Source organism: Megalobrama amblycephala, linkage group LG16 (genome assembly GCF_018812025.1).
Source record: "Megalobrama amblycephala isolate DHTTF-2021 linkage group LG16, ASM1881202v1, whole genome shotgun sequence".
Taxonomy (NCBI): Eukaryota; Metazoa; Chordata; class Actinopteri; order Cypriniformes; family Xenocyprididae; genus Megalobrama; species Megalobrama amblycephala.
In genome coordinates, this window is record NC_063059.1 from 174,166 (window position 1) to 246,254 (window position 72,089).

The 72,089-nt window shown below is 40.3% G+C and overlaps 1 long non-coding RNA gene and 1 pseudogene across 1 annotated transcript; one reads left to right on the plus strand and one right to left on the minus strand.

Moving 5' to 3' along the window:
• Nucleotides 1–15,986: 15,986 nt before the first annotated feature.
• Nucleotides 15,987–31,753, plus strand: LOC125249470 (annotated as a pseudogene).
• Nucleotides 31,754–60,405: 28,652 nt separating this feature from the next.
• On the minus strand, nt 60,406–64,868 carry LOC125248099. The gene is made up of 4 exons (XR_007180240.1): nt 64,055–64,868; nt 63,144–63,284; nt 62,659–62,759; nt 60,406–61,541 (listed from the first exon to the last, which is right to left on the minus strand). It is a non-coding gene; the product is annotated as an uncharacterized LOC125248099 (long non-coding RNA).
• Between the last annotated feature and the right edge of the window lie 7,221 nt (nt 64,869–72,089).

Below are 72,089 nucleotides of genomic sequence, written 5' to 3' on the forward strand. Positions count from 1 at the left end.
TGCGCCGAGTGACAATGCTCCATGGCCCAAAGACGTCCAGGCCGACGTGAGTAAAGGGGGGTTCTGCAGTGAGTCTGTCAGCTGGTAGTGGTGCCATTTTCTGTTCCATTAACTTCCCTCTCAGTTTTTTGCAGGTCACACAGTTATAGAGGACACTAGACACCAGACGTTTACCTCCCACTATCCACACTCCTGCTGACCGGACGGCTCCTTCGGTAAGGTGACGACCTTGATGGAAAACTTCCTCATGGTAATGTCTCACTATGAGAGTTGAAATGTGATGAGTTTTTGGCAATAAAACAGGATGTCTTTCATCTCTGGGTAAGTCAGCATTAGTAAGGCGTCCTCCAATCCGAAGGAGTCCATCCTCGTCGATGAAAGGATTTAACTTTCTCAGTGGACTCTTTTTTGAGAGCTGAATCCCATCTCCCAAACATTTGAACTCTTCTCCATAGAACTCCTTCTGGACACATCGAATGACTACAGTTTTAGCTTGCCAACGTGCATCAACGGCGTCCACTTTTTGAGTTTTGGCGTATGTTCTTGTTACTTGAATAAGTCTTACGATGGCTTGCAGCAGTCTCTTCCAGCTAGAAAATCGTTCAAAACGTGCTGAGCTGAACTGACCTTCTGTAGCTTTGGTGTAGTTGACAGCAGCTTGAGCCCGAACTTCAACATCAAGTTCTGGGTCAACAAGATCAAAGCTGTTGCTTTGTGGAGGTTCAATGCCGCTTTTCAAGAATTCAGGGCCTGAGAACCAGTTAGAGGCCCTGAGGATGTCAACAGACGTTGGTCTGGTGGCATGATACGCCGGATTCTGTTCGGTGGCAACATACTGCCATTGTTGTGGATGACTTGATTTCCTGATGCGATTGACTCGATTGGCAACATAAACATGAAATCTTCTGGAGGTGTTATGGATATACCCGAGAACAATCCTGCTATCAGTGAAAAATCTCACAGCATGCATCTCAATGTCCATCTCACAGCAGATTGTGTCCGCCATCTCGGTTGCCAGGACAGCGGCACACAACTCTAAACGTGGAACGGTATGGGCTGGATGCGGTGCTAACTTCGCTTTGCCCATAATGAATCCTACGTGGCACTGGTTTTCAACATTGGTGACACGCAGATAGGCTACTGCAGCGATAGCCTGAGTAGAAGCATCAGAGAATAAACAGAGTTCTCGACTTTGAGATGAGACAAGAGGGATAGGCACATACCTTCTTTTGATGTGTAGCTTCTCTAGTTCCAGGAGAGACTCTTTCCACAATTTCCAGGACTCTTGCTTGTCTGATGGGAGAGGATCATCCCAATCATATTCTTTGGACGACAGTTCTCTGATGAGAGCTTTTCCTTGGACTATGATGGGAGCTACGAAGCCCAGTGGATCATAGAGGCTCTGAACTGTTGATAAGACGCCTCTTTTTGTGAACAGTTTCTCTTCATGGTACACTTGGAAACCGAAACTGTCACTCTCCAGATTCCATATCATTCCAAGGCTCCGCTGAAGTGGGAGAGGATCTGCACCAAAGTCGAGGTCTTTTAAGTCTTTTGCAAGGTCCTCGGGAGCAAATGCTGACATGACCTTGCTGCTATTGGAAGCGATTTTGTGAAGTTTTAAGTTCGATGCTGCTAACATTTTTTGAGTCCTCTTCAGGAGGCTGATAGCTTCTTCTTCTGTTGGAACTGACATCAATCCATCGTCCACATAGAAATTCCTCATGACGAACTCCTTACTGTCTGTGCCGTATTCATCCTGATGCTCTTGTGCAGTTCTCCTTAGACCATAAATGGCAACTGATGGTGAGGGGCTATTGCCAAATATGTGTACTTTCATTCTGTATTCGGCGATGTCATTGTTCAAATCGTTATCCTTGTACCAAAGGAACCGCAAGTAATCACGATGATCTTCTCGAACAACAAACGCGTAGAACATCTGTTGAATATCAGCAGTGACTGCGATGTTCTCTTTCCTGAAACGGATTAAGACACCAAGCAGATTATTGTTTAAGTCTGGTCCGCTGAGCAGCACGTCATTCAGAGACACACCGTCATGTTTGGCACTTGAATCGAAAACCACTCTTATTTGATTTGGTTTTTGGGGATGGTAGACCCCGAACAGAGGTAAGTACCACCTTTCTTGGTGTTCCTCAAGTTCTGATGCCAGTTCTGCGTGGTCATTCTCAAATACCTTTTCCATGAACTCCAGAAAGTGTTTCTTCATGTCTGTGCGTCTGTCTAGAGTTCGTCGGAGAGATAAAAGTCGTCGCAGAGCCACCTCTCTGTTGTTCGGAAGACGGCGGCGTGGTTTGCAGAACGGCAGCGGTGCTACCCAGTTGTTTGCCTGATCCATATAAACCTCTTTGTTCATGATGTCCAGGAATGTTTGATCATCCACTGACAGAGCTACCTTTTCATCATCCGGGTGGCTGTCGAAGACCGTGGCTCCAAGTTTTTCTGTCTCCTCACATTTTAATTCGCGTTCCAGAATTCTTGGTTGGTGAGGGTTGTTTCTCTTAAGTGTCTCTTTCACTTGAATTTTGTTAGGACAGGGACTTAACATGGATGTCCGTCCATTTGGCAGTGTGTGTGTCTTATACACTCTGACACTGGGTGGTTTGTGAGCCCGGTCTATACAAACGTCTCCTACTATAACCCACCCGAGATCGAGACGTTGGGCATAGGGGTCTTCATGATCTCCGTTATACTGCTGCCTCACTTTATGCACTTGCAAAATGTCTCTCCCTAGCAGGATAAGGATCTGCGCATTTTCATCGAGTGGTGGTATCTTATCTGCTACATGTCTCAGATGGGGAAAATGGCGAGCTATTTCGGGTGTGGGGATTTCGGTTCGGTCATCTGGAATCATTTCGCACTCAATAAGGGTTGGAAGCTTGATTTTGATCTTTCCATCATAGGATTCCACCACAAAGTTTGTTGCTCTCCTCCCTGAGGTTTCCATAACACCAGAGCAAGTCTTTAATGTATAGGGAGACGCTTTTTCATAGAGGTCAAAGTGGTTGAAGAACTCAGGGCGAGCAAGTGAACGATTGCTCTGGTCATCTAACACTGCATATGTCCTAATTACTTTTCCTGGATGATCTTCAGGGTAGACTTTCACTAAACATATTTTACAGCAGGATTTGGCGTTGGTGTTTCCCCCACAAACCTCTGTGCATTTTGATGTTACTGCAGGGAGAGTTTCAGGAGGAGTCTCATGAGTCTCCTCCTCCTCGCCTTGATCTGCTGGAACTTCTGCCAACCAGGGTGCTGGACCAGAATGTAAAGCTGATGTGTGAGTCTTGCTGCCACATTCTCTACATACTATTTCTTTATCACAGTCTTTCGCCCTATGTTTGGTCGAACTACAGCACCTGAAGCAGATGTTCTTCTCCCTGAGGTAGGTCTTACGTTACTCTATCGGCTTGCTACGGAAGGTATGCCATTTTCTGAGTGCGTGGGGTTTGTTATGCAAAGGGCATATGCGGTCTGGATCTATAGCACCTTTTTCGACACAGCCTGTAGGAGCTGCTTTAGCCTCAGAAAACACGCCAGTCTTCCTTACAGACACTGATGATTTGTTGTTGTATTTTGTGGGTCTCTCGGACTTGGTTGGACCTGAGTGTTGAGCTTGAGATATCATAAAACTAGGGTCGTTTCTGATTTTGGCTTCAGAACGAATAAATTGTGAAAAGAAGGTGAAAGGTGGATAGGAAACATGGTTGTGTTCCTTGTACTTAGACCCTTGTGAAATCCACTTTTCTTGGAGACTAAATGGGAGCTTTTCTAATATAGGGTTCACTCCACGTGACGTATCAAGATATGCTAGACCAGGGAGGTATCCTCCTTCTTTTGCATATTCGAGTTCGAGCAAAAGGTCTCCAAGCTCTCTTAATCTCACATTGTCTCTGTTTGAGATTCTGGGGAATTCCTCTATCCTTTTCAGAAGTGAATGCTCAACTGCTTCTGGGGTTCCATAGGTCTCTTCTAATCTTTGCCAAACCATGTTTAGCCCTGCAGCTGAGTTGTGGCTGTGTATGGCTCGTATTCTTTTTGCTTGTTCCTTAGACGCTGGCCCGAGCCATTTAATCAAGAGGTCTAACTCTTCTCTTGGAGTTAAGGCGAGTTCCTCAATGACGCTTTGAAAGGAACTTTTCCATGCCCAAAAGCTTTCCGGGTGGTCATCGAACTCCGTTAAACCAGATGTAACCACTTCTCTTCGCATTAGGTATTTTGCAACATCTGGCGTAGCTGCTGTATGCTTCACAGAGCTGACAGGGTCCCACCTCTGCTGTGCGGGCTGTCTCAGGTCCGTTGCATCTACATGTGGATCTAAATATCTCTTTTTCTGTGTCTGCACAGAAGGAGCGTTTCCAGAAATATGTTGAGTTGTGCCCACTGCTAGTTGAGATTTCATATTTTTAGGCGCTATTTGTTGATGAGAATCTTCGTTGTCGATTCTGAGGTTACTCATTTCTTGTTTGACTGATTCCACGGCAGGTTGTGAAGATGTGTGCATAGATATGGGTTCTGATGCACTACAGCTGTGTTGCCAAACATACTCACTTGTCCGTTGTGCAGCGTTGGATGGCGAGAGTGGTAAGTCAATGTCATGGCGAGAGTCTAGCTCTGCTTTTTCCGCAGCAGCCACAAACACAGCTTCTTCTGCGGTGGCTGTAGCTGCCTCCTTTTCTTTCTTTAGAATGTGCATTTTTGCCTTTAATGTTGCTTCTTCGACCATCATCTCTGCTTCTTTCTGAGCGAATGAAACCTGCTTTGGCTCTGGCTCGAGCTCTGAGTGTAGCAGAGCTTGTTGTTGATGATTTACTACTTGCTTGGGCGATGGATCTAGTCACCAAGGACTGATGCATCTCTTCTGTGTTACTCCGTTCATCCATCCTGGTTGCCTGGATGACAATGGGTCTGCAACGCTGAATCAGTGTAGAGAGTTGAACTGCTTTGTGATGAACTTAGTGCCTTCGTGTCTTCTTACTATTCTGCCCTCGCATGTACGACGTCTGCTTTGTACAGCTAGACAGATAGTTAACAGCAATGAAGAAGAGAAACTCCAGATGTCTTGTTGAGGATTGATGTTTTATCTTTTGTTCTCTTTTCTTCCTCAGTTTTATTTCTTAATCTTTTCTCCATTTAAGTCTGTAAGACTGGAAAAATAAACATAAAAGACAAATAAACATTACAAAAGTGTAACGTCTGTTGTGTCTATTTCACAATCAAATGTAAAGTTACCCAGTAACTCTGAAAATTAAACAATATTCTCTATATCACACTTTTACATAATGAACTACATATGTTCTTAATGTATAGAAATCAAACAAACATCCTCAGTTTCACCAAACTAACTGCTACACTGTTACGTGCATAATCTATGCAAATCAGCAGATGAAAATAAACCAAGTTAAATAATCTGAGGCGAAGTGTCGATGCTCGTTGCTGAACAGATAAATCAGAGCGTCAAAAAAAACAAAGGCTTAGATCTAGAGCATACGCGAGAAAACGAAAACAGCCACGAGCGTAGTAAAATACATTACAGAATGTAAACATATATATCATACAAGAACTACAATACTGACGTATAATTACTTACAGACACATACTTGACCAAGCTGTGTAATGAAGCAGACTCGTGAATGATTTCTGCGTTGTTGGTTGTTGCTCTAACAGGTCCGTAACTGAAACGCGTCCGACTAGGTACGTCACTGAAACGAGTCCGACTAGGTCCTATAACTAAACGCTAGAGGGCAGCACATATTTTAATTATAATAACACATTTAATTGCTTTTATTTTTGTTCACATTTGAACAAAAACAAAAGCAATCAAATATATTATTAGGCCTATAATTAAAATATGATATTTTGTCATTAGTTATATGTCTCTATGATTTTCTGATTCATTTATAGCCATCTCATCTATTTTTCAATGGAAGTCTATGGGGTGGTTGCTAGGGTTATGTAACTGGTTGCTAGGGTGTGGCTATGAGGTTTCCCTTTCGAAGGGAACTCAACTCTGCGTTGCCACGCTTTGGGGAACGTCACACGTGACTCGGTGTCTGAAAAACCAACTATCCAACAACGGCAATGCTCATTGGCCGGCGACAGCCTATGACGTCATAGGGGCGCGACCCGGATGTATAAAAGCGCGCCCGCGGGAGCAGTCATTATCTTTTCGTCTTTCAGGGACTGCCTGTGTCTTGCCACTGTCCGATTTCTCTAATTCGAAACTGTGAGTATCTAGAACTATGTCTGAGGGCAAAGGTTTTAGGAAGTGTGCGGATCCTTGTCTGAGGTTTCTGACCCCGGAGGATCCTCACACCCTATGTGTGTTATGTCTGGGAGAAGAGCACGCACGGTCGGCGTTTGAGAACACTGGCTGTGAGCTGTGTGAGCATTTTCCCATGAGAACGCTCCGTTCCCGCCTGACGCTCTTCTCGAGGGGAGAGACGTCTACACCTGTGCCCGGTGGATCTGGTCCTGCTCATGCTGAGGCCGAGCGGCGGCTGCATTCATGGGGGTCACAGGTGGAGCTCGCCGCTAAGTTTGAGAGAGGTGTCACGGTCTCTCAACCTCAAGCGACGGCTGGCGGGGATGAGCTTCTGGATGACGATGATGCCATCTCCTTGACATCATCGGATCCAGGAGCGAGTGCTCTTCTGGCTGAGAGCCCCCGAGAGCAGGAGATGGCGTTGGAAGAGGGAGAAGTGACTGAGGTTGCTTCTTTCCCTTCCAAGCCTCCCTGTCCAGCATATGTGGAATTATTGGAGGTTGTGGAACACGCTGCAGGCAGGCTGCAGCTGCCGTGGCAGCGCGTCAGGAAAGAGCCCGTTCATGGCAGATTGGACGAACGGTTTCTATCCGACCACAACCCTATAATTCCTGCGAGCCTTCCATTCCTTCCCGACCTACATGTTGAGGTGGGGAAGGCATGGAAGAACCCATACTCGGCCAGGATTCATTTGCATCAGTGGGGGAATTTCGCTGATGTGGAGGAATTGGGCCAGCATGGGTATGTGTCGATACCCCCCATTGACGAGACGTTTGCTAACTATCTCGTCACGGGTAGCATGCCGACACTGAAGGCTCCGGTTCTGCCGTCTAAACCCCTTAAGATGACATCTCGTTTAAACGGCAGAGCATATGCTGCTGCGGGCCAGGCTGGTGCTGCTTTGCACACAATGGCGGTGTTGCAAGCGTACCAGGCTGACCTGCTGAAGGACCTGGATCAGGGGCAGGGTTTGTCCCCTGATGCGGTGGCTGAGCTGCGCCAAACCACGGATTTGGCTCTCCGTGCCACTAAGCAAACGGCCGCCTCGATTGGAAGATCGATGGCGGCTATGGTGGCTACGGAGAGGCACCTTTGGTTGACCATGGCGGACATCGGGGAGAAAGAGAAGGGCTCTCTCCTCGATGCCCCGGTCTCGCCATCTGAACTTTTCGGCGGTTCCGTTGAGACGGTCGTTGGAAAGTTTAGGGAGGCGAGGGCGCGCTCAGCAGCGTTTAAGAGTTTCATACCGCTCAGGTCCGATTCTGGGCCCAGACAACCGGGAGGCTCTGGTCCGCCTCGAGCCGAGGCTCAGAGGCAGGGTCAGAGATCCAGCGTCGCCGCTCGAGCACCTCCTCCACCTCGGAGTAAGTCTCAGAAGCGGCGGGATGCGAAGAAAAGGAGAGGTGATCTGAGGGAGGTGATCGATCGGCGGCGTGATCAACGCCGCTGATTGCTCTCCTCTCTGGGCGAGGGAGGGTTTGGTACTTTCCTTCGCCCCTTTTCTTCGTCCTCCCGGGATATGTTTTTAATTCTAATCTGTGCACGTTCAGGATAACACCTTTGAACAGTCAGGCCGGTGGCCAGCCCATGATGAAGTTTTTCTGAAGGCCCGCCTTCTGGCTTGATAGTGAAAAGGTTCGTAGGCTTATGGAACCGGGGATATCATTCTTCTACTATGAAAGAACGTGGAAGGAATCTCTGGTCTTTGAGCCGCGGGAAGGTTAGACAAGGTCTGATTTAATCGCTTAAATGTTCGACCTTGTTTTTATTCCTGTATTGTTTCCTGAATGTGTAACAGTAAACATGTATTAGGGGTTTTTTTGGGCAAAAACTGGAGTGTTGAGACTGACTGAGCGAGCCACAGAATGGCTGCTGTTCAGTTTTCTCTCTGTATGTTCTGCCGTTCGACTGTTGTCAGTATAGTTTGAGCTGGCGCTCATCACTTCAGTTTATGCGTTTGTGGCGATCCTAACTGGCCGCCCAGCGCGATGGCTGTGATCTTTGCTGTATTTCTTATCTGAAATTTCGAGGTAGAGATCAGGCTTATTATAGCGCCTGTTATTTTGAATAGGCCTGTATGTTTTTGGCCAGGCTAGAACTAAGTGTATGTATGGTGTATGTATAAATAATTCCCATATGTATTTTAGTTTTGGCCTTCTCCTGAGGGAGTGGCTGAATTTTTTGCCCAGATTATCCCATTGCTTATGTAGGTGCAACGATGAGTGTAACAGCTAGGTTTTTAGACTGCTTTGTTAGAGACCTGATGCTGTTTCTCAGGTGGTAAGCCCTTATCTTTGCGTAGATAAGTTTATGCTATTAATGTTGCTAGGCCCCACTCTCTAGAACATTCATGCTGAGAGGAAAAAATATTTTCTTCCGAGCCACTTGATATTTTCAAGTTTGAGTTGACTATGCCAGCATTTTAGCTCTGTCCTCTAAGGCTTGGAACAGATTTGAGAATCTGTAGCAATGATTTTATTTTTTCTCTCTGTCAAATGGCATGTATTTCAAAGTTTCCTTTGAGTTCTAGACGTTTGCCCTACATTTGGTATGTGAGCTTGATATGCTGCCACAGGTTGGCACCCGCTTATGATAGTAGGCCTTCTTAGAAGCAGCCTCTATGTAAGTGTTTGGTGAATCCTTTCCCCAGTGTTACTGAGTGCATCACCTGTTGGATTGCATACTCAGGGTAGCTAGATCACTTTTTGAGAAAAGTTAGTATCTGTCAGCTCCCTTTCAGTTATCTGTTTATCAGCTATATTGCATATAACGGTGATTGTAGGCTAGACTGTTCAGCCTCCTTCTAGTTAGCAATAGTTTTATACTGCTGTGTAATAGATTTCAGTCTGCTCACATACTGTTTTTTTGGTTTTTACACTGCTTCAGGCCCTGCAGCATGTTGTTTGAGGTAGCAGGCTCAACTAGCCTCCCTTAAGCCATGTTGGTTGTGTATGGTTCCCTTTAGCCACAAACTTAGGGTACTTTGCCTGTTTGGAAAGTGTAGCCTAGCACAGGTAGCAGTTAGCTTCCCATAGTTTATTGGGTTAGAGCTGGTTCCCTGTAGCTTGGTTCCCTGGAAATTCACGAACTGAAGCCACGTGTCATTGAATCGGCAGGCCCCTTCAGGCTTCCTTTTTAGTTACATGTTGGCACAGATTGTGTTTTTCTGTGCGGCTCTGGATGAGATGTCAGTAGTGAAACCTTACTGAGGTTTGGTTTAACCTATTGTTGCCTCTGAGTCGATGATTCTAGTTGAGCTAAGAGCCACCTAGCGCTTAGGTTGGATCTTTGTGCTCCTGGAAACGGCCACGAGACTTACGCCGTGTGTCCTGAAGGATGCTAAGCCTGCGGGCCGCCTTTATTGGACATACTGGTGTTTGTTTTGGGTGTATTTCTCCCTGAGAACTAGTCATATACACTTTCGCTGGCCAGGGGCCCAAGTGGTAGATTCAACCCCCTCTTTTGCGGGTTGTTTACCTGGCTTGGGACCTAAACACTACCACGAGCTGATGCCACGTGTTTGTTGAGGTTATAGGTCTTCCAGGCCTTCCTTAATACGTGTTGGCGTACGCTGTACTCCTCTTGTTTAAAGAGTAAAAAGTGTTTTTTACTGAGTACACTGCTTGTCGGATTGTGTTGGGTGGATTATTAAGGTGCACTGTGCAGCTTTCCCACGGCTGCCATGGAAGTTATCTGTCTCTGTACGTTAGACAGGTGTTCAGAAAGGCGTTTTACTAAAACGGGTCGTTTCTGGAGTGTACTTCTGTTGTCATGTTGTAAGTCCCTCCCGGGCCTCCATGATTATGTGCTCTTGGCATAGTCTACCTGTTAGGTGAGCTCTGCGCTTCCCCCTTGGGGTTGGGTTTGGTAATAGTGCTTAGCTCCCTAAGCTGGTTATGATGGTTAGGCATTCATCAGGCCCCATCTTAAGAATCAGCCCTAGGCTGGTTTGTGCTCCCCTTTTCAGGGTTTTCAGCGCACAGCCTCCTCAGTGCGTTAATTAAGCACTGGGTAGATCCTAGGTGAGCGGATTATCTCCCCTCGATATGAGGGTTCATAGCATTCAGCTGAGTTCTGCTCTCCAGGATGCCCATCTCTACGCGTGGGTCTGAGCTGGTTTCTGCCTTTCTGCAGTCACTCTTACCTATTTTCTTCTTCAAGAATGCATTCTAGAGGCTCTGTATTCAGACAGGGTTGGCCTGGACTAAGTCTGTTCCCATAGAAGACCAGGTCGGCCTCCCTGGTGGCAATGAGGGTGACCCCGTTCCCCTCAAGAGTGGCTGGCCGAGGTTCCCTTTGGTTCCTTGGCCACATTCCCTTAAAGGGACCACTTTTTCCTTCGGGAAAGTGGATCCCGGACGCCTTAGCGATTTCTTTAGGCTCTATTTGTTGAAAGAGAAAGGTAGTAGCCTTTTGGAAGTTCAGCTTGGGCTGTTGGCCAAAGGGAATGCTGTCACTGACAGCCTGGTGTGACCCGAGGGGGAGTTGCTGGGCAGTTTGAGAACTGCCTTGAGGTCTTTGCCTCAGCCATATTTTTTTGGCAGGCACTCTCCTTAATTATGGCGGCGTTGGTATATCGTTCCCCAAAGCGTGGCAACGCAGAGTTGAGTTCCCTTCGAAAGGGAATGTCTCAGGTTACTCATGTAACCATGGTTCCCTGAGAACAGGGAACGAGACTCTGCGTTCCTTTGCCATGCTTCAGGCGGCCTGCTGGGCAGTCCCTTCAAGACGATGGATAATGACTGCTCCCGCGGGCGCGCTTTTATACATCCGGGTCGCGCCCCTATGACGTCATAGGCTGTCGCCGGCCAATGAGCATTGGCGTTGTTGGATAGTTGGTTTTTCAGACACCGAGTCACGTGTGACGTTCCCCAAAGCGTGGCAACGCAGAGTCTCGTTCCCTGTTCTCAGGGAACCATGGTTACATGAGTAACCTGAGACGTTTTGTCATTAGTTATAGGTTGTTTGCACATGACGTCATTGCTGCAGGTGAAATGCGGCTGGAGGGCAAGCAGTGATTTTTCTGTACAGGAATCCTATCAAACTCGAAGTTCCTGTGTTTTGCGTCGTTTATGGTTGCTCAAATCAATCAAATCGAGAAATGAGCTTTTATCGTTTATGTCAGTGAATCTCATCCTCTTTTGAGTAATGAACCCTGTCATGTTTAGACCCGTCCTCAAGGACCCCAGAATAATATTGGCTCATTGGTTTCATTAACGACCAAATGCAATCAAATGTAATTTACTAAGTTAGTTGACTCATCCAATTATCGTCAGTTGTATTATACATATATTATCTTATTTTATAGGAACATGTCAAATGTCAAAATATACAAATATTCATATTCAGATATTTTATAAGGACCCCTGGCTGAGAAACTCTGGTTTAACTTATCTAGTTTTTTAACTTTCAAAGTTGTCTCCTTTTATAGTGTTTGTGTCTGCTGATGCTGAAATGAATATGGACACTGCTTACCCTTATTGTTTCTGATGTGTTTAAATGTTCTCATTCTTCATGGTCTCGTTTGCAGGGAAGAGAAGCTATTTTATCATGATCATTTGGTGTTTTCACTTCAGTTTTGCAGAATTCCGTTCACAATGTTGATCTGTTACCATGGAAACAGTGTCACGCGCTGCTGCTTCAGCATCATATGGCAGAAAATGTCCAAATAAATGAATGTTCAACAAGCTGACAGAGTCGATCCATGTCTCTGCTGGAAGTGTAGTTTTATATTCACTTTCCTATTTGACCACGGAGGAGAATCGGAGGGCATTCAGTGGACAGACACCCTTTACAGTCTATGACAGACACGACACACTGTGTTTTTATTTATTTCAACAAATGACAACCAAAATCAAACCCGTAGAAGCTCGTGAACAGTTTTGAAGTGGCTGCGTTTGAGTTAAGGGTCATGATCACTACAAAGTGCCTTTGAGAGTCACAATTTCCAAAATAAAAAGCTGAGATTTCCATTTAACTTCATATTTGTGGTGTTAAGGAGACCTTGGGCTGTTGGAAATGCATGTTGGTCAAGCTCCAGCACTTTTTATAAATTAACTGCGATCAGACGACATACGAGCAAACCATAAAATATGTCCACCCTGTCATGGACAAAATCAAAGTAGTTTAAAGATATTTTCATTGCATAGGGATTTTCAGTAAGATTCTTGGTCCTTTTCTCAACAATACATTTTAATTAAAGTCTTCTGATAATAATGAAACTACTGAAAATATTTGTTTCCCTATAAAATATGCAATAGTTGCAGTTTCTTTTCTAAATAACGTCTACCAACAAAGAGATCTGGTCAAACTTTCCAGCAATATTAACTGTCCCTCTTCACTTTATAAAGAAATCACACAAAAGGTTTGCCAAATGTTGACATGTCAAAACCGCACACATCCAATCAAAGAAAATGGTTTAAAATGAGAAAAACACATTTCAAGAGACTTATCAATGTGTGTAAATGTTTGGCCATTTCTAATTAAACCTCAGAACTGAATTATTTTGCATCACATTCATGATGACCGAGTGATTCTGATGAGGACTAAAAGGCACTTTATAGTGATATTGACCCTTCTGCTCATTCTCAAGCCGACTGAGAGTCATACTAGCAAATATAATGCTAATTATTGAACCAAACCAAACGCAACACTTTCAGAAACACTCAGCTGTGGGATTATTTTATAGCCAGTGGGTTCAATCAGTGACATTATTAGATTTGCTGTACGGCGTCTCCCCGTCACCTCCTCAGCCGGCTTCCCTTAGTGTTTTTACACAGAGAAAAGATGAAAATTGTATTACACCGTCCAGTTTTTCCCTGAACGATGATGTGAGCTTCTGCTGCAATTCTCCATTCAGCATAAATGACCTGCAGTGGCGACATTTTTCACAATCACAACAGAAAATCAAAAATACTGCCCTTAACTTAACTAGAAAGGCAGCTCAATATAAGCAAACCCAGTCCTGAACGCGGCAGCTTCACATTCTCAATATCTTCCTCCTCAATGGCAGTCAAGTCTTTCAATTCAGTAGAAAAATCGCTCCTCTTCGTAACATAAAGAACACATCCAACATATGTTGTGATTTTCTGTCTATACCTTTCTAAACCAGCACATCTTCCATTCTAATTTTCACTGCTTGCCCTCCACAATAATTTCACGCGTCACCAGAACCACACGATTGCAAACAACCTATTGTGTAGGTCACAAAATAGCTTTACACCAAAACTTAATTTCAAATATTTTATTTGTAGCAAACACAACATATCACGATCACCACACCACTATGCATTTACATTGCCGTCATTTCTTTTACTGAGACACTTCCACCTTCCTTTCAACCTCCCAAATGCATGTTCAACCACACAACAGGCTTGACTTGTTCTCATGTTGTATAGTTATTGAGCCTGCCAGTGTCATGATATGGATTTAACTACCATTTCTGCAATGGTTAACAGAATCACCAAGAATGAAGTAGCCAACATCAGTTGTGTTCCCTCCCTGGCTGTCCAACATTAAGGTCCCAGAACATCCCTTTACAATCCACAACTGCTTATAAAATGATGGAGAGCCAGCCTTTTCTGTTCTGGAAATCCGATTGGTATTGTGGAGGTTTCAATATAGGGATGTGAGAACCATCAATAGCACTGTGGAATTACAAATCTCTCTTCCAATTAATCTGCCATCTCAGACAGTTTGTCCTGGTCAGGTGTTCTGGTGAACTTGGGCCAAAGTATTGCAATCACAGCCTTACAAAAGTCATGCTCACAGCGGCAAACAGAAGTCCGACTGACAGCAAACAGGTTAGCTACTGTCCTGTACTGCGTTGTTGAAGCTAGCTTATACAATACGAGTCTTGATGCTGCAGTGCAGGATAACAGATGCATCTGAATGTTTTTCTGGAAACTCTGAAGTCATCCAATGTTTTCTGTAATGGTAGGGACTTCATTACCCATGAGGCGCAAGGGAGGATGACGTAGGGGGAGGGAGAATAAAGTGGCGTTCGCCATGTGAGTTATACACAAATGTATGCTGCGTGTTTATTAACAGTTAATATAGAGAATATTATACATGGCGCCAGAAGTGAACCTGAAGAATAGGTTACAGAGAACCAGTACAGCAAACAGACCGAAAGATGGCTGTTGCAGCAGTGCAGATATTCCCTCCAGAGCCGTTCGACTTCTCTAACTCAGCGGATGGATCAGACGGTTCGAGCGCTTTCGTCTAGCATCTGGATTGAGTTCAAAGCCCGAAGAATACCACATCAACTCCTTGTTATATACCATGGGAAATTAAGCAGAGGATATCTTCGCGCTGTTATCACTGGGTGAGTCAGAGCTGGTTTCAGAGCTAACATTAGGCAAAGCTATCCAAACAGTGCGCCAGAACGATACAATCGGTGTTACATGGATCAGAATTAAAAGAAACTCACAGCTTGAACATCAATGCGATAAAGGATAAAGCCTCAAGTAACAAAACAGCCCATTATAGACAGACAGACACCAGGACAACAAAAAAACACAAAAATCAACGGAAAAAGACTGTCCCACTGTCCCACAGAAAACCCACACTTACCCACAGGCATAACCTGATATTGCTGAGTTCAACATGTTCAACAAAGCTTTTCTTGATCCTGGAACATTCAAATCAATCAGATTTGAGGGACAAGTTTACAGATGATGTCAAGTTTAGGCTTAAAATCATGAATTGGTGCTTCTACATCAGTGTTATTCATCTATCATTTCCCTCTGATTTGTGGGATTAATTATGGGTAGGGTTATGTTTAAGGGTAGGAATAGGGTTAAGACTAAATTTTCAGACTGGAATGTTCTAGTGTTCTATATGTTGACCCAGGAACACATCTAACTCAGTAGTATCAGGACGTGCTGCCCACAGCGGGCCCACACTGGCATGTTTGCTGGGACTGAAGACAGAAGTGACATTATTCAGCTCAGTTCAGTGTTTGTTCTCATTCAGTGGTGTCAGTGAAGTCAGATCGATAAACACAGTTTTACTCATTATTAAGTGTCTTTAAACCTCAACTGAACAATTGATGCAATAACTGTTTTGTCAGAAATGAGAAGAAGGAAAATACGAACCATGCAGTCTTTGATATCACTAATACATTCTGCTAACTTGGCAAACTGAGCGGTTTCGTCACATCTGGGGGAAATATAAAGCTAAACTGGGTTAGGCTATAGATGCGAATCAAAAATGTGAAAAAGAGTCGAGTCAACTTATTCTATTCTGGGGATTTTCTTAAGAAATTGTTTGATGATCTAACAGGAAGACATATGAAAAAGCCTGAACTTTCACTTCTCCTTTAACTTAAACAAATATTGGGTAGTCTTGGCCTCATGTGAGCATTTTCAACAAGACAACAAGATTGAACATGAGTATCCAGGTAAGTCAAATTAGATTCCATATTTGATCAGATTTTCATATTGTCTCTACTTTATACAGAACATTTTTTTTCTGATTTACTAGTAATAATTGTCCATTCTGTGTCAACTGAACCAGAGGTCCTTGGCTAAAAATATAATTAATTATTATTATATTATTATTTTTAATTGTTCTGCTGAAAGAAATGCATAAAGAAGAAAACCAAAATATTAAATGCCATGGATAAATATTTAGTCAGCTGTCTCAATTATTATTTTTTTGCTGTCTATAGATTGTATTTTGCACACACAGCATATGAAACATGATGGATGATGATGCAGAATTAGCTGTTGTTGGCATTGGATGCCATTTTCCTGGAGGTAATTGTTAACAATTTATGGTGTTTCATTATTTGTTCATGTTATGATTTTGACCTAAATTGTATTTACGTTGTATTTTCTCATCCATTTTAGGTGAGGGACTTGAAAACTTCTGGCGAGTCCTCCTTCATGGAGAGAACTGTACAGTTCAGATACCAAATGACAGGATGGATCTCTCTCAATGGTACGATCCGGATGAGAGAAAGGCAGGAAAGACATATACAGCAAAGGCAGCACTCATCAATGGGTAAGACTTTAATTCATTTGGCCTCATTAAAAGAACTTGTGATGTTTGTTAAGTTCAAAAATGGTCAAAATAATAATGCATGAGCATTTATCAATCTGTCTCTGACCCTCTGAAATGTGACATTAAAAAGCATATAAATAATTTAATAGGCTAAATAAGATGTTATAGACAGATATGACAGTGCTACTGCAACATGCATCACCCCAAACGCTCAAAACACATCATCTTCATTTAAAGTAAAGACACTAAATGATCTTACCAGTGCTGTTGCTGCTCTCTCGCCTATTGTGGTCTTTGATTTTTAAATTAGCTGATGATCAATAAAATGCAGCTCATATTTGTTGCTTTCTGTGACGTGAACTCCATGACATCTGCATAAACTGTAGCGTGGGAATTGAAGATCAGATTTATGTTTTTTGCGGAGACACATTTATGTGGCCAAGTGTAAATGAAATTGTTTTGATAAATCAGATAAAACGCATGAAGTGACCAGGTGTAAACAGGCACTTTGATTAGCTTTAAGTATTTTATTATCTCCCTCAGGAGAAATTTGTCTTAATCAATCAAGAGAGCAGATCAAACTATCAAATAAATAAATAAATCCACATCAACACACATCTCCCATTACACAGCAGTAAATATGACGTTGCCCTTCACCTTACTCTCGCCCACACACAATTCATCACTTATTGTTCAATAACTCAATTGATAATGGAATCAGAGAAAATGTGTACCTGTTTAACTTACTCGCTGGTACCCTATATCTCCTGCCGAGGGCATCAACTCATACTCCTTATGGAGAACATGGCTTGGGTTTCCAATAACTTTAAGGCTCTGCTTCTTTACAGACCTCTCAAAAATCTTCTGAAGAGAAGAGGGGGGCAACATACCAATTATTTTTCCAGCTCCAAAATGTAAAATCATAACATATTATAGATTCAATAGCTGATCTGTAAAACAATAACATGATCGTTTTATCCACCCCATAAACCCTAAGCGCTGACTAGCTCGTGTTCAAACATACTCCACTCGATGAGCCCCCTGAGAATCAAAGCAGATGCCTAAATACTTAAATGTTGTTTCCTGTTCAACTTCCTCCTCATAAACTGAAATTGGGCTATATGATGAAAGTCTTTTGCATTTCATTCTTGTTTGAATTTAATTTAACCATTCCCTTAACATCCCACAACTTTTTAGAATTCTTAGTTGAAACCACTTCTCTAACACGCAAGTTGTGTTGCTCTCTCACTTCCCTCAGTTACATCCTCAGTTCTTTTTAATTTCTTTAAATTTCACTGTATTATTATTCTTAAAAGAAATACAATGCTTAGTCTCAGGAGTAATATATTCCTTGTTATTTGGATAAATCTTGATGGTCTTTTTTGGGACCACAGTATGAAAAATGAATATACCCTGTAATCACTTCCTCAATACTACCAATATTACCATTTTGATAAAAAACTTCCCAATTTGTAGCCAGAAAACAACCACTCAACTCAATCTCTAACTTTATAGCATCACATCACACACTGACTGTTCTTAAAACCTGCAAATAGGGATTAACTGAATGGTGTTATGGTCTAATTGTAGCCACACATGTTTCTTAGATATTACCATAGCATTTGTCCAATATTTTGTTTTTACACACATACTGCTGATATCCTGGGAGAGCACCGTCCATCTTACAGTGATTAAAATCGTCTTGAATCCAGCTCTCTGTGTAAATCAAGAGACATGACGCACGATATTCATTACAGACTCTTGTATTCAGACGCAGCTCTTACATTTTGTTCCTCAAGGAGCGAGAATTGCTGAACAGTATTTATGGCAACGGAAGTTAATTTCGGTGGAGTTGATGTTGAATGCCACCCCTTCTCCCTCGTTTCCACCGCCGACGATCTCCGTCTCATCGCAGCAACTCCTCTGGAACATTATCCAGAAGGCACGGCTCTATTACTGCTGTTTTCCGTAAAGATAGTAATCCCGCAACACTTGATCGTGTCCACTTGTTGCAGCAATGTCGGCGATATTGTTTTGCACAGAAACTCTCGATGTAATCAGCACCAGGAACAGCAATACTCCCACGATTCTTCTCCATATTTGTTTTGTTGCACTTCAACACCCACACAAACTTAACACCAAAACTTAACAATGACACTTAAACAACAACGAATAAAACTTTCCGCTCTCTCGTGCCCGAGTCGCAGCTGATGTGCAGCTTGTTCAGGTGTTTTTGATTAGAATTGGAGCTGAACTCTTTAAGCCAGTGGCAGTGGATTTGAGGAACACTGCTGTAAAGCATGCCATGGGTTTGGTTGGAGATAATTGGGAAAGAATGAGGAAAAGTCACATAAGAAGAGGCAATGCCTCCATCGCACTATGACTGACCAATTACACTGCTCACGCGATAAATCCCGCTTCCCATTTCATGCACAATCTGCATCCCTACATTGGGCTGAATGAATAAATATAATTATGTTAATGGGAAGAATAATTAAAAAGTAAGTAATCAACTCACCCACATAGACAAGGGTGAAAGTTTGGTTTGGGAAGTGGGGGGGACATAAAATGTGGGGAAATGTTTTTGATTTGATCCTTGATCCCTGATTTGAACCTCCCCGGTAGAAAATTTTGTACATTTTAAAGATAAATTCATTAATCTGGTGAACTTTTTCTTTGTGAAATTGAACAAAGAAAAGGTGTGTGCATTGACTTGTACCTGAATCGACTGTTAAAAATAAATCATCCACCCGCCAACCGCCCGATGATATTCTCTGATTTAGATATCTGCACCTGATCATCACATTACAGTCATTCACATTCTCAGAGTTAAGCATGATGATATGGTAACGTATCACACTGAAGTAGACTTCTTATAAATTAACATTTATTTAAATAGTTCAACCTTAAAGTGTCTCTGTTTCATTATATCACTAATGGAAAACACTCTTATCAGAATAATGTCTGTTAGTTAAGCTTGTGTATATTTTTATTTAAGTTAGTTAAGCTATAAAGCAATATCTCATGGAGGGTTTTTCCTTTGTGTTTTATATAATGACCACTAGGAGGTGCTCTAGGCACATGTTTTCCTTGATCGGTTTTCCTGAAGAGAAATACTATCAGTTGAAAATGAAAGTAAAAGAGTTCATTGTGTCTTACTGTGAAATGAGAGTTCTGTGTTTTTATTAAAATCAACACATTAAAGTCCCGCTGCAGTCAATTATTTTATCCCTTAAAACTCATCTTTGGCATAAAATGGCATATTTTAAAAAAAAAAATCAAGTGAAAAAAATTTCTTCAAGCCTTAAAATGTATGTAACTCTACACCCTTGCCTCATTTAATATACACGGATCAATGAATATGCAAATTAGCCCCGCCTCCACTCGCTTGCACCAGCTCCGAATCTACTGTTGCTATAGTGACGAGCAGTTTGTTGTTTGTGTTGTGGATATTTAAGAAAAAAGCTTGCTTCGCTTCATATATTCAGTTTAACAGCTGTGCAACTGAACTGCTCATATTTTCTGACGCTTCAATTGTGTTTTAAATTATGAATTGGTAAAACGGTCTGAATCCATTTGCATTAGTTTGTACTGCTCTCTCACTGAATCACCTGAAGATTTCTCAGTGAAACAGACAGTATCGAGAGAACAAGCAGCTGTTTTCCTCTGTGAACATGGTTTTTGTGAAAAAAGCACAAGTGGATTTAGCTGGTTTTGACGCAAAAGAAAATCTAACTTGTTAAAAACCAATGAATTGTCTAAAGTGATATTTTTGTATTGCGTATTGCGACTGTACCGATGCATGTATCGAAATGACAATACCACTTCGAACGTCGCGCAGTATCGGAAAATCGAGACAGCTGGTTTGAAAAAAAATGGCGCTTCAGTTGCATAAAGGAAAATGCATTTAATCATGTTTTATTGCTGGGGTCTCAGAGACCCTGAACAGAACGGTTAAACAGCTCACCCAAAACATTTTTTTAACTACTATTGTCAGTTATGATCACATCATTGTATATTTTATATTATTGATCAAAATGTGAATCTGTTGACCAGGTTACACATGACACGAATGGTGGTCTCATTGTCACAAATTAATTTAGATGAAATTAGTTTATATTAGATAGAACTGATTCACGACAACAGTGATTCATGTCACAGACTTCCAAAGCTTTGGTCAAGTGCTTTTTCAAACCGTATCTGCTCCGATATGGATTAAGATATAGTGGAGAAGCCAGTCTGACCACCAGATGTTGCTAATGGACACTGTGTTAAAAGCTTTGTGTAATGAACCGTTTTTTCGGCACAATTTGATGGAAGCCTCAAAAGCTTCAGAAAGCCTTGGTTTCCCATCACTAGTTATGACTAATTACTCAGCACCGTCAGCATTAAAGAGAAAATAATCACTTCATCCGATGTTTTTGAATAAAATAGCCTTTGTTAGCCTACTTACTGGAACTCCTCTCAACTACTGTCTGAAGAACTGTGTTGTGTTCTCTCCCGCCGGCGCCGCCGGACTTCTACACTCACAAGTGTGACGTGCGCGGTGGACCAAACCACTGTGAGGCAAGGGAGGGGTGACTCAAAATGTTTCTAAACTTAAAACGCCCATTTGCATTTGTATTGCTTTACTATTTACACAATTATTTTAAGTATACATAAATTATTTATAACACTTAGGTGTGGTTTTAAATTATATTTTTGGGGGGTCCTGACCCCCCTGTACCCCCCGCGATTTACGCCCCTGGTTACAATGTAGTCTGTGACGTCACAAACACCACCGATTTCAAATTGTTTCTTTTTGGTTACTGCAGTTTCAAACAGAAAATACTCAGCAATGGTGCTGACTCATGAATTTGCACATGGTTTGTCTTAAAGCATATTAAAAACACTACATAGGCATATGAACAACATTAAAGGTGCCCTCGAATGAAAAATTGAATTTATCTTGGCATAGTTGAATAACAAGAGTTCAGTACATGGAAATGACATACAGTGAATCTCAAACTCCATTGTTTCCTCCTTCTTATATAAATCTCATTTGTTTAAAAGACCTCCGAAGAACAGGCGAATCTCAACATAACACTGACTGTTACGTAACAGTCGGGATCATTAATATGTACACCCCCAATATTTGCATATGCCAGCTCATGTTCAAGGCATTTCACAAGGGCAGCCAGTATTAACGTCTGGATCTGTGCACAGCTGAATCATCAGACAAGGTAAGCAAGCAAGAACAATAGCGAAAAATGGCAGATGGAGCAATAATAACTGACATGATCCATGATATCATGATATTTTTAGTGATATTTGTGAATTGTCTTTCTAAATGTTTTGTTAGCATGTTGCTAATGTACTGTTAAATGTGGTTAAAGTTACCATCGTTTCTTACTGTATTCACGGAGACAAGAGCCGTCGCTATTTTCATTTTTAAACACTTGCAGTCAGTATAATTCATAAACACAACTTCATTCTTTATAAATCTCTCCAACAGAGTAGCATTAGCCGTTAGCCACAGAGCCCAGCCTCAAACTCATGTAGAATCAAACGTTAACATCCAAAATAAATACTTTACTCACACAATTCGAAGCATGCATACAGCATGCATGACGAACATCTTGTAAAGATCCATTTGAGGGTTATATTAGCTGTGTGAACTTTGTAAATGTGCTGTAATATAGTCGAGAGCTCGTGTGGCAGGGAACACGCGATTTAAAGGGGCGGCGTCAAGTGTAAATCAGTGCATTGTTAATGATGCCCCAAAATAGGCAGTTAAAAAAATTAATAAAAAAAAAACTGGGGTATTTTGAGTTGAAACTTCACAGACACATTCAGGAGACACCTTAGACTTATATTACATCTTTTAAAAAGTATTCTTGGGCATCTTTAACATAGCGTAAATAGCCGCTAACTTAGTGACATTAGCTGACATGCTTGTGAAGCGTTGTGGCACTGTGACGCCGGAGTTTAACGCACCAACAGCAAAGCTAACTCACCCCAGCAACCCTTGCTTTTCGTTCATCCATCCATTCTCCAATTGTGATGAACACCTGCTGTTAACACACAGAATTACTGAAGGAAAGAGAAACAACAAGAACAGAAAAATGAGAAGAGACGAGCAGAAACACAACTGACAACTGACTACACACCCTTAGATTAAATCAGCTGCAAATAAAAGAAAACATGAAATCTCTCAAGATCTCAGCAGAGGGTGATTAAAGAACTCCTAAAACAGCATTACCATCATCACTTATTACTGACCAGTTTAACTTTATTTCTTTCGTACATCTAAAAGTTCTTAAGAAGGTTCTTAAGGTTTAACTCTAGACAATGTAATAATATTCACATGGAAATTTACGTGTCACCATTATGGTGGTCAGTGTTTGCCTTAGTTGGAGACTTCACTTGATCCACACATTTGTTGCAATAAAGGAAGCTGAGATTAAATGTGATCATGTGGTGTTGACTACGTATTGATGATGACAAAAGATCATCATGAAAGTAGCTTGATTCACTAATCTCTTCTAAATTCTAATCAGTGATATTGAATGTGTTGTGTCATTAATATTTTGCATTACCAACCCTCTGATAACACACCATGAGATCCAGCAGTTGCAGCAATCAGTTATTCTGAAAAATATAAAAACATGTTGAGCACAAAAAGCTTTAATCTACTGTATAATTGAAACAAACATCAACAATCAGCACATGAAACTCAACAATGGTGACAATCAGATAAAAGCAATGCATGCTGGGTGCCACCATAGTACAAAACTCAAAAAGTTACTGCACTGGAAAAACACCTTATGGACACTTCCATTGAACACTTGTCACTGAATGATATTTAAGTTTTGTTTGAAGCAGCTGGTAGTAATTTAAGAGATAATTCAGTCAAATAAGATTGTTAATTTTTACTAATGCTGTTCCAAACCTGTATGGCTTTCATGCTATTTTGCTTAAAGTCGCCATGAAATCAAAATTGACAATTCTTACTTTTTTATGGAACATTGTAGTATTTATTATAAATGATTTATCTGTGCACTTCATGTTTTTTGTTTTGTTTTGTTTTTATTCACGTGCCCTCGTAATCTTTAATCAAAAACATTAACCTTCCCTCCCCCTCAAAATGATTTATCATCTCTTCCTGTCACATGCTATGACTCGAGGGCGGAGCTATCTGGAACTGCCAGCAGATCCAGTGATGTCAGTGACATAAGGGGTAAATGCTGTCGCTGGGTTATGCGGACGAAATGATGAAGCTGATGCTTCAGCATAGAGATCAATGTATTAACCACAGCTAATGCCAGTCATGGGGTCTACAGTACCCTAAACATTGAAAGGATATTACGAAAACATTACTCTTTGGACATGGCAAACAAATTTTTTTCATGAATGACTTAACCTGATGGAGGACACACTCGCAACCCCAGCATTTTTAAACTCATTCCTATGGAAGTCGGGCATCAAGCTTAACTTACGTGCGAGCGTGAGGCTCAACTTCCATAGGAATGAACCGGAAATGCTCACTCTTCTCCACTCACTCTGCACCAGCGTACACGCACCATCAGTCAGTCAGTGTCTATCGCACACATTCTCTTGCTGTTTAGTGCCAGTGACCATCCTCATCCTTGTCATCCTCAATAAATAAAGTTCTTAATGTGGTGGTGCTCGCAGTGAGTCCAGTGGAGAGAAATCCCCCACAACTGACTTCAAACTGACATCCAGATCTGCCTCCATTTTGTTAGCAACACCCAAATTCCAACGATCCAATCAATTCCCGAAGGACGGAATCAAGTCCCACCCTCTCATTTCAGATGCTGTTTCACTCGGATAGACGTCACAGATGAGAATAAAAGACAATCGCATCTTCCACTTCATGACGACTTTAATGTGGGTTTTTTCCCCTTACAGTGAAAGTCAATGAGGTTCAATGTTGTTTGGAGCCCACTGACTTTCAAAGTATCATCTTTCGTGTTCCACTGAAGAAAATAAGTCATACAGGTTTGGAATTACATCACATGAGGATGAGTGATGATGATATTGTACCTTTTTGGGTGAACTAACTCCTGTAGTATATGAACTCCAAAAGCAATAACCCCATCATTTACTTTATATTCTCTGTAGCTTGAATGAGTTTGACCACAAGTTCTTTGGCATCACCAATGCTGAAACAATCACCATGGACCCTCAGCACAAACTTCTGTTGCAGTGCACCTACAGGGCCCTAGAGGATGCTGGGATACCAATGGAAAAGGCCAGTGGAACGCGAACAGGAGTATTTTTGGGTAACATATAAGCTAAATATAAGATAAATAAAGTAACTTTTAGTGTCTTAAATCCCAGTGCAGCTGGTCCTGGTCCCAGTATATGCACTAACTGCATGGGAAGTACCTTCGGAACAACCTCTGGTTAAGATGCGTTGCTAAATAGCACATAGATTTTCTCAGTAATTCCCCAGTTCACAAGAGGGAACTAACTTGTCCTGACCTCAGTATGTGCACTTGTGCTTTAATTCCTTTCTGTCACCGCACAAATAACATACAAGGTGGCTACAAGGGCTGGTAACTGAAATGTCACTTGTCCGAGCCCTGCAACTATTGTTGTCTTGAGCAAGGCACTTAACCTCAGGTTGGACTGTAATAGGTATACAGTAAGTGGCTATGGATAAAAGCATATCGCCAGCTAACATATCTAACATGTTTTTTGTTTGCTTGTTTTTCAGGCCTGATGAACAGGGACTTTGAGTTGAAAAGTATGAGGAATAATCCAAAATACGTAGACCACACCACTGGCACTGGTGCCGCTACGAGCATAGCTGCCAACCGCATCTCATACATATTCAACTTCACTGGCCCCTCGCTGTCCATTGATTCTGCCTGCTCCGCATCCCTCGTTGCCCTTCACTTAGCTTGTCAAGCCATAAAACAAGGTAGTCTTCAAAAATATGTTTATAAACCCTGTGGATCAACTGTTTTGCACATTAAGTTGTATAATTATCTGTATTCCACTCAACAGGAGATTGTGAAATGGCCTTGTGTGGTGGTGTGACCTGTATATTGGAGCCGAGCATTTATGTGACTCTCTCCAAGGCAAAAATAATCTCCCCTGATGGAACGAGTAAACCTTTCAGCAGCAAAGCAGACGGATATGGTAGAGGTGAAGGATGTGGGGTTGTTCTATTAAAGCCCCTGAAAAAAGTAAATAAAAAGATTGTCTCATTTAAACACAGCACTATGACAGCAATGTACCTAATGATAAACTACTGCAAGAAACACCCATATGTTTTCTGTATTTTGACAGGCTTTAGAAGACCACGATCATATTTGGGGTATCATCAGCAAAACTGCGGTAAATCAAGATGGCCACACCGTTAGTCCAATCACCAAACCATCCATGGTACAGCAGGAGGAGCTGCTTAGAAAAATCTACTCAACAGAGACTGACCTGACTAGTGTCCAGTACATTGAAGCTCATGGGACTGGGACTGCAATTGGAGATCCAATAGAGGCAGGTAGCATTTCAAATGTCATTGCCAAAGCAAGACCTCAAAAGTCAGGGCCACTCATCATTGGTTCTGTTAAAGGCAATATTGGACACACAGAATCTGCAGCAGGTGTTGCAGGGCTCATAAAGGTTCTTTTGATGATGCAGCATGAAACCATTGTGCCCTCATTGTTCTACTCCACGGAAAACTCCAGCATAGACACTGAATCTCTCAATATGAAAATCCCCACCACAGCAGAGAAATGGATCAGTGACTGCAGAGCAGGGAGGTCAGCAGGAATCAATAGCTTTGGGTTTGGTGGAACAAATGCACATGCATTTGTCAGACAATGTGTGCAGTCACAAAAGCCAAAAGCTCAGCTGATAAGCAAATCCCATCAGTATTTTGTGGTCTCTGCAGCCTCCGAAAAATCCATGAAAAATATTATTGAAGATACTGCAAAACAGATCAGTGCAGGGAAAATATCAGATCTACAGTCTTTACTGTACACATCTGCATGTAGAAGAAGTCACTTGAAACACAAATACAGGAAAGTATTTCAAACATCATCATTGGCAGATCTGCAAGAGAAACTTACTGCTGCTGTAGAGAAAAAGCTTGTACCATCAAAGACAGACTCCAAGCTAGTTTTTGTGTTTTGTGGCAATGGTGTTACATATCAGGGTATGTGCAAGCAGCTCCTAAAACAAGAGCCAGTTTTCAGAGAGGAAATTGTGAAAATTGAAACTCTGTTGCAAAGCTATAGAAATTTCAATCTGATGGAGATGCTGGAAAGTGAATCTGAGAAAAGTACAGAGCTGTCTGATCCAAAGATTATCCAGCCTCTTCTGTTTGCTATTCAGGTTGCTGTTGTCAAACTTCTGAAACACTGGGGCATCAGTCCTGATGCTGTTTTGGGCCACTCTGTTGGAGAAGTCGCTGCAGCTCATTGTTCTGGTTTGCTGTCCCTTGAAGATGCAGTGAAAGTCATCCACTATCGCAGTTCTTTGCAAAGCACTGTGACAGGAGGCAAGATGCTGGTAGTCAGTAATATGGCTGTTTCTGAAGTCTTGAAAATTCTTCCATCTTATTCAGGAAGGGTTTGCCTGGCTGCCTATAACAGCCCTCAGTCATGCACCCTCTCAGGAGATGCAGATGACATTGACAGGTTGCATCAGAACTTGAGCAACTCAGCCAGTGGAAAAGATTTGTTCCTTCGCATTTTAGATGTACCTGCAGCATACCACAGTCACAAGATGGATCCCATTTCATCCAAAGTGAAAGAAAGTATAGGCTCATTGCAGGGACATACTTTGGAGACAGAACTGTTCTCAACAGTGACAGGTGATAGTTTGTGTTCCTCAGATTTTATTACTGGTGAATATTGGTCAAGAAATATCAGAGAGCCAGTTGAATTTGAACAAGCTGTAAAGTCTGCAGCTAAGAACAAAAGGAATGTGATATTTGTTGAAATTGGTCCAAGAAGGTCTTTGCAGATGTACATCACTGAGACTCTGGGAAATGACTTCACTGTGATTCCCTCAGTGCAGCCTGATAAAGATCACGAGACAATGCTTGTAGCTGTTTCCAAACTGTTTGAGCTTGGGATCAAAGTGGACTGGGAAATGTTCTACAAAGGTTTTGAGACTGAACCAATTCCCTACCCACGATACCAGTTTGATGATGTGAAGAGAGATGTCTTTTCTTTAAATTCGCTGTTGATCAGTCCCACTGGCAACCATCCAGTAGTTACACAAATGGGTACAGACAGTTCAGTGTTCAGCTGTGATTTATCCTCTGAATCAGTGGCCTTCCTGAAGGACCACAAGCACAGTGGGGTTGCCATCGTTCCTGGGGCATTTTATGCAGAGTTGGGTTTAGCAGCTTACATGGCATATGCAAAACCTAAGGTTCCACTAAGTTCTCTGCAGCTCAGCATAACATTCCAGAGTCCATTTGTTTTCACCCAGAATGCCCCAGATTTAACAGTACAGCTGGATCATTCAGACCATTTGGCAGATAATACATGCAACTTCAAAATACAGTCTACTTCTGCAGTCTATGCATTTGGCACAGTAAAAGCAAAACCAGGTAGAAGTCCTGAAGAACAGTTCATTTCATTAGACTGCATTTTCAAAAGATGCACAATCCTCATGACTACTGAAGAATGCTACAAACTACTAAGTCATGGAGGATTTGAGTATGGGCCAGTCCTCAGAAATAATGCAGATATTTATTGTGGGGAAGAATTTAGAGAGGCTATATCTGTTGTGAAGGTCCCAAAGGAATTACTGCCTCAGTTACATGACTATCACCTTCACCCTGTGGTCTTGGATTACATCATGCAACTTATTCCTGGAGCTGTAAAGGGTGTATCAATAAGACCTCAATATCCTGTGGAAATAGGAAGCCTGGCTGTATTTGAACCATTGCAAGAGGAGATGGTTGTATATGTGAGATTAGTACATGTGGGGGAAGATGATTTTGACATTTGTGGCTGCTTAGCCAACAAACAGGGTAGGGTGTTAGTTGAACTGATGCATGGGAAGATCAGAATACTAGGAAGTCGTTCCCAAGTGGTCAAGGAGTACTTCTTCCACAACAATTTCAGTATCATCTCTGAAGTTGCCACATTTGATACACCGATTACGGCACTGGTCTTTTCTGACCAGGTAGGAATTTATAACGCTTTGCAACAGTACTTGGACCCAACATCTAGATATGTGTCTTCTTCAAACAGTAACATACTGTTAAAAGATGGAATTGAACTTCTTTTGTCAAAACTGAACATTTCAAGTGTAAAGAAAAACTTCAGGGAAATTTTGTTCATGTGGGGTGATGCAGACCTAACCTCTCTCAAATCAGAGAAGGTCTTGGACAGCATGGCGGGGTGTTGTGAGATATTCCGAAAGCTTGTCAGATATCTCAAGGCACTTAATTTCCCGGGTGATATCAGAGTAATAACCTTTAGGTGCTCTGAGAGCTTAGTGGACCACATAAACCCTGGGTTTGTTCTGTCAGGCATGGTAAGAGCATGTGCAGCTGAGTTGCCAGAACTTTCCTTCCAGCTGATTGACATGGGCTCTGCCACTTTTGAAAACGTCAAAGCTTTGGTTCAGGTCCTCAGATCATACCCCTCTAACAAATATCCAGAGCTGGTAGTGAAGGAGGGCGAAATTTACACACCCCAAATCACCCACACACCTTTGCCAACCATTGGCAATCTCTTCAAGAAACCTCCATATGTTGGATGAAGTAGTCTTCAATTTGCAAACATCTGACCCATATATAATGACAAATGTGTCAGCAACTCAAATGGATAATTCCATTGAACTGATTCAAGGAAAAAATATTGAGCTTCATCTCAGTAAAATCTGTGTCCATTCATCAGATTACTTCCCAGTCAGCATTTCTGACCTGAATTATGGTAAGACACTGTACTGGAACAAGCACACAAATGAAAACCATAAGCTCTTAGCCCTTGACTTCAGTGGCACTGTCACAGCTGTGGGTAAAGATGTCAGCAAATTTAAAGTTGGTGATCACGTTGTGTCTTGTTACCCTGTGGCTGCCACCACTAAAGTAGTTCTTCCAGCTGCTGTTTGCTGCAAAGCAAAAAAGCTTTCATTCCTGAATGAAATCCCTTGTGTCTCTTATATGGTACTGGCTTGGGAGATCTTGCATGAGGCCTTACCCAAAGCTAAACAGAAACGGAAATTGGGCATTTTCTCCACTGTTCCTGACTCAGCTTTGATGAATGTGTTAATCGCTATTGCAAACAGATCAGGTTGGAATGTCAGAGTGAGCACACAGGCTGATCAGCTGTCTTGTGATTTCAGTGATGTTGTAGGAGCTGTTCTTCTACCTCCTTACAATGTAAAAACAGCTGAAATAGCTAGCAGTGTCAGAGGCATCAAAGACATTGTTCTTGTCTATGACAACCAGACAGAATTTCCATCCAATACTACAACATTCCGAGGTACAAATAAGGAAGTCCAATTCCATGCCCTCTTCATGTCCCAGAAAATGCTAAACGGGTACCTGCAAACGCAAATGCCACGCATCTACCGTTGGCTGAAATCCATGAATTTGGACAGAAAGTCCTTGTCTTTGGACGCAACAGCTGTTCAAAGAGTGAAATCTCAAGTCACTGATCTTCCATCTGTAAAAGTATCTGAATCATACTTTAGATGCCAGATCCTACCCATTATCATCCTGAACAGTGAAGACAAGAACCAGATGTCTGACATTCCAGTGATGGCCAAACACAGTCTATTCAAGACAAATGCTGTCTATATTGTCACAGGTGGTCTAACAGGGTTGGGCTTTGAGACAGTAAAGTTCATTGCTCAGAAAGGAGGAGGAAACATTGTCATTCTGTCTAGAAGAAAACCAGACCCTCAGATGCAACAAGAGATAGGCCTGGTCAGTAGCCATTGGGGTTCTGTCATTAAGTCTCTGCCATGTGATGTTTCTGTATCTGAGCAAGTGGACCAGACAATTGTTCATATTGGAAAACTATTTCCATCCAGTCCCATCAAAGGGGTATTTCACAGTGCGGTTGTCCTGCATGATGCGTTGATTGAACATCTTGACATATCTCTTTATGAGAAAGTTATGAGGCCAAAAGTAAATGGAGTGATTAACCTTCACCGTGCTACCATACAGTGCAATCTGGATTACTTTGTGTGCTATTCCTCCATCGCTGCCTTTGTTGGCAATGCCTCACAAACTAATTATGCTGCGGCTAATACATTCATGGACACTTTCTGTCAGTACCGCAGAAACATTGGGCTTTCTGGACAGTCCATTAATTGGGGGGCTTTGAATCTTGGTCTTTTGTTGAACAAAGTCCATGTCCAAAGATTTCTGGAGTCAAAGGGAATCATGCTTTTGGAGATTCCAGAAATCCATGAAAGTCTTGAGCAGTGCCTCTTGATCAACAAACCTCAACAGGCTGTATGCAAATTCAACTTTAAAAACAACTGGTTTAAAATTCTCAGTCAGAACAAATCAGTAAGGTTGCGGTTGTACAAATTAGGAGAGGAAATCACGATTAAAACTGGAGTGAACATGTCTAGACCTGAGCATCCCACAACTCCATCCTCACCACATGATTATCTGAGGTTCGCGATTAGCGAAACGACTGGCATTGAGGTGGACGAGCTGAATGATGATACTCATCTGTTTCAGTTTAGGCATTGACTCAATGTTAGCCATGACTCTGCAGAATCTCATCTTCAATGATAGAGGTGTGAATGTCCCTCTAGTGACTGTGCTGGATCCAAATACCACACTGGCAACTTTAATTAAAATCCTGGAGGAGAACTGTTTAGACAGAAATCAGAGTGAAGATGAAAGCAATTCCACATACTTTTGAGTTGTAATTTGAATTTCTCTAAATCAATCTTGTTGTAGTCTCAAACCAAGGACAGAACAAATTGAGGTTCTGCAGACTGTGGACTTAACATTGTTTATCATTGTTTTAATTTAGGTTTTGATCTTGAGATCACGCTAGGTTTAAACACATTCACTTCAGTTTGTAATACTGTAATTCATACTGAGATGCTGATGATGATTATGATGATGATTATTTTGTCAGAGGTAACAGCAAATATTAAATGAAATCATTAAAGTATGAAATTAAATTTAATTAATGAATAGATCCAAACAATAATATCAGTAAGATTTACAGTAATTTAAAAATACATTATGTTTTGTATGCTGGATGATGTTTAAAATACTGTCTACAATCACAATTGTAAAGATGTGTTAATGGATTAATCACTTTGTGTAAAGATTGAGAGTTTCTGTAGTAAATACAAGTATCATGATATTTTACAAAGCAAATGTTGAATCAGTAGCACAACATGAGAAGTCAATATGATATGATCATTTATTAGTAAAACTACAATGAAAGAAGTAACTGAGTAATAAACAGTAAAGTACTGTTATGATTAGATGTGACTGTAATAGTATATGATGTGTGGGTATATATACAGAAACCTTATTACCCAAGGCAAATATCTGAGAAATAAAGAAATGTAATGTAGAAAGTCATCTCTTTTTATTTACATTTTCATTATATTCAAGATTTATATTTATTACATAGCTCTCTGTATTCACCTTATTTTTGACGTAAACCCGGGCGCCGCAATCTTTGAGCTGTTCGGTGTAAGACTTCCGGTCAGACACTAAACCTATGGTAGCCGCATTGCGAGTGTGCCTTTTTGACTGGCCTATTAATATATATTATGGAATCTAGAAGGTCAGGTACACATTGTGCAGTCAGAGGTTGCCATAATAACTGGTACAACGCCGTGCATTGCTTAAAAACGTTTGTTTTGACCATAATCCACGGACCAGAGCTGAATGCGGCTGTGGCGCACCATATGATCTGCATCAACCTCCGAAGGGGGAAGAAGCTCGTCGGCTTTGGTTAAAAGCTTTAAACTTAAAGCGACCGCCAAAACAACCGTATGTTTGCTCATTTCACTTTGTTGATGGAAGACCCACGGAAGATCATCCATTCCCTGAAAAGTGGTTGGGCTATGATGCTCCGGTAAAGACTCCGAGGCGACGTCTCGCCAGGACATATGCTCGAACAGGTAACTTACAGCATCTCGATTAAATGCATGGTTAAGCATTTCATGAACATTTATAATCACTATTGTCTTTAGCTTTATCTTTGCATTTATTCATGGCATATCGATTAGGCATAAATGATTTAATTCTAGCATTACGCTATTGTTTCTGATAACAGGCTCAAACCACACAGTGCATTAAAAAGTTAATTTTGTATGAATTCAGGACATTAGTTGTATTAGTAGTTATAGGAATTTATCGGTTTTATTAATTTGCATCAAATACATAAATGATAACCATCTACATGTATGTTTTGCTAAATTTAATGTGTTTTTTATTGACAAACAACATCAAGTAAACACGTTTTGTTTAATGCCACACGAGTTATTAGTCACATAAGATACCAAAGAACGAAGATGAAAAAAAACAATGACAAAAATTAAGTACTTTTAAAATATTATGTTTTCAGAGCTTTTTGTAATGTGGTGTGTTGTACCTTGCAGATGCTGAGCAAAGTGACGTCGACGGTGACAATTATGTCGAAAGTGATGTCGACACTGTACAGACATTATCTCCACCACAGCAGGACGCCTGCACTCAGTATGAGGATCAGACATTAGCAGACCACAGTTATGCTGCAGATGATAATGTAATTGTGTCTCACAAAGCAACACAGTGCTATCAAGAACAACCCATAGCCCTTGATATTCTTAAGAATGACACTAGCTCTTTATTGTACACAGGCTTCACTATTGGTGTATTTAAAGAGCATGTTAAATATCTGCAGCAGTTCTACTCAGCCAATTTTAAGATGCACACAATGGATCAAATAATGATAACCATGATGAAGCTCAAGTTGAACTTACTTCAGGGAGACCTTGCTGAACGTTTTAATGTGTCACAGGGTGTGGTAAGCCGCATTCTTTCTTACTGGATTGACACAATGGCGGAGCACATGAAAGTGTACATTCCCTGGCTGCCACGAAGAGACAATCCGTGCCACAATGCCTCAGTGCTTTATGGAAAACTTTCCTAACACCACCTGCATTATTGACTGCTCTGAAACCATTTTACAAAAAGCTCACAATCTTGATTCGAGAGGGGAATCATACAGTCACTATTATTCAAGTAATACAATCAAGTATTTGGTTGCTATTGCCCCCTCTGGTCTTATTATGTTTATCTCCCCCGCTTTTGGAGGGAGATGTAGTGACAAGTTCATTACCCTAAGAGTCTGGCTTTCTGGACTATCTTCAACCTGGCGATGAAGTGATGGCAGACAGAGGCTTCACAATTCGTAATTTACTGTTTGAGAAAGGGGTAAACCTGGTCATGCCAGCATTTACTCACAAAGGTGGACAATTATCTGATGAAGATGTTACAGGCACAAGGAGGATAGCCAATGTTCGTATACATGTAGAAAGAGTAATTAGACGGCTCAAGGTGTTCAAAATTGTCTCCCAGACTGTCCCTATTAATATGTCACACAAAATGGACAAAATTCTCAGAGTCTGTGCAGCGCTTGTGAATATGCAGGGTGACATCATCCATGAAGATCCAGAATGAAAAGTGCTATCTTGTTCACTATCAATCCTGTTCTAACTGAACTTATGTACATTATGTAAATACAAAGACCTTAGTGTCCTAAAAGTGGTTCAAAAATGTACACCTACACTCAATATTTTAAAATGCATTTTATTAAATTTTTTGCACTGATAATAATCCAGTGTACAGTGTATACGAAGTAACACAGCGTTATGTAAAAAGCAGAAATGTGTTACCCATTTTAAACAAATCTTTTAATACTACTGTAAACATTCTGTATACTTAATAGTATTGTAAACACACAATAAAAAAAATCATAACTTTTTTTAAAACTTGGTATTGTAAACAGTTTCATTTCTATTTATAAACTTAGTATTGTAAGCAACTTTTAGATAATCACAATAAACATTTTTTTACTATTTTAAAACTTAGTATCATAAACATTTTTATTACTTAATATAAGTTATTGTAAACAGCTTCCAGATAATAAACAATAAAACAATTTCATTACTATTTCAAAATTATCAACAAGAGTCAGAACTAAAATAATGTAAAAGTCCGCAAACAATGACAGTAAACTTCATGACACTAACATACACCGATCAGCCATAACATTATGACCACTTGCCTAATATTGTGTAGGTCCCCCTTTTAACACCAAGACAGCCTACACAGTATTAGGCAGGTAGTCATAATGTTATGACTGATCAGTGTACAAACAGAAAATTGACCTGTGACTACTTTTTAATCTTAGCCTTAACAGTACTTACCTGCACATGTCTGTATATTTACGACAAAGCACAAGTCTTCCGCAGTCAAACTCATCTACAATTCTTGGAAGCATATGGGTAAAGTAGAAGGATTTCAATTTTGATATTACATTAAAGCAAAATTGGCAGTCAAATGGAACATCAATAAGAAATTGCTCAGTTGAAGCCCAAACAAGCAGCTTAGAATTCTCTAAGCCAGTGCAAAACATACCTAGTTGCACTTGGAGGTAGTACCCACGGGAACCTTTGGGTTGTAGATTAGGAACGCCATCCACCATCTTTAAATCAGTGAGCTTGCCAGAGAACAGTTCTGCCAGATGTGTGCAGTTTTTGCTCAGAAAAGGACACTTGATTTCTAGCAGCTCTGATGAGTTCAAAATGCCATCTGGACTTGCAGAAAGCCATGGCTCCTTACAGCTAACCACCATTCCTTTTCTTTCCACAACATACCCAGAGCTCTCAATCCATGCAAGGGCCACTTCCTCATTTTCCTGACCATGCTGAGTAGCAGAATTTCCATGGAACCTGGGGAAAAGATGCTCTCGAACAAAATTGTCTGGCTTGGTAGACACACGCAAAGGCACCTTTTTGGCAGTGCTTGCAGTTATTCGCAATTTCCGTGCATCATACCACACATGAGAGGCGCTTTGTGTTTTAGTGACATCTTCCAACCTGGCTAATCTATCCTCATCAAGGTTGACATATTTGTTGTAAAATGACATGCATTTTTGGCATTGCATGTCAGGGCCATGCTCACCATGTGATGCCAGCTGCTGTGTGGTGTTTGCTGGTATTAATGCTGGTTCAGCAGAAATGGATTTGTGGAGAAGGCTTCTAAGAGGTATATGAACACCTGATCAGGCGTTCCTCAGCTCACTGTGAGATTTGAAAGCAGGTGTTGGTGGCAGTGATGGAAAAACAACAGCAGCTGGCAACTCAGGCAAATCATCCACAGGTTTGTGGTGCTTAAAACAGATCTCTGTCAGCCTCTTTGGGGCTAAATTGCGCTGTGTCCCTGAGTTCCAGTGCCGTTGGATGTCTGTGCACGAACTTCCTGTCAGTCCCTTTGACACTGCATTCTGAACCTGCCAACAAATGTAAATATAATAGATATGCATGTTAATAACAGCACTAATACAGTTTGCATGAAATTATTTAACAGGTCTTTGACTGATATGGTTTCATTAACAATTACTTTTCATTTATCTGCAACACTTTACAATAAGGTTTAGTAGTTAACATTAGTTAATGTATTAACTAACATGAACAAACCATTAGCAATACATTTGTTACAGTATTTATAAATCTTTGTTCATGTTAGTTCACAGTGCATTACCTAACGTTAACAACAAAACTTTAATAAAGTATTAGTAATTGTTAAAATTGACATTAACAAAGATTAATAAATGCTGTATAAGTGCAGTTCATTATTAGTTCATGTTAACTAATGTAGTTAACTAATGAACCTTATTGTAAAGTGTTACCCATTTATCTATACTCACCTTAATGATAGTCCATCAAAAATGAGATTTCACTCATGTAATTTAATAATAATAATAATAATAATAATAATAATAATAATAATACCTGACACAGCTGGCAATCATCATTGCGGACTCATAGACTCAGCATTTTTATGGATCACTGTTATTAAAAACTATTTCCAAAGTACATTAAATAGTTAAACACTGTCATACAATTACAATTAATTGTGACTGAGGTTGAAATTGTGTTCCACTGAAAAAAGGAAATGGGTTTGAAACAACATGTGTGGAAAGGCTGAATTGTCATGGCTGCATTAACTATAATTTTAATGTGATTAATACAACTAATTGTATATATTAGGATAATACAAATTCATGAAAATTAAGTATTAGTTTTTACTTGTATTAGCTTACTTACCTTTGACCAAGATGCCTCTTAACACGTGATTAAAGTTTGTACTTACCTGGACTAGGTTGAATTACCATTCTAATGATTAGGAAAACAAGAAAAAAAAAGTTAGTTAAACATTGACAGTCGTTTTTATAAAAATGTTTTAAAATGTACATACATTTCATACATTTCAAACTGATACAACATCCTACACAACGTCTAAGAAATGTCCATTGTAGAATGAGTTATTTCAGTTAATTGGATGCTAAACTCCTAAAACATTTACCTACTTTACTACAGTAACTACTAAACATCGTACAAATCCAGACATTTATGGGGATTATGAATAAAACATATTTAGCACAACTAAAACACTATTCAAATAATTATATTATAATGTAAGTAGCAGTTAAAATTCCCTGTGTATATTTAGTGGTTAAGAATGTAACGTTAAGTTAATTAAGCAAACTTACCTTCCAGAGGATCGCAGCTGCATGACTACAGGACTTGCCCTGTCCTGCAATACAAGAACAACCAGCAGTCTCGATTCTCCCGTTTTTTGTGGTAAGGACCCAGGCAGAGTGAATATTTGATCCACTTTGACTGGGATGTACGTCCGCTTTTAAAAAGACGAATTCTTGGTCTGTTTCATGAATAAATACTCGACCGACTTTCCCACTATACAAGTACTGGTATGCCTCTGTGCTTTTGTAGTTTCGCATCGAAGACCCGTCAACTCCGAGCGACAACACGAAATAATTAAACATATCTTCATACGTTATGTCCGGCCACTTCTTCAGATCATCCTCCCACTTGATTATACGTCGCGGGTGTGGGAATTCCTTACCACATTGGTTTTTTATCAAGTTTTGTGAATGCTCCCACGCCATTATCTTCTGCCGGCAGTCGACTGAAACGGATGTTGTGCACCTGAAAAGGAAATACGTCATCGCACTTACTTCCGCGTTCGAAAATAAGGTGAATACCTAGTTCTGATTAGCCATTGCATTCTGATTTCAGATATTTTTATACATTGATGCTAAACTATATAATTGTCTGCTGTTGTAGGCAAATGATTTCTGTCATGTTTCCCATCACATTTTTGCTTCGTGATCAGTTGTCATGGCTACACTGTAAAAAAAAAAAAAAATGTCTGTGATATTAACTGAAATTCTGTAAAATCATGACATCAAAATTTTGCAAATAGAAAAAACAATGTAATTTTGATAAATTTACAGCAATAGTTTGAAAATACTAAAAATACTGTTGTAAAATTCTGAACCAAACAAAATGTAATTTTACAGTAATAATGTTCTCTTAATGAGTAATGGGCGTAACGTTCAATAAACCAATCAGAGTCTCATCTCCCATTCCCTTTAAGAGCGAGATGCGAAGAACTAAAATGTAAAAGTCCGCAAACAATGACAGTAAACTTCATGACACTAACATACACCGATCAGCCATAACATTATGACCACTTGCCTAATATTGTGTAGGTCCCCCTTTTAACACCAAGACAGCCTACACAGTATTAGGCAGGTAGTCATAATGTTATGACTGATCAGTGTACAAACAGAAAATTGACCTGTGACTACTTTTTAATCTTAGCCTTAACAGTACTTACCTGCACATGTCTGTATATTTACGACAAAGCACAAGTCTTCCGCAGTCAAACTCATCTACAATTCTTGGAAGCATATGGGTAAAGTAGAAGGATTTCAATTTTGATATTACATCAAAGCAAAATTGGCAGTCAAATGGAACATCAATAAGAAATTGCTCAGTTGAAGCCCAAACAAGCAGCTTAGAATTCTCTAAGCCAGTGCAAAACATACCTAGTTGCACTTGGAGGTAGTACCCACGGGAACCTTTGGGTTGTAGATTAGGAACGCCATCCACCATCTTTAAATCAGTGAGCTTGCCAGAGAACAGTTCTGCCAGATGTGTGCAGTTTTTGCTCAGAAAAGGACACTTGATTTCTAGCAGCTCTGATGAGTTCAAAATGCCATCTGGACTTGCAGAAAGCCATGGCTCCTTACAGCTAACCACCATTCCTTTTCTTTCCACAACATACCCAGAGCTCTCAATCCATGCAAGGGCCACTTCCTCATTTTCCTGACCATGCTGAGTAGCAGAATTTCCATGGAACCTGGGGAAAAGATGCTCTCGAACAAAATTGTCTGGCTTGGTAGACACACGCAAAGGCACCTTTTTGGCAGTGCTTGCAGTTATTCGCAATTTCCGTGCATCATACCACACATGAGAGGCGCTTTGTGTTTTAGTGACATCTTCCAACCTGGCTAATCTATCCTCATCAAGGTTGACATATTTGTTGTAAAATGACATGCATTTTTGGCATTGCATGTCAGGGCCATGCTCACCATGTGATGCCAGCTGCTGTGTGGTGTTTGCTGGTATTAATGCTGGTTCAGCAGAAATGGATTTGTGGAGAAGGCTTCTAAGAGGTATATGAACACCTGATCAGGCGTTCCTCAGCTCACTGTGAGATTTGAAAGCAGGTGTTGGTGGCAGTGATGGAAAAACAACAGCTGGCAACTCAGGCAAATCATCCACAGGTTTGTGGTGCTTAAAACAGATCTCTGTCAGCCTCTTTGGGGCTAAATTGCGCTGTGTCCCTGAGTTCCAGTGCCGTTGGATGTCTGTGCACGAACTTCCTGTCAGTCCCTTTGACACTGCATTCTGAACCTGCCAACAAATGTAAATATAATAGATATGCATGTTAATAACAGCACTAATACAGTTTGCATGAAATTATTTAACAGGTCTTTGACTGATATGGTTTCATTAACAATTACTTTTCATTTATCTGCAACACTTTACAATAAGGTTTAGTAGTTAACATTAGTTAATGTATTAACTAACATGAACAAACCATTAGCAATACATTTGTTACAGTATTTATAAATCTTTGTTCATGTTAGTCAGTGCATTACCTAACGTTAACAACAAAACTTTAATAAAGTATTAGTAATTGTTAAAATTGACATTAACAAAGATTATTAAATGCTGTATAAGTGCAGTTCATTATTAGTTCATGTTAACTAATGTAGTTAACTAATGAACCTTATTGTAAAGTGTTACCCATTTATCTATACTCACCTTAATGATAGTCCATCAAAAATGAGATTTCACTCATGTAATTTAATAATAATAATAATAATAATAATAATAATAATAATAATACCTGACACAGCTGGCAATCATCATTGCGGACTCATAGACTCAGCATTTTTATGGATCACTGTTATTAAAAACTGTTTCCAAAGTACATTAAATAGTTAAACACTGTCATACAATTACAATTAATTGTGACTGAGGTTGAAATTGTGTTCCACTGAAAAAAGGAAATGGGTTTGAAACAACATGTGTGGAAAGGCTGAATTGTCATGGCTGCATTAACTATAATTTTAATGTGATTAATACAACTAATTGTATATATTAGGATAATACAAATTCATGAAAATTAAGTATTAGTTTTTACTTGTATTAGCTTACTTACCTTTGACCAAGATGCCTCTTAACACGTGATTAAAGTTTGTACTTACCTGGACTAGGTTGAATTACCATTCTAATGATTAGGAAAACAAGAAAAAAAAAGTTAGTTAAACATTGACAGTCGTTTTTATAAAAATGTTTTAAAATGTACATACATTTCATACATTTCAAACTGATACAACATCCTACACAACGTCTAAGAAATGTCCATTGTAGAATGAGTTATTTCAGTTAATTGGATGCTAAACTCCTAAAACATTTACCTACTTTACTACAGTAACTACTAAACATCGTACAAATCCAGACATTTATGGGGATTATGAATAAAACATATTTAGCACAACTAAAACACTATTCAAATAATTATATTATAATGTAAGTAGCAGTTAAAATTCCCTGTGTATATTTAGTGGTTAAGAATGTAACGTTAAGTTAATTAAGCAAACTTACCTTCCAGAGGATCGCAGCTGCATGACTACAGGACTTGCCCTGTCCTGCGAATACAAGAACAACCAGCAGTCTCGATTCTCCCGTTTTTTGTGGTAAGGACCCAGGCAGAGTGAATATTTGATCCACTTTGACTGGGATGTACGTCCGCTTTTAAAAAGACGAATTCTTGGTCTGTTTCATGAATAAATACTCGACCGACTTTCCCACTATACAAGTACTGGTATGCCTCTGTGCTTTTGTAGTTTCGCATCGAAGACCCGTCAACTCCGAGCGACAACACGAAATAATTAAACATATCTTCATACGTTATGTCCGGCCACTTCTTCAGATCATCCTCCCACTTGATTATACGTCGCGGGTGTGGGAATTCCTTACCACATTGGTTTTTTATCAAGTTTTGTGAATGCTCCCACGCCATTATCTTCTGCCGGCAGTCGACTGAAACGGATGTTGTGCACCTGAAAAGGAAATACGTCATCGCACTTACTTCCGCGTTCGAAAATAAGGTGAATACCTAGTTCTGATTAGCCATTGCATTCTGATTTCAGATATTTTTATACATTGATGCTAAACTATATAATTGTCTGCTGTTGTAGGCAAATGATTTCTGTCATGTTTCCCATCACATTTTTGCTTCGTGATCAGTTGTCATGGCTACACTGTAAAAAAAAAAAAAAATGTCTGTGATATTAACTGAAATTCTGTAAAATCATGACATCAAAATTTTGCAAATAGAAAAACAATGTAATTTTGATAAATTTACAGCAATAGTTTGAAAATACTAAAAATACTGTTGTAAAATTCTGAACCAAACAAAATGTTAATTTTACAGTAATAATGTTCTCTTAATGAGTAATGGGCGTAACGTTCAATAAACCAATCAGAGTCTCATCTCCCATTCCCTTTAAGAGCGAGATGCGCTCGCGTCCATGGCGGATTGCTATTTACATGGCGGAATTTGTTGGCGGAAAAGCTGAAATTACCTGTTAAGTGGCCAGTCAATCGTTCAGTCGTCTGCGTTGGATGCAGGCTTTCAAATAGCTCCGCGCGATGAGTCAGTTAATATATATATGTGTGTATTGGCACGATTGTTCAATTAATTAGCCAATTTCGTTCATCATTATAAGTAGAAATAGGCTGAATTGAAAATAGGTAGCCTAATTCTAATACACGCAATGACTATTCATCATTACATTTTTATATTTATGTAGCCTACACAATAATATTCTTTTACACTGTAGTCCTTTTGTTTTTAATATTTGGCATGTTTGTGTGATGCGCATCCCTGTGTGTAATAAGCAAAGTCAATGCGCACTGTGGACGCGCCCAGAGGCGCAGTTTCTACCAACGCGCTCTAACAAAAAAATATTGCGCCATTGACTTTAGACTTTAGACCAGGTTTGAGTTGGTCTATGGCGCAGTCAATTTTCAGCTCCTTAAAATAGCAATGCGCCTGAACACACCTCTTTTTTAGACCAGCACGCCCATGGGCGCACTAACTGGCGCAAATGCATTTACTAATTTAAGGAAGTGGCGCTGAACGGGAAAACGTGAACGGCGCCGGACGCAAACTAGCAAACACACTTGCGCTGGGCCTTGCCTCGCATTGCACCGGGTGTATTATAGGGCCCAAGGTATTTAATAAATTATATTAACATGACAGATCCTGCTTATTTTATGTTCTTGTGAGCCAGGTTTTGGAATTGGGAAAGGACTATACATTTTGAAGAGACTGACAAAGTGGGAATAATTACTTTGTTTGGAGTATTACACTCAAAAAAATAACTTGTTGGTCTAACTTAATTCAATTATGACACCTATTTCCACACAGTTGAACTGATTTATTTGAACTTAAGCTAGGTTAATTGTACTGATGAGTAAAATTCATCCTAACTGAACGAGATCACACCAGTTTCATTTGACGTATTCTGTGAATGTTTCCTGAACATAATTCACTCTTGTTGATCCAACCAGTGCTATTGCAATTCAGACTGGTGCCCTTGTGCAGAGTTACTTAAGTTTTTCTGCGAAACATTTGTAGCATGCAAGTAATGATCAGGTAAAGAACTTCTCATCACTGGCTTTAGCACAGTTAAAGCTTGTTGAGAACAACATAGATTTATTTCATGTAGCCACCCATAGCCTAACCGCAAGGTCTACACTTCAGCATAATGGTAACCTCATAAAAATCGACATAACATAAACTCTTTTAAATGTCAAATATAACTGAACATCAAACTTTAAAAGGTATTTCCCTTTCCTAAAAAAACACATTAAACAGCACTTAATTTCAACATTTACTGTCCCGATCTATCCCTACGCAAAGCATGCTGGGAACTAGAAATCCTCTGCCCAGTTTCAATCAATGCAACATAAATGATTTGTGTAGTCTCGACACAAATGGTTTAGGTTAACCTAACATTTTGCAAATTTAATTTCATTTAACATAATACAATTGAGTGCAAATGCCAATTAAGTAAAAACTAAAGATTTGTGTTGGTTCAGCTTATTTTATTTAAATAAACTGAGCAAGCAGCTAGAATCATTTTTTGAGTGTAGTTTTTCTCTGCTTTTTCTATTTATTTCTATTTATTTTTCTAATTTAGAAATGTACGAAGTGTGATGAAATTATATTTATCAGACTCCTGTTATTCATCAGTTTTTGTAGAAACCTCTTTGAGGATTTTATTTCTGTTGGTGGTGATATACATATTCGGTTGTAAAGTCTGACGTCACGCGGCAGCGGCGTTCCTTACGTCACGACTAACAAGCGGATAGAGTGTTGGTGAGACTGACTCTGAGTAATCTTTATTTTCAAATGTTTGTCACTTCCTGTGTCTTCCTGTCATCTTGCTGTTGATTTTAAGTTTTGATGATCACAAGTTAAGCCTCTAATGTTAAATCACTATGCTTAACACAGATACGAATGAAACATTTACACGTTTACTTTGAATTTTGTATTACAGAGCTGACTAAACTCAGAGAGCAGAAGATGCCATGGCATGGAGAGATAGTGAAATGGATATGTCGCTGTAGTGTGCTTGTATTTTCTGATTTGGTTTCAATACATCTTCCTGATGTTTGGATTTGGACTCACTAGTGGAGGTTAGTGACTTTATGTGGTTTCTTTTTTTCAAACAAACAAACAAACAAACAATAACTTTTATATTGAACTAACAGTAGAATGACAGCAAGATTTAATATTAATGTGGTGATTGCTGTTGTGTGGTTGAAGTTTATTTTAATTAAAAATAAGCACTCTACACTTACTGAGTACGGAAAATATTGGTAACACTTTGTATGGGGACACCTATTCACTAACTTTTGCCTCAAACTCCTAATTACTGCTTATTAATAATTAGAAGGTAGTAGTTAAGTTCAGGTATAGAGTAGGATTAAGGGATCATGCAGAATAAGACATTAATATGTGCCTTGTATATCAGCCAATTTTAATATGCAGTAACTCTAAAAATGCTGGGTTAAAAACCAAGTTGGGTTGAAAATGGACAAACCCAGCGATGTTTTTTAACCCAGCGGTTGGGTTATGGTCTGGGTAGTTTTATTTAAACAATTTTTTAAAAATTAATATATGGCCTTAAAATGAACTGTGCTGTTTTTTCTTTAATATTTTATTAATATAAATTTAATAGTTTAATAGTTTATTAATATAAATTTATTAATAAGCATTTTAAATGTTTATTGTTTAATAATTATTCTTGTTTTAATGGAATAAGGAATTTTTAAACAATAGAGAAATAAAACTACCCAGAGAAAAGCTGTAAAACAACCCAATTGTGGGTTTGTCCATTTTCAACCCAACTAGTGAACCCAGCATTAATGTAATAAGCCTTTATAATTGGACTAAAATAAAGTGTTAAGACTGTTTTGTCTTTTCATACTGTCTGTGTACTTCTGTGTGTATGTCGTGTCTGTGTTCCAGTGGGCGTGGTTTCCAAATATGTATCCAAAAGGACCACCCCAAACACTAGCCTTTGCCTCGTGCCTCGTTGACTCCAGTTTTCGTTTTCCAATTTATTAGAGATAAATTATTGAAAACTTATATCTCTGCCTGTTTGAAATCTGTCAAATGTATATATTACAGTATTTCAGTCTTTATCAGAATTAGGGACGTTGCGATATACCATTGTTGATGATAATCATGATATTTAAAAAAATAAATATCTTTACTGTGTTAATTAGAGCTGTCATTTTCTTGTTTTAATGGAATAAGGAAGAGAGAGAAAAGCTGTAAGTATGTGATTAATCCTTTATCTCTGTTATAACTTCATGAGTAAATATGTATCCAAAAGTAACTCCAGTTTAATTTATTAGAGATAAATTATTGAAAACTTATAAAATCTGTCAAATCAGTATTTCAGTCTTTATCAGAATTAGGGACGTTGCGATATACCATTGTTGATGATAATCATGATATTTAAAAAAATAAATATCTTTACTGTGTTAATTAGAGCTGTCACAATAAATTGTGATAACCATAAACCATAAAATGAAAAGTACACAATGTTAAACTCACGTGTAATTTGTTTCATTCATACACAATGCCGTTGGGTGCACACACACACAAGTGAGACTGTTAGAAGTGTTACGAGCCGCTTAAGAGGTCTAGGGCAGTGGTCTGCAAAACTGGCCCGCCAGCAATAATATCTGGCCCACACCCGTATCCAGATTATTTTGATAGAGACTGGTTCTAAAATAGATCTTCATTTCGTGGTATAATGGGTTCTATTATCTTTTGACTTGACGCGTCGCATCGCACTGCTCACGCCGCTCGCGTCTGGTGTAGACATGGTGTTATATTCTTTGAAAACAGCGACAACTTTGTTGTAGATACACACACCGGCTTTGCACACACCGGCTTTGCATTCACAAAACTAGGTAAGAATGCATAGTTGTCTTTCTGTTCTTCTTTGTATGCCCAATTTTCGCTGTCAACGTTCCTCTTTAGACTCTTTGATAGTGCCATTTTCTCTCCTCAGCTAGCTTAAATGTTAACATCTCACTCTGCACATGACGTAATAGCATACCTCCATCATGCAAACAATAAGAAAAAATGCAGTTTAGTACATGAGGATGCCAAGGAATAATTCTAAGTATAAAAGTAGGCTACCCCTAGTGAAAAAAAAGTATACTTTATTGTATTTTAAATATATTCCCTTTTTCTATAGTACACTGCAAATATACTAACAAAAAATGTACTATCATTAAATATATAAAAAGTATATTAGTATCATATTTTCACAATGCAACTTTAAATAATTTAAAATAATTGTACTTTAGTATATTTTCTAAAAAATATATTTTAGAAAAATATACTTGAAGTGTAAGTTCAGTTTATTTTTTTAAAAGTGTATTTATTTGCACTTTATAAAAATATATTTGAGGTATATTTTAACTGTGTGCTGAAAATGATCATTGTAACAATGCACTGAAAGTATAAGTATATTTAGTATATTTAAAAAATACATTATTTAATATCATTAATATATTTAATAATATCATTATTTAATAAGTTTACTTCTTCATCCTTGGAATTCATTATATTACTTGTGCTATTTATTTCAGTATGAATGCATTACAAGCCCATTTAGTATATGCAGTGTAGTCTATACAATTTCCAAATATGTGTAAATGTTTATTAAGTTTACACTGGCAGAATCATTTTACAGTCGTACACACAAATCTATATTAAACAACACACCAGCAGCTCAAGTAACGTTACATGCGAAAAAATATGTCGAGTGGTTAAACTTATCGGAATTCAAATGTCTCTTCAACTTGGTCTGTGACCAATCAGATTTTGTTGCTCACTGCCTTCAGCCAATCAGAGCTGCTGACGTCACGGTCCTCCTCTGAATCCCCTCGCTCAGTCACTCAGGTGAAGTATAATGTCGCAATGTATAATTTATTTAATAAAACACTGAAAGCACAATACATCGCTCAATCTTGGGGATTCTGACCAGTTCAATCAAGTGACATCGCAGCCTGACCGTGATGGCGACGACAACCGGCTAATCTAATGGCCTACGCGATCCTGAAAGAACCGGAGAAAAGTGCTGCTAATGGGAGGTGAGTTGTAGTCTACCAGTTAACAAACTTTATTTTATTTTCTTTAACAAACGGAGAGCGAGAATTCGGCTTGATATCTCCTTTTTGAGTTTGTGTGTGGTGGTTTATGGCACATGTTTGTATGCAGCACCAAAACATTCATATGATTGGTCAAATCGGCCCGTATTCTGTACGATATTAATTCATAAAGTGTTGAATGCTTGACTATGTACCGAAAACAATATCGACATGCCATTCTGATACAGTTCCTGCTGCTAATCCTCATTTACTGTTCAGAAATAGTATTGGTTCAATGTAGGATTTTGACAGACTATTGTAAACGTGAATAAAGAGTTGAACATTTCTTATATCTTTGGTATATTCTGTCAACAGAAGCTGTTCTTCACGAGTCTCTGCGGTCATCATTGTGCCATCAGACACATGAGAAGCTCATCAGAAAATGGAATATAATGTGTAATTTGTATTTGTGTATAGAGGGTCACCATGGTCCAATATTTTTTTTTCTTTAATGAAAAACATGGTAAGTTTTGCTGAATCTATGTTTAAATAAAAACTATTGGATTTGTCAATGAAATATGTCTCTTCATTAGTGATGTTGTTACATTTTATTTATTTTAATGGCCTTGAAAACAAATGCATTCAACTTTGGGAAAATATGTTAAACTGTATTTAAATAGTAGCACTAGATTGTGTGAGATTATGTAATTCAAAGTACAGTAGTCAACATTTGAAGTGGATCAAAAAAGTTAGGACACCTTTGATTAAAGGTTTTGATCCGCTTCAAATGTTGACTATATTATACAAAGTATAAGTAATAACAAAGTGTATTGTTATTGACTGCAAAGTGTGTAATGTTTAATATTTGGAATAAGCCAAAGGTACTGAGCATACAGTATATACTATACCTGTAAAATATATTCAGTGTATATTGCTTGTGTTTTCTGAAGACACTCGTAATTATTTTGTAATGTACTTAAATCACAAATAAAGTGTACTTATAACACAAAGTGTACTCATAACAGAAATAAAGTATACTTATAACACAAATAAAAGTATACTTATAACAGAAATAAAGTATACTTATAATACAACGTATATAACAAACAAAAACCTTTTAACACAAATAAAGTATACTTATAACACAAATTAAGTACACTTTAATATCACTAATCAAGCATGTAATTAGTCCCTACAAAGACATATACTTAAAGTGTACTAAGTATACTTGAAGTTGTTCCAATTTACCACACATAAGTATACTAAATATACTTAAAGTTGTATTTTAATACTACTTAATTTCAACTTAAATATACTTAGTACAAAATTAGTTGTTTCAAAATAGCACACTTTAAATGAACTAATCATTAACACACTTGAAATATACTAATAATTAGTCTTGCTGCAAGTATACTTAGTATACTTTTTTTTCACTAGGGTTAAATCATTTACATGTAGTATTTTGTCTTAAATGTATATTAATTGTTAAATATTTCATTGATTGAAGAATTAAAACAGAAAAATATGCTTTGCTTGATCAGATGCTGAAAAAGATTGTGTAACAGCCAAGTGCGGTGGGTTGTAGTCAACACTGGAATGTCCCAAGACATGGCCAGCTGGTTAATGGATCATCACAGCCCTGTTTTTAAAAAAAAAACTTTCTGGATAGCAAACCCCATAAAGTGTTTTTTTTTTTTTACACTACCGCTGTTTGTTAATTCCGAATAGAAAATGTAAATTCAGTCATACTGTTGGATATTATTTGTTGCTTAATATAAAATGGAAATGCATGGTTATTTTTTTTGTGTATATGTAAGCAAAAAAAACATGTAAAAAAAAAAAAACCTTGGTGTAATATAAATCAATGTCAACTTGTTGTAGAACAGCATGGAGACACATAAATCTGACCTGTATTTGTTCAGGATTTGAACCCACGTCACTGGCATTGGTCAACGCTCTACCACTCGACTACAAATAGATTTTCTGTGAAATGCCTAGAAATTCCCTTTTCTAGCAGGGGCCTAACCAGTGTGTCCATGCACACGAGAGAGAAGTGTGTTCATTCATCTCACTTTGCAATTTAAAAAAAAAATCAGCATAATTTCATCTACTTTTTTTTCTTTCTTTTTTTTTGTTGGTTTGTTTTTTTTTAAGTGACATTTCTGGCACTGACTGATATATGATGGTCTTGTGGTGTATTTCTTTGTTTATTAAAGTGCAAGGGCGTGCGTTTATTTTGTGGAAAGCAGCAGTTTTAGGCTAATAGCAGTTTGTTTTATGGGAAAAAATAACAACATAAAATAATGATTATTTAAAGTAAAACTTAAATTAAATTTTCACTGTAATAACTATATGTCTTTTTTGAATTTGTTATGGACCAAGCGCGTTCATATTATTATCATCTTTTTTTCCATGCCATCACACAGGGAATAAACACTGAACTCTCTGTGCAAATCTGCAACAATTAATACGTTTAACTGTCCCCAGACTTTATGAAGGCCTGTGTTGAAAATGTTTATTACAATTTATGGAGACCCGCACATGAGGAAAAACTTCTCTGGTTACGACTGTAGCCCTGGGTTCCCTGAGAACAGGGAACGAGACACCGCATCCTGAGTCATTTTGGGGAACGCCTCCGCGTGACTGGTATCTGGCGACTGTAAATTCACGGCAATCCTATTGGCCTATGACGTCAAACTAGTGCAAACAGAAAGTTTATAAGGGGCACCTAGAGAACATGCCATCCATTTCTTCGTCTAAAGGGACTGAACAGGCAGCCCGGAGGCATGGCTACGAGATGCAGTGTCTCGTTCCCTGTTCTCAGGGAACCAGGGTTACAGTCATAACCTGGGAGTTTCCCTTTCGAAAGGGAACCCATTCTGCCATGCTGACGGGACTGCATGCCGAAAAATGGCTGTGACTAAGCACAATAATGGCAGTTCCAACTGAAATGCCAGAACCACTCCCCCTTCTGGTCAAACACTAGGCTGTTAGTGACAGTATTCCCTTAAGAAGAGGCAGTAACCAGCTCACACCGGACAAAGAGACGGGCATCCTGTGGAGCAGGATTCAGCATAGTGCTTTTCAAAACCTTACAAACAAGGGAAGTTATCTGCTCGACCCTGGACCTACAGAGTACTTATTTTCCAAAGCACTATAGAGGCTGGGTACTCTACATAGGGTCTCTAATGAGCTCTATCAAGAGGGTGTTCACAAGAATCTCTCGACTAACGTGAGTCCTTCGACCTTCTGACTAGACTCAGAGAACAAGGTACTCTACAGAACAAACCTCTAACACGAGGGGAGTACTACTTAGGCTCGACCGAGTTGAGTATCAACCAGGCTAGAATGAGGGAGGCTGCTGTGGAGCCTGCAACGTGAACTCAATCTGGGGAGCGGGGACACTCAAAATAGCTAGAAGTGCTGGGAATGTAGCTCAATCTGGAGGATTGCCATCAAGATGGCCTGAGGAGGGCCAGCTACTTGGAAACGAGCCTAACAGAGATAGCCACCAGGGATGTGTAGGCTTGGAATACTCATTCACATTGCCACGCAAGCGATGTACTCAGCATATCACTTTCCATCCTTTAAACAAGGGGAGTACAGATCTCATGCAACCAGACTGTCGAGGAGGCCTGCATATAGGGCCTACTACTCCAGAATATCACGGGCATGGGCTCAGAGCTAATGCTTGAGCTCTATGGGATAAACTTGTATTGTCAAATCTTAAATGGACACACCTCAACAGCACTTACTGTGTTGGTTCCAAAACCCAGCTCAAGGTTCGAGCGCACTACGAAATCTGTCACTAATGGACTTTTGCCTGTACCGGCCTTTAGGAACTGTTATGGACAGAGATCATTTTTTTATGTGCTTACTAAAGCCAGGAATGAGATCCACAGCACATCAGAATTATGTCATCAAAAAGACTATTTAAAATAACATTTGCTCGCCATCTAATGGACAGGTACATCATAAATTAATAAATAAATAAGGGAGCATACTCAACACCATCCTGAATAGGAGGGAGTACATAGTTGGCTCGACCTGAACATCATTGGTGTTGAACACAAGGGGTGCAGAGCTGTGGGAGTGAAGCACTCTTAGAGGACCCTGAACAAGGGGAGTTAATATCAGCTTGACCCGAGACAAAGCTCAAGGGTGGAGGCCTGAACAAATAATGACTCTCGCTCCAAGACAGGTTGCTGTCTGAGCTAAGCTCTGGAGGACTGGAGGCCTCAATGGGATGAAGTTCCAAAGAGGAGGCCTAGGACATTCAGCCCCACAGCTTGACAGATACAATCAAGGAGCTTTCAAAGGAGAGCCTGCTCTAAAAGGCCACAAGCTAGATAATGCTAACTAACTATTCCAGAGAGTGGAGGCTCCAGTATAGTTCTTTTAACTCTCTAAATGAGAGGAAGAATAACAACTCCTAACGACCTTCCTGGAGCTCAGTGGAGCAGAGGTTTTGACCCTCTCTAATAAAGAGGAGGCTGACTCACTCACTACAGGGGAACTATCCATCTGGAGCTCTGTGAAGCGGTGGCTTCAGAATAATGACTCTCTAAATGAGAGGACACCCTCACATTCACCACATATTGTCAGGGGCCTACACTTAGGACATCATCTACCTAGAGTTTAATGGACTGGCGGCTTCGACGTAGTGACTCTCAGGTGAGAGAAAGACAGCTCTCTCACCATAGGGTGGTTGTCAAGGCGGCCCACAGAGGGCCGAGCGCTTGAAGTCATGATTTAACTGGAGCTCAAGGGAGAAGAGGCTTCAGCATAGTGCCTCATACTCTTTCAGTGAAATCACTCCATTCAGCCTAGCGCGGTTTATTAAGGAGGTCTAAAAAGGGCCATACACTTAATAAATCGTGATCTTATCTGGAGCTCAGTAGAGTGGTGGCTTCAGCTTTTTAGAAAGACCCTCTGAACAAGAGGAATCCAAACCACTCAGTACAGAATGATTATCAAGGCAGCCCCCAGAGGGCCGAACACTTGAAATATCAAATATCTGGAGCTCAGGGGTCTCATTTATAAAACTGTGCGTAGGATCCCTACTAAATGATGTTTTATAAACGTAGTTCAGGAGGAACAAGTCAAATAAGATACCCAATCATTACATCATCTTAATCATTACGTCATCTCAACCAGCTGTCAACAATCTGTAATCAACGTATCTACCCAATCGGCATGAGTTCAGGCCTGTATATAATCACAGTCAAACTCACCCAAGGATCCTCGACAGTTTCCAGAATCCCTCCACCACCCCGTCTCCTCACACTCTCTGGATTACTTCATATAATCTAAAAGGGGGGGGGTACTCTGTGTTCGGGCCGATTACCGAGCTCGGAGCCCTCTCCCCGGACAGCACGCCAAATATGTTTACCAATTAATTTACCTGACTTATTTGTAAGTGTGAACTCGTGAAAAGTGTACGTATGCGCAAAAGCTAAATTCTGCATACGCGCAAAAAAAATTAGATTTATAAAACCATGCGTACGCCAGAACCTGCGCACAAATCCCTTTATAAATCCCAGTCACCGGAAGATTGTGCGTACATGCATCTCCAACCTGTCTCCTCCCCGAAATCACCATATATGGAGCTTATGATGCCTAGTTTTACTATGCATAACCTCATCTGCATATCATTTCCATGCATATTCCCATCCACGTGACACCACGGTTAACACCGTCAAAGGTACAAGACATTGGAAAATATTAGATATGGACTATAAATGCCATTTGTGCCATACACTACATTGATAAAAAATCATCCAATATCCTCTTTATGTTTTAGAATAAATATATCAAAATATCCATTAAAACAAAATTGTATTAAATTGTACTCTGTGTTCGGGCCGATTACCGAGCTCGGAGCCCTCTCCCCGGACAGCATGCCAAATACGTTTACCAATTAATTTACCTGACTTATTTGTAAGTGTGAACTCGTGAAATGAGTGGTCTCTACACTAACAGCCGACGGCTGCGTGACACACGCTCCATAACATCTTGCTCATTTTGCATGGTGCCAGCAAAGCACTGTCTGCTGATCCTGAAGATGCAAGAGAGAAGGCATCCTCACTCAGCAAAACATCAGCCGCTGAAGTGCGTGAAAGATTAACGCGTCTCTCAAACTCTTCAGCAAGTTGTGTCTGTTATCGAGTGTCAAATATTTAGGACACAGATCGTGCACACGGCTTGAAACGTTTGCTTTAACAGGCCATTTTTACATAGAATTAAACAGCATGCTTTAAACAAATAGTCCCTGAAGACGAAAAGACGTTGACATGTTCTTTAGGTGGCCCTTGTATACTTTCTGGTCGCATTAGTATGACATCATTGGCTGTCACCGGCCAGTATGATTGCCGTGATTTTACAGTTGCTTCAGATACCAGTGGCATTCCCCAAAGTGTCTTAGGATGCAGTGTGAGTTCCCTTTCGAAAGGGAAAGATATAAACTCAGAATGAAGCATGTTTTATTAATCATTCCCTTTAGTTAAAACATGAGGACATAATTTGTCCCTGCATTTTAATTCATTTGTTGTAGTTAAATTGTGGCTACCTTTTAACCTACTTATTCATTTCTTCATTTTTCAAATCATAACGAATTATACAATGTTCTCACATTTTAACTAATAGCCTACAACAATTTAATAAAAAGTGATGACCAATTTCTTAGTTCGTTTACAAAGGAATGATTAAAAAGTGATCAATTTCTTAATTCATGGACACTATTTTTCTGCGTATTATGGGCAGAGCTCTGTGTTGTACGGGAATAAATGTTTCAATGTGCATGCATGAGCTGTTGAAATACATAAGTGAAATATTAAATGCAGTTTCAAATGTTTTATTTTTAAATGATTTGGTCACTGACAAAGTAAATAAATCCATGTGTTAGAAAATTAGGCTATCACTGATCCGCCTAAAAATCCACCTTTTTTTATTTTTTATTTTTTATTTTATGGCATAATGCACACCTCGTATAATAATCTAAAATACTGGCTAGTACTGTAAGCACACTTAATGCACTGACAGTCTTATGTTTCACTGTAACAGTAGTCAAATGGCTGGAACATTAAGCACTTACATGATAGACTAAATAATTACCCAAGATTAAATGTCATAACACTATGTTACCATTTTTATTGTAATATATTTAATTATTTTATCTTCATTTATAATCGGTTACAACAGCCTTATGAGTGTCACATGTGACTGGGTTGTATGTATTGTCAGAGTCTCGCTGCAGTAATAGGCATTTTTTGTTGAGCACCTACTGTTTATGGAAGGCTTTTCTTAGCGGTCAGTAAGTGTCACGGTTCATGGGTTCACTTACTCGCCCTCGTGTGGTTGTAGTGTGTGTTGCCTGTGAGTGAGTGATTGTGTGGGCGTCACCCACCTGTCTGATTGTGATGTGCTGCCAGCCGTGTCTTGTTCTGTGTGTGCTATATATTGTGCGTGTCTACATGGTGTCTTTCTCAGTTCGTTGCAGGCTGTCCCGGTGTTGTGTGTTCCGTGTTTCACTTCCTGTTTCCTGGATTTCTGGACTATCGTCTTGTGCCCGCGTCTGGGTGGATTATATGGACTGTCGTCTTGTGCCCGCGTCTGGGTTGGATTATTCCTTGGTCTCTGATACCCGTTGCAGCCCTGCGCCACCCTGTTCATCTGCCTCTCTATGCCATTGCTTCAGCACGCCTCAGTCTCTGCAGCGACTGCCCGTTTGGAGTGAAGTTACTGTACAGCGTATTCTGTCAATAAATGCTGCTTTACTTGCACTTGGATCCTCTCTCTGTGTTCATTTCCTGACAGAACGAACTGACCAAGAATGGATCCAGCAGGGTCGTCGGATCTTCAGGAGTATTTGAGCAAGAACGCTCAACGGATGGATCAGCAGGACGAGCAGGTGATGGCCACTGCTCGTGCCGTGCAAGCGTTGGTGGCGCAGGTGGCCGAGCTCTCGACCCAGGTATCACATCTTTCATCTCCCACTGCGCCAGCCCCACCGCCCGTTCCCCACTCATCTGCCAGCACTCTACAAGAACCACGTATTCCTGCACCAGAGAGGTATGGTGGAGAACCTGATGATTGTAGAGCTTTTTTGTCAAAATGCTCTATTTATTTCTCTCTGCAACCTAACACATTCTCTTCTGAGGAGTCTAAAGTCGCGTTGGTTATGACGTTATTGACTGGACGAGCGGCGTTATGGGGAACGGCGGTGTGGGAGAACAACCATCCATCCTGCTCCTCGTTCCAGTCCCTGTCGCAGGAGATGAGGTGAGTGTTCGACCGGTCGGTGGCGGGACGGGAGGCTGCGCGCAAGCTCGCGGACCTGCGGCAGGGAGTTCGACCTGTTTCCGACTACGCCATTGAGTTCCGCACCCTGGCAGCGGAGTGTAAATGGAACGAGGAGGCGCAGTGGGATATGTTCCTGCATGGGCTGGCCGACCATGTGCAACAAGAAATCTATTCTCTGGATCTACCCACCGGACTGATTGAGCTTGCGCTGAGAGTGGATGGCCGTTTGCACGAACGCGCTGAACGCAGGAAGCCTGTAGCACGCCTCGAGGAACTGGATGCTGTGGGAGTCAGCGGAGAGAACACGGTCGGCCCCCCGTTCGATCCTGAGCCCATTTGTACTGTGGTGGAGCTGGACATTTTCTTAGAGACTGCCCAGTAAAAGACAAAGCCCGGCAGTAGGACCGAGGTTACTGTCAGGCGGTCTAGCCTTGGATAAACCCTCGTCTGCGATGCTCCTCCCGGTGAGACTGCAGTGGGTATCGGGACATCACATCTGCCAGGCTCTGGTCGACTCAGGCGCTGAGGGATTTATCATGGACTGGGATCTGGCAAAACAATTGCACATTCCTATTCACCCTCTGGATCGCGCCATATCTGTTTTTGCCCTCAACGGACAGAAATTACCCACCATCACACACGCCACGGAGCCCATAACCGTTGTCATTTCCGGTAATCATACTGAACTGCTGTCATTTTACCTCTCCAGATCTGTTCATCATCCCATCGTCCTGGGACATCCATGGCTGGTGGAACACAAGCCCAGGATCGAGTGGGGCCAGGGATCCGTGGCGGAGTGGAGTCAGCACTGTCATGCGTCTTGTTTGTTGTCTGCTTGTTCTTCTGTGTCTCGTTCTGTGTTGCAGGAGGAGTCGGTGAACCTGTCAAACGTGCCCCAGGAGTACCACGACCTGAAGGAAGTGTTCAGTAAGTCCCGGGCTGCTTCTCTTCCTCCGCATCGTCCCTATGACTGTGCCATAGACTTAGTTCCAGGGTCTTCTCCGCCCAAAGGCAAGTTATATTCACTTTCTAATCCAGAAAGGGAGGTCATGGAGAAATATATTTCTGATTCTCTGGCAGCTGGGATCATCCGCCCTTCCTCGTCTCCCGCGGGGGCAGGGTTTTTTTTCGTGGGTAAGAAGGATGGCTCTCTGCGGCTGTGCATTGATTACAGAGGACTGAACAACATCACGGTAAAGAATACTTATCCTTTGCCATTGATGTCTTCTGCCTTTGAACGGCTGCAGGCTATATTCACGAAATTGGACCTGCGCAACGCTTATCATTTGATCCGCATTAAGGAGGGGGATGAGTGGAAGACGGCTTTTAACACCCCTAGAGGGCACTTTGAATACTTGGAAAGGCCGAAGGGCATAACCAACTCGCCCGCCGTCTTCCAAGCACTCGTCAATGACGTGTTGAGAGACATGGTCGATCAGTTCATATATGTCTACCTGGACGACATACTGATATTTTCTTCTTCTCTCCAGGAACATGTGCAACACGTCAGACGAGTGCTCCAGGGGCTGTTAGAGAATGGGCTTTTTGTCAAGGCGGAGAAGTGCGTTTTTCATGCACAGTCAGTTCCATTTTTGGGGTACATTGTGTCGTCCGAGGGGGTGCGCATGGATCCTGACAAGGTTAAGGCTGTGGTGGATTGGCCAATTCCAGATTCCCGCAAGGCCCTGCAGAGGTTTTTGGGATTCGCCAATTTTTACCGCCGTTTTATTCGCAATTTCAGCAAACTAGCCGCTCCTCTGACTGCCTTGACCTCCCCCGCAACAGCGTTCAGGTGGTCGGATGCAGCTGAGGCTGCATTCTCCAACCTCAAAAGCCGCTTCGTTTCGGCTCCCATTCTTGTCGCCCCTGATCCTTCACGTCAGTTTGTGGTGGAGGTTGATGCGTCAGAGGTGGGGGTAGGTGCAGTTCTTTCCCAGCGCTCCGCCGCGGACGATAAGATGCATCCTTGCGCGTTTTTTTTCTCATCGTCTAACCGCTACCAAACATAATTATGACATTGGTAACAGGGAGCTGCTGGCGGTCAAACTAGCTTTGGAAGAGTGGCGTCACTGGTTGGAGGGTTCGGGGGTACCTTTCATCGTCTGGACTGATCATAAGAACCTTGAATACATCAGATCCGCTAAACGACTAAACTCTAGGCAGGCTCGGTGGGCTCTGTTTTTCGGTCGTTTTGATTTTTCTCTATCTTACCATCCCCGGGTCCAAAAACATCAAGCCCGATGCGTTATCTCGTGTTTTTGATCCGTTCCGAGCGCCCGTCCACTCCCGAGTGTATTCTACCTGAGAGACTCATTGTCTCTTCACTTACATGGGAGGTCGAGTCGAAGGTCCGCACGGCCTTAGAAGAGGTAACGCCTCCGCCCGGGTGCCCACCGAGTCGGTTATTTGTGCCAGAGGGGTTATGTTCTGATTTTATCCGATGGGGCCACGATTCCAATCTGGCTTGTCATCCAGGGGTTAGTCGTACCAGTTTTTTGGTTAAGCAATGATTCTGGTGGCCCTGCATGGCTCGCGACGTTCGCAATTTTGTTTTGTCTTGCTCTGTCTGCGCTCGTGGGAAGACTTCCAGTCGTTCCCCAGAGGGGCTCCTTCAACTGCTGTCTGTCCCTTCGAGACCCTGGTCCCACATAGCGCTAGATTTCGTTACAGGCCTCCCTCCTTAACAGGGCAATACGGTGATTTTGACCGTAGTGGACCGGTTCTCGAAGGCGGCACATTTCATCCCCTTGCCCAAATTACCTACTGCCAAGGAGACAGCGGTTACTGTCATTAATCACGTCTTCCGTATCCATGGCCTCCCAGTAGACGTGGTTTCTGACAGGGGATCCCAATTTAGTTTTGTCGGAGTTTTGTCGTTTACTGGGGGCGACGGTTAGTTTGTCATCTGGTTTCCATCCCCAGACGAACGGGCAAGCTGAGAGAGCCAACCAGGATTTGGAGAGAACGTTGCGATGTCGGGTAGCTCAGAATCCTTCCTCCTGGAGTCAGCAGCTTCCTTGGGTGGAGTACGCGCACAACTCGTTACCAGTGTCGGCTACGGGCCTGTCGCCTTTTCAGTGTAGTCTAGGTTACCAGCCACCTGCCTTTCCCAGTCTGGAGTCCGAAGTCGCGGTCCCCTCCGCTCACGCCTTCGTCCAGAGGTGTCGTCACACGTGGAGAAGAGCCCAAGAGTCTTCAGGTGGGAGCGCGCACCAAGGCCCAGGCCGACCGCCACCGGCTGAAGCCTCCCGTTTATGTCGTTGGTCAAAAAGTGTGGCTTTCATCCAAGAACATTCCGCTCCGCTCCGTGAGTAACAAGTTAGCACCCAAATTCATTGGCCCGTTTACGGTCACCAAGATTCTTAGCCCGGTGACTGTCCGCCTCAAATTTCCCCCAGCGTACCGCAGAATTCATCCCGTCTTTCACGTGTCTAAAATTAAACCTGTTTTTCATTCCAACATTAATCCGCCGGTTCCGGTTCCTCCCCCCGCGCGACTCGTAGATGGGGAACCTACTTATTCGGTCCGTCGTATCTTGGACGCTAGGCGGAGGGGATTCCAGTACTTGGTGGACTGGGAAGGTTACAGTCCGGAGGAGAGGAGTTGGGTTCCTGCCAGGGACAGCCTGGATCACTCTCTTATTGATGATTACAATCGACAGGTAAGCTCTCCTGGGAGCGCCAGGAGGCGCTCGTAGGAGAGGGGGTACTGTCATGGTTCATGGGTTCACTTACTCGCCCTCGTGTGGTTGTAGTGTGTGTTGCCTGTGAGTGAGTGATTGTGTGGGCGTCACCCACCTGTCTGATTGTGATGTGCTGCCAGCCGTGTCTTGTTCTGTGTGTGCTACATATTGTGCGTGTCTACATGGTGTCTTTCTCAGTTCGTTGCAGGCTGTCCTGGTGTTGTGTGTTCTGTGTTTCACTTCCTGTTTCCTGGATTTCTGGACTATCGTCTTGTGCCCGCGTCTGGGTGGATTATATGGACTGTCGTCTTGTGCCCGCGTCTGGGTGGATTATATGGACTGTCGTCTTGTGCCCGCGTCTGGGTTGGATTATTCCTTGGTTTCTGATACCCGTTGCAGCCCTGCGCCACCCTGTTCTTCTGCCTCTGCACGCCATTGCTTCAGCACGCCTCAGTCTCTGCAGCGACTGCCCGTTTGGAGTGAAGTTATTGTACAGCGTATTCTGTCAATAAATATTATTTTACTTGCACTTGGATCCTCTCTCTGTGTTCACTTCCTGACAGTAAGAGACTTTTAACTACTAATCTTCCTTTTAATTACACAAATTTGTCAATCAAATGTCAACAAAGGTTTTAAACCTTCACAAAGCAGTGCTTCAAAATCACCCATCAATATTGCTAAGCAAAAAAATGGTTAGCATTTTAGTCTCTGTTAAGGGGAATTGTTCCTTTTGTATGAAATGGTGTGATCAATTTGATAAATAAATCAATAAATAAGGTGACTGATAGCATTATTTACTTTAAAAAATATATATCAAGATTTCTAGAGATATTGCAATATATTGTTATTGTGAATTATTTTTGCCACAATAATTGTGTAGTTGAAAATCTGATATTGTGAAATCCCTATTCAAAATATTAGTTAAGCAGTTTCAAATCTGAATTTTAAATACAGAAGTTCTCAGTCCTACTGAATGAGTACTTTACACTTACAGTATAGTGGTTTGTGCTTTGGGAAATGTTTACTCTTTTACAGTAATGTACCTGATCATCTTTAACATTAGTTTATTTGCCTTTAATATTCAGAGTTTTAAAAATCAAGTTAACTCAGTTCATGCAGGTCTATTAACAGATTTCATTGAACAAACTTTTCTAAAAATATTTTCAGGTTTATATTTTCTTGATAAAATGGTATGGATAATCCTTATGTTTTTAATGGAAGCAGTACAGACCTCTTTCTACATTTCTTCAATGAAAAATGAAACAGGTAGGACTATTATTATGATTATGAACAGTATGCTATTTAAACTTTTTTTTTTTTTTAAATTTAAAAGTTCACAAAAGTAATTAGTGCCAATGCTCATTTATGTGTTTACATTTTTAAAGATCAGAAAATGAAGAAGGCTTGCACTTTGATTAATGTATCTCTAACACTTCTTAATGTACAGATAGAGCAGGATGGACCTGTGCAGCTTTATTTCTTCAAACACTGTGGATGATTGTATATTACATGGAGTTGGGCAGTGATCTGGGTACGTATTGATATTTACAAATAACTTGTACAATAATACAAAGACAGGCTTGGGGGTTATAACGAGACTTGTAACAAGATTTTTTTTTTTTGTCAAACAAATTTATAGACAGAATTTCATTAAAGATTTATTAAAACATAAGTATATAATTAAAATTACAATGTAGGCATGCTGTTATTCCATGTTTATTCAATTTGTATTGATTTGAACTTACTCAAGAGGAGTGATGATCAGGGAGAGAGCGCTATGCAGTGTATATCTGAACTGACTAGTGAAATTTGTCACAACAAATTAAAAAGCATCACAACAACACATTTTTTATTTCACAATAACAATGAGGTAGTGTGAAACTTTATCAAACACAAATCAGAAAAAACATGTATCTGGCCCAAAATTGTATTTCTATATCAATGTCCCATTGCGACTTCTGACACAAAATGATAGCGTGTGTGTTGGGGATTGCCCCACTGAATGCCAGTTCTTTAATGGTCTTAACCACTTCAGCACTCTGATCAGGGGGTAGGAGTCATCATATCTTTTCCACCTTTTATTTTGTGCAGGGTTTCACCCCATATGAAAAAAACCTGTATGTTTCATATACAGCAACCATATATATTCTTTAATCAAATCAGCCAGAATTTCCTTATGTGTTTCATATAAGTCCAATACATGTCATATACAAAATCAGACCGATTATGGCCACTTTCATACTAAAAAGCACACATAAAACATGTATGGGATTTTTAGGTCATATATGAATACTGCAAAATTCTTATATGAGTTTTACATGACAACAGTATGTAATAGTATATGATTTTAGTAGAAAATGTGTATGAATATCAGTAAATTTCCTATACAAATCATTTAAAATTCTTGATTGAATCATATGCAAGTCATATAGGATTCATTTAAATTTTGCATTATTTGCTCATATGAATTTTATACAGATTATATATGTTTTTAATAGGTAAATTGTGTGTCTGTTCTTCAAACTTTATATGTTTCCACCTAATACCTCATATCTCTACATATAAATATCTTTTATGATTTCAGTCAATATTACAATATCTCTGCATATACAAATCATATATGATTTCAGTCAATTACTTGCACAAATTTACATCAGAAATACTTTTATTTCAACACAATCAACAAGACAATCAAATTATACTCCACAAGAGTAATTTAAAATTACAACTTGATATCAAACTGAACTTTGCAAAGGCAAAACACACACACACACACACACACACACACACACTCCAACAACAACAACAAAATACCTTGAACACACTGTCACGGCTATCAATCATCAAAGACCGTTGATGTTTTTGTGTTTTCTTCCCTCTAATTTCAGTAAGTTTGGCATTAATTGCTGTACCAATGCTGGCGGTCACCACATGAGGACACTTTCTGCAACGTTGCTCCTGTGAGACAAACAAATAAAAGGCAAAACATTGCTTATGTTAGGAAGCAAAGTGGCCCACAGTCCATGACTACATATCAAGTTAGACAAATCAACAGCAGCATGTTTGGGGATCTGGACTTCCAAATGAACCAGAAAGTTGTGAGTTTGACAAGAATTGACACTATTGTGGCACTGAGCAAGAAACTTATTATTTCACTTTGAAATGAAAATTATCCCAAGCTTTACTCACCCTCAAGCCATCCTAGGTGTATATGACTTTCTTCTTTCTGATGAACCTAATCTGAGAAATATTAATAGATATCCTGACGCATCCAAGCTTTATAATGGCAGTGATAGTGATCAATGAGTATAAGGCTGAAGAAAGTGCCTCCATCCACATCCATCTATTATAAACGTACTCCACACAGCTCTGGGGGCCTAATAAAGGCCTTCTGAAGCGAAGCAATGCATTTGTGTAAAAAAATATTCATATTTAAACAAGTTATGAAGTAAAATATCTAGCTTCCACCAGACCGCCATCCATATTATAAGTTACGAAGAAAGTGTAAAACTCTTGCAGTTCACAAAGCTTATGCGACATCCTACACCTTTCCTATTAAACTTACGGAAAAAACTGTAACTGACGTGATTCCAATTTACTTCGTAACTTGAATATAGATTGCAGTCTGGCGGAAGCTAAATATTTTACTGCATAACTTGTTAAATATTGTTAAATTTTTAACACAAATGCATTGCTTCAATTCAGAAGGCCTTTATTAAGCTCCCTGGAGCCGTGTGGAGTACGTTTATGACGGATGGAGGCACTTTCTTCAGCCTTATATTCATTGATCCCGTTCACTGCCATTATAAAGCTTGGATGTGTCAGGATATTTATTAATATTTCTCAGATTGTGTTCATCAGAAAAAAGAAAGTCATATACACCTAGGACAGCTTGAGGGTGAATAAAGCTTGGGCTAATTTTCATTTGAAAATCAACTAATCCTTTAACCTAAACTTAACTCCATCTGGATCACATTGAATATAGTAATAACAGCAACAACAACAGGGTTTCAGCACTTCATTGACTAGATAATCTAGTACACTTCCTGTTCTGTTGGTAGGGGTCTGTAATTACTCTGTGGCAAATCCTGTCCCATCTTCCAAGTCATGTGACTGATGCTGACGAACACTGAGACTTCAGGGCCATCTTCACTTCATTTAACAGATTTGGTAGCTCTAGCAACAAAAATATAGCAAAATAAAATATGATAAAGCAATCTCTTACACCTATTTACTATGTGTACATATGGTCATCTCAGCTGATGAATTTAATGTTAATGATGCGTTTTACAAAGCCATCATGCCAGATGTTAGAGGTTGGAAAACTTTCAGGTTTCTTGTCATATACTTGATAATGCAATTAATTACCAATAATTATTAAATTCTTTGTCTTAACTTTACATAGCAAGTTGAATAATAATATTGAAGCAATAGCAGTTCTACAAAAAAATTGAAAGTTTGAAGTGCAAAGACAGTAAAAACTACTAAAGTAATCCACCAAACAGTTTGATAGCTGGCTGCTGATTCACCACAACAGTAAAGTATGTGCATTTTTCTTACTTTTTTGTCATCGTTTCTCAATTTTTCGTTTTCCTCCATTTTTTCAGCCTCTTCTGAGTCTCTGTCGAGGTTGTGCTTGATCCTCATCAACAGTCATTCATTTCTCTGTGGTTTGGGAATCACTGTCCTTTTCCTTTCGGTCTGTCAAGAAACAAGAAACAAGAGATGGAAATGCTACGCATTCATTTTCTTAGATATTTGTCTTCTTTCCTCAATAAATGTAAACAGATGAACATAAATGACTGTACCCGAAGGGGAGGGCGGCAGATCTCAAAGGAGATATGTTAATACTTTATTTTAAAGGTCCACAATTACGCATGTTACACACATACACACTAGTAATTAATGATCAACTTAAATAGGCTAGTAAGGGCATATTAGCCGTTATTTAAACCATATTTTTAGTGTAGTAAGGTACTTCAATTAAATAAACTGAACAATAAGAAGCTAGTAACTATGTTTAATCAGTGATGGTTTAGTTATAAATTGCTAAAAGTTGTAAAGTGAAAGTTATATTTCGGTTTATTGACCAGAATAAACTATAATCATCACGTTCACACCCATGGAAAGAAAGTAAGGCCTTGCAAAACACAACAATTAACTTTTGATTCAGACATTTCCATAAATCATATGAATATCTCAAATTGACACAATCAAATTAAACATTAATAGACACTAATATATAACTCTTTATCTCATTTCATGACACAATTATCATGTTTACGCGTGTTAGCTTTAGCCCATGTGCTAATCAGTTCAGCTCGCGCTGTGCGCACGCGGCCTACTCAAAACGGCTCAGAATCAATCATTGTAGAAACTTCAACATGTCATTTACATTATTAATATCTGGAATTTCACTCCCTAAAGCAGAATAGAATCATATCTTTATTCACACAAGGAAGATTACTCACAGTGCTTCAACACTCTGGGATCCGCTCCGTCTCTCTCTTCTCTGTCTCCGGCGACATCACTTCAGGCTGACGCGTCGACTTCAAAAGCTCCACTTTCAGTGCACTCGATCACATCTCCAGTTAGATGAGTGGATTTTCTGGAGAAACTGTCTGGTCCGTCTGTGCTGATCTCCTCTGACTCTCTCTCTCTCTCTCATCTGCTCACGCTGAAAGCAGCGCCGGCGAGACCAGTGGGCGGGACTTATGAATGCGCCGCTACTATTGGCTCTTAGGGGTGTCTCTCATTGCAGCACGAATCAGTGATTGGATGAATCTCTATTTCTTCTAGAATTTGTTTTCCTTTTCTTAGGTTACCCGGGTTACACATCAATTAATCTGGGCCAGAATCAGATCTGATTTCAACCTCTTTTTAAAGTCTTTAAAAGCTCAATGTTACCATAATTGTTACAGCCACACCAGTTCATTTGTGTGCGTGTGTAAACTTCTTGCTGTTTTTTGCATAGTGCATATTCCTGCAGAGCGGCTGAATTCTTGATTTTCTTGATTATTTCCCATTTGTAAAAACTTGCTCTGTTTTATAGTCACACACTAGTGTAATGTGTCTGTTTTGCACTCTTGATATTTTAGAGCGTGACCCCTTCATTGTTGTGCACTTTTTTTCTGCACAGTGGTTTATTTGTAGTTTGTACCTTTTAAAATTTTAAATGGGATATATCCATCCAGTGAATTCCTACGACTTAGGTTTGGGTTTGATTCTAATAAATGTATATTCTGTGATGATATAGAAACCACAGATCATCTATTTTTTCATTGTATGTATGTGGAGGCTTTATGGTCTGATATTCATGACTGGCTTTATCCAAAGGTGCCTCACCTTGGAAACTTCACTCTAAAGGACATCACTTATGGACTTATAATGAACAGTAACAAAAATGACTTCCTGATTAACAACATTCTTATGCTGGGAAAATTTTATATACACAAATCCAAGTACTTGAAGGTGAAACCAATGTTTTATGCATTTCATAATGATTTTTTTTTTTTTTTTTTCTTATATAAAAGCCCTCCAAGTGATGAAAAAGAAAAATGCAATAAAGCTTTTCTCCATTATAGAAGAATATGATTTAATAGAAAAACCCTAGCCCCCTTTATTAGATGTTATTTAATTATTATTTATTTTTATATATTTTTGCTTATGTTATATTGTATTCTCTCATGCACCTGTTCTGTAATTTGTAATGCAACAGTGTGTTAATAATGCCATGTTGTTTGTACATTACTAATTGGTTAATTAAAAAAAAAAAAATTGTAGTTTGTACCACCAAAACATTCTCGGAGTTTTTGTATGTTTTTGTATTTCCCATTAATTTCCTATGGCAGTCATTTTTAACCGCAAAGGAGCCAAGTGTGACTTTTTCTCCTGACCCTTTAACATATCTGAATCATGTCCATGATTTTTGTGTTCACAGAGCTAATGCAACTAAAGTCACCAAGTGTCATCCCATGTTAAAATGTTAATCTAATTAATTAGTTTTGTAATTAAAATGTTAATTTTGTAATTAATATATGTAGGGCTCCACTTAGGACAAGATAAGAGCGAGGGCATGAGTGAAGTACAGCCTTATACTGATGCAATATGTTTTATACACATCTTAAGAGATATGGTGGACATTCATAGGCCTTAAATTTGCATTATTTTCCTATGTTTTTACATCATGAAAATCTGTAAGACTTTAGTTATATGTGGGACATATGACATATAGGATTGAAAATACATAAATATTATGCAATTTGTATATGCAGTTTTTGCAGCATATATGTCCCTTATAATATTCTGTTGGAACATATAAGAATCACATATGGGACCATATACACATATTATGCTTTTTAGGTAGTTTCTGTAATTAATAAATAAGTAAACAGCAGTAAATAACTAAATACAAACAGAAATATCCACATACTGTTGTATAAAACAGCAAACTATAAATTAAACAATATAAACGTTCTCAAAGTGCGATTAGCAGAATAACAACCAAGTAAACAGAATATGTAAGAGCATATAAATAATGTGAGGTACATTAACAGTGTCCTCATGGTTTTAAAGTATAACAAATATATATTATACAGAATCATAAACATACTTAAACAAGGTACAGCAATATAAGACGTGATGCTAACAGCACTTTCACGTGCGTTTCACATGACCAACAAATAATCATGAAGATCTCAAAACACGGCTTAATGTTAGAGATCGTCTCAGTAGTATAAACATCCAGTATGTCAAACATAAAGTCAGGAAATAAACTTACTTTGTCAATAACTTTGTCCTGCAATCAAAGATGCTGCACGGGTGGAAAATGTGTCATATACTGACGGCATCGTATGCGTAACTGAGTATGCGTCACTTACGCCAAAACAGTATTCACTACTAATTGCGTAGTACGTCATTTTCATATGTAGAATAATTAATACAAACCCTTAACAGATTCAGAACACAGCAGCAGATAATATTGAAAAAACATAATATAAAGAATTCACAACAGTGTGCATAAATAAATACATCATAAATACATACATGTTAACCAATTGTAAAAGTGAATCGAACTAAGCAAAGATGGGGTGCACCTTGCACTCACAGCTCTCCCTTGCACAGCAGATTTCTGAGGCTTCAGAGGATTTCATGTCTGTTCTTGCTTCAGGTCTGGCACTACACACACAAAGGACACCGCTCTCATAACAGACATTACGATGGCTACTATAGATGGCGATTGTGATGTTTATCATTACTCCCTGTCTGACACTCCTGCTCGCACATTCCCCTTATATAATGTCCATCAGCGACTTGCTCTTCCTCGCGGTGCCATGCGGTGGCACTGGACGCTCGGTGGACGGCCCGATCCTTGACCGCCTCCTGGCGGCCGGCGATGGCTCCTCCGGTTGAGGGCAGCCGGCAGTGAGTCCGCCGTCCCCTGCTCCTCCCCTTCATGGCGGACGGTAGCAGGCTCCGGCCCACGGCGGACGACGGCACTCCTCCACTCCCTCCAGGACCGCAGCCACCCCACCTCATCCCAGGAGCACGGCATCCGGGTCTCTGTCCCACCTTTCACAAGGCTCCAGTACCACTGCCTCGGGCAGCCTCTCGCGGTCTTCACTCCTGCGCTGCCCAAACTCCGCAGCACCGCGATCCCCCTCAGCAGCGAGGGCTCTCCGACAGCATATCCCTCCTTCCTCCCGGGTTTCGGCACCAATGTAACACAGTTTGTATGTACGGGAAGAAGGAGGCGGGAACCGGCGAACATTCAACAAAACTTTAATATAAAATAAACAAAGAACAAAACGAAAGTAACATAAACATAAACATAATAAAACATAAAATAAAGTCCAGGCCTGGTCCTCTCTCGTCCTTCACTGATGTCGCTCCTCCTTTTATGCCCCCGGAGCTCCTCCGTGAGAGACTCAAGGCCAGTGCACCTCACAGGTGGAGCTCGTTAACTCTCGCGTCACCGGCCTCGCGCCGTTCCCTCACGGCTCTCGCCCGCCCTGCTCGTCACAATCCATAATTAACAGAACATGGTGTTCTTCAAGAATGTTTGAGCATCTGGTTCAGTTATTTCACCCATTATAAGGTCACATGACAACTTCAAGTTATCTTTCAAATGGGAACTTGCGCTGCATCCCTTAGAGGGTGCTATGGGGAATGCCTTCGGCAGTGTCTGAATCATGAATCTAAACATGACAGTTAATTTGACGTTGGCAGGTGGCAGCACATGACGTCACAGCAGGTGCAGCAGAGGGTATAAAAGGCCACCTGTAAAATACATAATCATCTTTCTGTCTTCAGGAGACAATCAGTTTCAGTCTGTGTCTTGATAGTCAAACTATGGCCAGCACTAGCACTATGAGTTTTCTGACACCTGAGGAAACACATGATATGTTTGTTATGTGTTTGGGTGAGGAGCATGCACGCTCAGTCCATGAGGGGCTGTTTGCTTGCATCACGTGCGCTTCCCTTTGAGGAAGTTGTGCTCTTGTCTGTCCCTTTTCCTGAGGGAATTGGGACAGCCATCTGCACCTCGCGGTTCAGGACCTACTTCAACTGAGGCGAGTAGGAAACTGCACTCGTGGGGTTCGCAGGAGGAGCTCGCTGACGATTTTGAAAGAGGTATGAATCTTTCTCTGTCATCGGCGGCTGGCAAGAACAAGCTGCTGGATGATGATGTGTTATCTCTCACGTCATCTGATCTTGAGAGCACTTCTCACCTCGAGCCAAGAAGAGCAGGCAGAGGCTGTTGAGATTGAGGATGAGTATGAGCACTCGCAGCCCACCTGCCCTGCATATGAAGAGCTGTTGGACTTTGTCTCATGCTACTGAAAGATTAGATCTGCCGTGGAAGTGCAAGAGGCGTGAACTCCCTCGTAGCCACTTTGATGAACGCTTCTTGTCAGGACATAACCGCCCAACTTGTACAAGTCTTCCCTTTCTCCCAGATCTTCACGCTGAGGTGCGGAGATCTTGAGGAAAGCTATATTCTGCTCACATCCACAGGCAAATTATGCTGATGTGGAGGGGGTGCAGGAATATGGTTATGCGTTGATGGCAAAGATTGAACAGATGTTCGCAAGCTATCTTTCGATTGGCAAAGCATCCGCATTGAAGACGGTGTCTCTGCCAACCAAGCCGCTGCATCTTACATCACGCTTGAATAGCAGAGCATATGCAGCAGCGGGTCAGGCTGGAGCAGGTTTGCACACAATGGCTGTGTTGTAAGCTTACCATGCTAACCTGCTGAAGGACCTGGATCAGGACCAGGGCCCCCCCCCCCGAGGTGGTAGAGAAGCTGCGCCGTACCACGGATTGGTCGATCTATGGCGGCCATGGTGGTTTTGGGGAGGCATTTCTGGGTAAACCTGGCCAACATTGGGGAGAAAGAGAGGAACTTTCTCCTCTATGTGCCGGTCTTGCCTTCCGAGTTTTTTGGCACAGCCGTTGAGACAGTGGTTGGGAAGTTTCAGGAGGTGAAGGCACGCTCAGCAGATTTGAAGACCTGCATACCGCACCGGTCCAAGGCCAAGCCTCGAGTCATGAAGGGGGCTGGTCCATCCCAGTCTGAGGGCTGGAGACGAGTGCAGAAGGCAAGCACCACCTCTTGCACTCCCTCTCCTTCCGGGGGTAGAGCATGGAGGCGTTGTGACTTCAGAGGGAGAAGGAAACAGCAGAAGAGGGAAGTGACCCAGAGCAAAGGCTAGAGGCTAAAGTCCCTAGAGCCCGGAGCCAAAGTATCATCTAAGTAACCCCCACCCATTTTTGATTTAGTCTTCATCTTCATATGAAAATGCTTATTAGTCTTACTCACATTTTTGTCATTTTTGTCTTTCAGAGTTTTAGTTGACAAAAATTCAACTTTTAGTCATTACTTTTAGTCAAACTGCAGTTACCAACATTAATTTTGGTAGCTATTTTATGTAGTCTTTAGACAAAAATATTAATTATAATTTTTCTCTTTAGAGCAGTTCAATAAAGCTTATAAGAAATTTGAAACAAGGTAAGAGGCTGTATTGACATTGCATTCTTAACAGTAGCACTGTAGCAATTCTTCAGAGGGTCTCAAACATTTAAGAGTGTCATACCCCCTGAGGAATTAAACATCCTTCTGCGTACCCCCTCTTTTCCACTTAGACTGCAGTTACGCCTTTTCCATTAAGAGACAATATTTGCCCTCTTAACATTCCAGACCATTCACTTCCTGATCACAAAAACATATGGGGTCATAAACACAAACAGTCTGGAAACGGAAGGTCAAACCTATAAATCATTTTGACACATGGTGTATGGTAATACTACTCACGCCTTCCCCACATACAGCCTTCTGACACAAAACATATCTTACAAATTTTAAATAAATATATTGTGTAGCAAAATTAGCTCAAAGGGGAAATATTAATAATTACTCATAACTCATTATGATTATTAATTATGGTTAATTGTGAATAGTTGAATCAGTTAATCAGATTAGCTTGATATAGCTACATTAAACTTATAATCAATCAATCAGTTCATCCTGTGAACACTCAGTATTGATTATGAATTAATTCTAAGAGTTAATTAAAGTAGGCGTTGATCTTCTTTTGCAGAGGCGGTGCTTGCTGCCCTTTGACGTCATAGATCCCCACTTTATAAATCCTGTCGTTTTCTGGGTCTGGTGTCAATTAAAGCTTTTATTGAACTAACAAGGAAGTTTTCAGCTCTAAAACTTACAGGATATTCTTAAAGTATATTGAATTGCAAAACACTTTTGCTGCTATTGAGGTGGATATGGGTAAGGTTAGGGACAGGTTTGGTGGTATGGGTAGGTTTAAGGGTAGGGGTAAGGGTTAAGGAATGGGTCAACAGTGTAATTATAAATGTAATTACAGAAATTAAGTACAGATGTAATTACATGTATGTACACAATAAGTGCATTGTATCAAATGATTAATTTAAATGTAAGTACATAGTAGTTAAGGCCACTTGACATAAAGTGGGTCCATGATTTGTGTCTGTTTTATCTCAGACATTACAATTGTTTTATGTAAATGAGTGGGAAGTATGATTTTCACATTGATTTGAAGCAAAAAATCTAGCCTATACAAAAGTCTTGTGAACAAATATTCAGTATGGGGTTTTATGGCCTTATTTCAGTGACTTACATTTTTTTTTTTTTTCACAAACCATGCATAAACGTCATTTTCTCAAAACTACAAGCTTTATATATACATGCTGCTCACATATTATTGTAGGAGAGTTTGTGCTGAATACAGTGTAATCAGACTTTTGCCATGAAAATGTTAAAAGTAACAGAAATAAGCAGCAAAGTCATGAAACCCCAGAACACATTTTTTGAGCTGTGAACAGATATGTATAGGCTGTACATCACTGAAAACACTAAAGGTACTCATTAATGCTATTCATAAGTTAAAATTAGTTATTTTTGCATATTTCAGAGTGATTTCTGTCTTCCGATTTGAAATGAAAAATCTGAGCAATGTCACAAATCCTGACGTCATCGTGTACCACCGGCAAGATCCGGAGTGCTGATTGGCTCCAGTATGGGCTGCTCGAACATGCTGACGTCAACCGTTTTTGAGGCTTCTCTGAATTTATTTATGACAAAAGCTCATTCAATCCAATCACTGGGCTGTAGTATGCATAAGATTATAATTGCGGTATTATGCATGAGGAAGTATCACTTCTCTCGCCTCGGTCTCTATTGTTGTCATTCAGAGACATGGGTCATAGGTGTTTGTTTCCTCAGTGCTACGACACAAAAAATGTGTTTTCCAGAGCAGAGGTTTGTGTGCATGTGGATTGTTTTGCTGTAATCTACCAGCACAAATGGAAAATATGTTCGCATGAGATCGCATTACAGCAGAGAATTCAAATGTCACAAAAGTGCTGTTCATTCACCTCTGCGTTCAAACACGCGAGCCATATGTATGTTTCCCTCAGCACAGCAGCACATGTGTTGTTTGTGTTTTGCTCACGATGCGGTCAGAACTAGAGTTTGAATATGATCACATGAAAAATACAACTGTTATTAAAAACACTTGTTAATATGTGGAGCGCGCATATGATCGGTTTCAGCGCGGAGCTCAGCAATGAGTTTAACAACACCAGCCACGTGGATCATAGATCATATACAGAATAAAGTAAATGTTTACAATTACACAATCGATATAAAAAAATACAAATTTCAACTTTTGTGACCTCAATCTGGCAACCTACCACCCAGTTGTGCTGTTGATATCTGCGCAGGCAGTAGATGCAGGAAGTTGAATCGAGCATCACTGGTAGAAATGGGAGGAGAAGGCTGCTCCAGAGAAAAAAACTAAATATTTATGTAAATTGAAGAACAGCTGGACAGAAGAATTTACTTTCATATCTCGAAGCCATATCGACAATGCCCATGTCTTTTGCAAAGTGTGTTGCACTGATTTTAATATCGGACATGGTGGGAATATTTACATTACTCAGCACATTAAATTACAGCAGCACAAT